Consider the following 72089-nt stretch of genomic DNA (forward strand, 5'->3'; position numbering starts at 1 on the left):
AACACCAGGCAAACGATGATTCAGAGATTAGATCTCACTTACCAAACTGTGGTGTTTCTAATAATATCATCATGGCCATGTAGCTACATACTAAGTGTATAACCTATGTGTGTGTGTGTGTGTGTGTGTGTGTGTGTGTGTGTGTGTGTGTGTGTGTGTGTGTGTGTGTGTGTGTGTGTGTGTGTGTGTGTGTGTGTGTGTGTGTGTGTGTGTGTGTGTGTGTGTGTGTGTGTGCCAGGTGATGCTGGCACCCCTGGTTACCATAGCCCTGAAGGTTTCACAGCTTCATGAGAGGACAGGCCGCAGTGGCCCATCAGTCATCACATGATCGTCCATTACCACCCCTGCCCCTCCTAATAAAAGCTTCAAACTACACTGTATATCCCCCATCCTACCTTCACTGAGATGGTCATTTAACCCTTCATCCAAAGCATCTTTGTGCGATTTTGTACTTTCAGATCAACCCCAACTATCACCACTCAGCTTCTTATTCATTGAGAAAGAGTGAACTGTACCAAAAATAAAACATTCTCAACTTCGTATTTGGTTGTTGGTGTCATTAGTGAAATCCCCATCGATCAGGGCTCGCCAACCTTGTTCCTGGAGAGCTGCTGTCCTGTAGATATTCACTCCAAAAACCTACAGGAGGGTATCTCTCCAGGAACAGAGAGTTGGAGAGCCCTGCCATAGATGGTATAGGTCTACATAGAGTAGCATGGAAAATTCCCCCAATAAATTGGTAATGAGAAGGCCTTGGTCTTTATAAATCTTGCATCATCAAAATGAAAGAAACATTCCATATCAAAATGTATTTCAATACAAAAATATTGATATGCCTGTTCTGTCTTCAAAGTGGGATTTAAGATTAAGCGCTTTCTGTAATACTATCTATAACTACCGTACTATAAATAGGTAGTTTTAGGTACACAACATCAAGTGAAGTTGAGAAGTATGTAGCCTAGGCTAGGACTATTTGTTGGCTGTCTGGCTCCATCCAAAGCAGTTCTTCCCGCCAAATTGGCTGACAACAGCTTCGAAACATAACATCAACTTGCTCCATTATTCTCTTGTAAAGAATGTGTTCAAGTGTGCCTAGCTCCAATGCAATATTTTATCATGGAAAGCATGCATTTGTTGTATGAAATATTGCCACATACGGTTGTCAAGTTGTGAAGCAACGAAAACAATACCTCAAAACTGCAGACAGCGGATCTAATAGTGAGTTTTTCTAACTTTGTTTACAGCTATGTTTTCTGCATCTGTCATATCTTCAGATATTAGGTCATCCTACCTATGTGTGCTTGTAAAAATGTTTTCACAGGAACACGTGCGTATTCATGTCACCTTCAAATAACCCTTGAGCACTATTTTTTATGGGGGTGGAGGCAAAGCCAGTGAGTGACAACCTGCGTGAATGGGAGGCTAAGGTGGAGGGACTGAAGGACACCTTGTCAGAAGGTGTGATATGGCCATGGAGTGTTCAGAGCATCCCAAAAAAGTATATTGTTGATGATGATCAGCTACTGATGATGATGATTATATGGTGTCTACACTTGGTGTCTAGACTTGTTGTCTGCCAAAATAAAAAAAAAGCTATTTATTTTTCGAATCTTTCTGTTCTATAAGGTGTTACAGTTTACCGAGGCTTATAACTCTGTCCCCCCAACTGTCGAAATCAGCACCGTCGCCTTCCACACCAATGGCGAGTTGCCAGCAATACTGTATCTATTGCCATGATAGTGTCATAAAAAGGTTTCCTATCTGTTTTGGCTGAAGAGGACAAGGACACATGTCGGCCATGTATCCCCTGCTTGGACAGGAAGTGGAACCCCGGCATCTCAATTAGCAGCATTCTACTCAGTGTAATACAGTACAGCAAATTTTTTAATACAATAAAGTCACCAGATAGCTAGGGTCGAAAGTTTGTCCTTACAGTGTTTTAGGCTGCGTATTTAATCTATAAAACTGCAGTGGAATTCCACTAGTGTTTGTCTTGCAAATCACTTCTGGTGCCTTGAGAAAAGTCAGCCTCGGCAGATTTGTTTTTGCTTGTAAACAGGAATCAGAAGGATAGAATTATGGTTAGATTTGCCAAATGGAGGGTGGGGAGAGCTTTGTATGCATCTCTTTGTGTGGAGTAAAGGTGCTCTAGAGTTTTTTTTCCCTCTGGTTGCACATGTGACATGCTAGTAGAAATGAGTTCAAACAGATTTAAATTTGCCTGTATTAAAGTCTGCGGCCACTAGGAGCGCCGCTTCTGGATGAGCATTTTCTTGTTTGCTTATGGCCTTGTAGATTTGGTTGAGTGCGGTCTTACTGCCAGCATCGGTCTGTGGTGGTAAATAGACGGCTAGATAGTGTGGTCTACAGCTTATCATAAGGTACTCTACCTCAGGCGAGCACCAGCTGTTATTGACAAAAAAACATCCACCCCTCATCTTACCAGACATTCTTCTCTGTTCTGCCAGTGCATGGAAAATTCCACCAGCTCTATATTATCTTTGTCGTCTGGCACCCTTCCTCTGGCAATAGAGACGAGTAGATTTAACAGTGTTCCTGAAGAGGAGAGAATGTGCCTACTGTGTGATCTTGGAGAAATCTAAAACAAAATCCATTTAGTGTTTTATTGCCCTCTGTATGATGATCTGAGACATGTTCCTTTTTGTAAAAAATGATTGTGATAACTATGAAGTATTCTGGTTACGGAACGAGCAGAGGCTTGTATTTTGCTTCAGACAGGGCGTATTTGAGATTGCTCAATTTGTTCACATTGCCTGGAGGAGAAAGAGAAATGTACTGTTTGTGTAGTGTGGCTAGATGGAAGCTGTACATGCCATGATTATTGTATTCGTATAATTTGTTAAATATTATTTTGTTCTGTAGTGTCTTGCAATCCCATGTGGGCTGGCCACCGGTACCTGTATGACACTTAAATAAATCATATTAATCAATCAAGCGTGACAGTTCCTCTAGTATGAGTGCCGGCCCTCCTCCGCCTCCTCTCCTAGAAAGCTGATGACTGCCAAAGACCCAGCGGCGCCAATGAGAGTGACCCTCCCTTCTAAGAACACTGGTAAGCCTACACAAAAAAACTAAACTGCTCACACACTTGTGTCTGTGTCTGCAGGTATACAGATGAGGAGGCATACAAAGGAATGTCAATTGGTATGTTATGCAGATCATAACATACCAATGGGGTTCCATAATAAATACAAATATATGTACCATCCTCTGATACTGATATCCTCTATAAGAAATGTGCTTTTACAGTCTAAATGTAATTTTAATGTTAAAATTCTTGAATGGAAAATTCTCTTAACATTAATGAATAACTTAAGATAAATATACATTAACCTCTTTAATTAAAATAAATTAACATTATCATCTATAGAATGATATAACAAACAAAATAATAAAATCAGCAGCAGATTTTTGAACTAAGTATACACACCAACTAGAAAATAAGCAGCTGTAAAAGTGGAAATGGAAAATGGAAATAAAGGCCTGATGGTGGCGCTAGAGGAAAGGTCAAGTGGTCATCAAATCAATAGGTTTCTTCCACATGGGGTCTTGATTGTGCACAACAAATGTTATGGCAATCCAGCCATTACTATGAGATATATCTTGTTCTCAGCCTGTGGGCATCATGTGTGTAGTGATCCAATATCCATAACATGCCATTTAACGGTTAACACTGGCCCTTGTTCAGCCTTACTAACCAAGAGCCCAGCGCCGAGCCTTTTCGCTAACAAAGTCACTGATCAAGTCTTTGAAGTCCAGCTTTCTAACTAACTGATTTTCACTGGACAGCATGGCAAGACAGCAAAGCCTGTCCTGGGACATAGTGGACCTCAAATCGTTTTTTTTTATCCGTTTTAGCTTACTGAAAGCTCTCTCGCCACCAGCAACACTCACAGGCAGTGTGCAAAATATACGTAAAGCAATGCACACTTCTCCAAAAATGCTTTGCATCTGCATCTTACATATTGCATTCAGGAGACCAAGAGTGGACGAATTAGGGGGGAAAGTGGCAGCATATACAGTGTTCAGGTGTCGTACTTCATTTTTAAACTCAGGTGTAAGATCTCTGGAATACTTCATGATCAGTGGTTGGCACACAGAAGGGACTTTATAACTTTCAGAACAGCAGAAAATTATTTGACAATTTTTGCAGTAGTGTGGAACCTCGTGTCCAAGTCACTTATGATGTTGTCCATAGCAGTAAAAACACTGTGTTCCAAAACACCGTTGCTGCACTGTCCTGAGCTGTCTCCTCTTGAGAGGTCTCATCATGGAATCTCTTCCTTTTCCTCTGGCGGCTGTGTTCCTTGCTAAATTGAGGCGCAACATCCATTTGCGTAGCAATCAGTGTTGCCTCAGATAGGAGAGACTCCCATCCATCTTTAAGAGCCTGCATCTCTTCCTTTAAGGCTCTGATATTGGCTGCCTATGTGTCAAGTGAGTCAGTTTTCCTGACTGGATAATCACATTCCTATCCTCAATGCATTGCAGTACCTGCAATTATGCCAACTGACCTGTCATTCAACACAATGCTGCTCACCTCCTTCTTCAGTTGTTAGTAGGGCTGGTTCAGGGCTATGGGGATGGGGAGACAGGGCTGCATCTGTTGGGCCTGGCACCAGGCAGGGGCAGGGACAACTGATTTAGTATGAATAGCTTGCTAAAAGTTGGCCTGCATTGATTAAATGTCAGCTAAAAGAGGAGCGAAATGTAAATACTCAGAATGTACTGTGAAGATATTAAGTAACTAATGTTAGGGGAGAAAAAGTAGCGGCACCATGTCCTTACTGATGGTAAATCATTAGAAATGAATAATTCGATTTAATGCAATTCCACCCTCCAGCAAATCAAAAATGTGTTTATCTGTTCAGATTTTTGGTCTCTAGATATACCAATATTCTCAACTCCAGAGCATTTCAAAAACAAACTACATGTTAGGTCATGGCATTTGCTTTCTCTTTCAAATTCAATGTTGTATCAATCTAACAAGTCCAAGCAGGAATGCATGATAAAAATCTGTTGATGTGCAATACGTAAACCTGCCACACCCTGCTCTGTTTCACCTGTCCTTGTGATTGTTTCCACCCCCCTCCAGGTGTTGCCCATCTTCCCCATTATCCCCTGTGTATTTATACCTGTGTTCTCTGTTTTCCAACGCGTTACCAGTTCATCTTGTTTGTCAGGTCAACCGGCAGTTTTGTTCTCAGCTCCTGCTTTTCCCAGTCTCTCTTTTTCTCACCCTCCTGGTTTTTGACCCTTGCCTGTCCTGACTAATGAGCCCGCCTGCCTGACCACTCTGCCTGCCCCTGAGCCTGCTGGCCGACCTGTACCTTTGCCCCACCTCTGGATTGTTGACCTCTGCCTACCCTGAGTCTGCCTGCCGTCCGGTACCTTTGCCCCACCTCTGGTTTACTGACCCCTGCCTGCCTTGACCTGTCGATTGCCATTGTCATCTGGGCCTATAACCATTTGAGTGTTCCCTGGGGTATCAGCCCCCGCTCTTCCCCGAGCAGGAGGAAGAGGTTGGCGTACCTTCTGCCCAAATGTCTGTCTGCCGTTGTCATCGTACCTGGAGGAGAGCCCCGGTCGTCCATCCTCAAGACCACCTCCAGGTATCGATGACAAGCGGATCACCATCGGACCCCGGCATCATCTCAGTCAGAAGGTATGGATGCCCCTCCGGGTGGAATCCCGCAAACTCTCCCCCCGGTTTATCGGCCCATTTCCCATCTCCAAGATTATTAGCCCATCAGTTGTTCGTCTTCTGTTGCCACGTACCCTTCGTATACATGTGCCCAGAGTCAAACATATACAGTGGGGGAAAAAAGTATTTGATCCCCTGCTGATTTTGTACGTTTACCCACTGACAAAGAAAGGATCAGTCTATCATTTTAACGGCAGGTTTATTTGAACAGTGAGAGACAGAATAACAACAAAAAAAGCAGAAAAACGCATGTCAAAAATTTTATAAATTGATTAGCATTTTAATGAGGGAAATAAGTATTTGACCCCCTCTCAATCAGAAAGATTTCTGGCTTGCAGGTGTCTTTTATACAGGTAACAAGCTGCTTGGTGATGGTCTTGTAGGCCATTCCAGCCTTGTGTAGGTCTACAATTTTGTCCCTGATATCCTTGGAGAGCTCTTTGGTCTTGGCCATGGTGGAGAGTTTGGAATCTGATTGATTGCTTCTGTGGACAGGTGTCTTTTTTACAGGTAACAAGCTGCGGTTAGGAGCACTCCCTATAAGAGTGTGCTCCTAATCTCAGGTCGTTACCTGAGATTATGTGTAGCTATGTGTAGCCTACTTGGACACCAGGTCCCCACATTTCCCACGCTGAATAGCCTGAAGCCACAGGGCTCTTCTCGCAGGCTTTATTTCCCTATGTGGGGAGCAATGCTTAGGTCGGGATTTTTGACCTGGTTACAGAGCCGGCACCAGAATGAATCAGTTAGACAGGCCTTTGCTATCCATAGGCGGGCACGTTTTTTCACGGGACCTCCTGTGTGCACACGCTTGCACATTCACCATTTTTTAAAATGGGTTTAATAGTAAAGACCATAGGCAGCTCCTGAGTTTGAAGTTTGGGGAAGCTTACAATTTATCCTTCCATTTCTACCGATCTGCATTACAGTTATTGATTATTTTATATGCACATTTTCGTGGAACAGTTTTATTTCAATAATAATGTTTTTGTTTCTCAAAATCATTGTCATGTGGTTATTCATAAAAATCTGTAGTAAAATGTTACAAATCGAAAAGTTCAAATTCTACTAAGGTGAGAGCACCAGCCTCATTGATACACTGGTGGCTGTTGAAATGAGCGCATAGAACTCAGAAATAGCCTATAGGCCAATGCAGCAGTAGGCCTATAACTTCCATCGTCAACTAAGTAAAATATATAGGCCTAAAGCAGACAAATAAAAACAGTAGAAAATATCCCGGTGGAAATTCTGGTTATTTCAATCACATTCATCTTTCTACTCCGTCTCCCTGCCTCCATTTGACTTGAGCTATTGCTAGTGAAGTGCAACAATGCATCAAACCATTAACTGGGTCGCTAGCGAATTTGCAACATTGTATCAACTAGCCTATTCCGGAAATTCATGTAACCAAATTACGGAAGATTAACAGTACATTTACTAGGCCTACTGGTGACACGTGATGGGGAATTTATAAAAAATAAACAAAGGGCAAACAATTAATAGAATAAACAATGAATGTGCGAGAATTGGCGGGAGAGAACCGAGTGCATTTTGGAGAGCTGAGTGCATGCATTCTGGAGAGAGACACACCCTATAGTCACCCACACCCCTCCCCTTCTTCTTGTTGCAACATTTTAAATTATACTCAAGAAACATTATCTTCACACATATTTTAGATGCTTTTCACTGAATCAGCTGGACATATTGCAACATGTGCTGCCCAAATTTTGGGCTTGCCAAAGAGGCATAGGTCTACCTACAGGCTTGTGATTTGAAACAATCCACAGCCATTTTTTTTTAAAGAAGCTCCTATGTGGTTAAGTTATGGTCTCTGGTCAAGTATTTTGAATGTTTTTATTTAGACAGGAGGAATTATATAATTTGGGCAAAATATCAATTTACTTTAGGGGAAGCCAGCATCCTAACAGAGGACTGTGCACCCCCGGCAACTTTCATTTCATTTCAAGAGGCTGAAACCAGAGCTCTGTATATAATGACGAGATGCTCATGTCTCCGCCCTAACAATGGGAGTCGTGGAAGTATACAAAACTTTTTTTGATATACTCAGAGGACCATTATTAGCATGTTTTAACCACTCATCTATAAATGGTAGATTATCAGACACGCAACAAGAAGGTCTGATCTCATTATTACTGAAACTGGACCCAAGTGGTGTATATATAAAGATCCAGTTGTAACGGTTGTTGTAAGTATTGGACCAAGGTGCAGCGGGAACGTGTATACTCATCTTCTTTATTTATTGAAAAGAAGGAAAAAACAAAAGAAACACGTATACAAAACAATGAACGCCACTAAACAGTCCTGTCAGGTGCACATACACAAAACAGGAGACAACTACCCACAAATCCCATTACAAAAACACCCCTATACATAGGACCTTCAATCAGAGGCAACGAGGAACAGCTGCCTCCAATTGAAGGTCAATCAACAAACCCTAAACATAGAAGTAGAAAACTAGACTGCACATAGAAAAACACTAACCTAGAACATAGACCAAAAACCCCAGAACACTCTAAACAAACACCCCTCTTACATAATACCATAGCCCAACAAACCCCGAACCACATAAAACAAACACCCCCTGCCACGTCCTGACCAAACTACAATAACAAATAACCCCTTTACTTGTCAGGACGTGACACCAGTCCATTTAAAAAAATTGGAGACCTCTTACACGTATTGTCAGATATTATTAATTCTAATCAGACAGGTTTTTTACATGGACGATACATTGGAGATTATATAAGACAAGTACTGGAAACAAAAGAATACTATGAAATATCGGGGACACCAGGCCTGGTTTCATAGCTGATTTTGAAAAGGCTTTTGATAAAGTACGACTGGAGTTTATATATAAATGCCTAGAATATTTACATTTTGGGGAATCTCTTATTTACATTTACGTCATTTAGCAGACGCTCTTATCCAGAGCGACTTACAAAATGGTGCATTCACCTTATGATATCCAGTGGAACAACCACTTTACAATAGTGCATCTAAATCTTTTAAGGGGGGGTTAGAAGGATTACTTTATCCTATCCTAGGTATTCCTTAAAGAGGTGGGGTTTCAGGTGTCTCCGGAAGGTGGTGATTGACTCCGCTGTCCTGGCGTCGTGAGGGAGCTTATTCCACCATTGGGGTGCCAGAGCAGCGAACAGTTTTGACTGGGCTGAGCGGGAACTGTGCTTCCTCAGAGGTAGGGGGGCCAGCAGGCCAGTGGTGGATGAACGCAGTGCCCTTGTTTGGGTGTAGGGCCTGATCAGAGCCTGAAGGTATGGAGGTGCCGTTCCCTTCACAGCTCCGTAGGCAGCTTCTTATAAAATGGGTTAAAGTTATGTATAGTAATCCTAGGTGTAAAATAGTAAATAATGGCTACATCTCAAAGTTTAAAACTATCTAGAAGGGGAGTAAAACAAGGTTGTCCACTATCGGCATATCTATTTATTATTGCCATCGAAATAGTAGCTGTTAAAATTAGATCAAACAATAATATTAAGGGATTCGAAATCCGTGGTTAAAAAATGAAGGTGTCATTGTACACTGATGATTCATATTTTCTTTTAAAACCACAATTAGAATCTCTCCACAGCCTCATAGAGGATCTAGATACTTTTGCTATCCTCTCTGGATTAAAACCAAATTATGATAAGTGTATATATGGGGGATACAATCTTCCCAGCTCTGCAGATTTTGCTGTGAGGAGGAAGAGTCATTAGATCCTTTATTTTGGTATTGTCCATATGTAGCTCGTTTTTGGTCACAGGTCCAGGAATGGCTGAAGAATTGCAACATTTGCCTAGAACTAACGCTGCAGATAGCTATACTGGGTGATTTGAAAAGCCATAGTCAATCAATCAATAATATAATAATTATTTTAGCAAAATTTTTATTTTTAATTTACAATCTCTAGAAGCTATGAGAATAGAAAGGTTCAATACTTTTGTGAAGCATCACAGCACAGTTGAAAAATATATGGCAAATAGAAATCCAAAATGGATGGTGTTGAGAGATAGATGGGAGGGGTTGAATGGAGCTGAAGGTTGGGACTAATAATAAGATAGCCAATGTAAAACATATGGGGTCTGTAAAATGTATATAGGTTCAGAAATTTGGTGAAATAGAATAGTTACAAATAGAAATCAAACTGGATGGACATCAGAAATAGAGGAAGGACTAAAAACAAACAAAATATAACTATTGTAAAATAGATTGTGTCTGTAAAATGTGTATAATATGTATAAACTGAAGGTAGAAGCCTAAGTGTTCTTTTTTTATTAGTTCACTCCAATTGGGGGAAGGGTGGTAGGGTTTGCAGGGAATAATAAAGGTATATTAAAATAAAAAGTATGTATATCTATATAGGCATGTGTATGTATATATGTGCATATGTACGTGTACGTATATGGATATATATATTTACCAACAAAAAAAAGATATGGGGGATTGGAAATGATGCAGACAATTACATTGATGGAAGCAACAATCTTTCCGCAATATTAAGCTGATCCACCCCTTAAAAAAACAAACTAAAAAAACAATGGGAGTCGTTGTCCCAAAGGTAGGAAGGCAAGCGACAAGCTTAGGTCTGCATATTATGCCCATAGAAACGCAGTGAGCCCTCTCACTTTACCTCTTCCTCTCTGCTGAAACTCTCACCGGAGAAAGCATCCGATTGAGCGAAACAGCACCCCTCTGACTTACGTCCGATACATGGTCTACACATACTGAGACAGAGGGGTGCTGTTTTGCTTGCTCCGATGCTTTATCTGAGGTTGAAGCGCGTTTCTGTCGGCGTGCGTCTCGGTCCAAAAAATTATCAATATTTCAATATTTTATTTGGATGGGTAAGGAGGTACGGGTAGAGCAGGCCACGACCTCTAAGGCCCGCCCATATTGCCGGCCCTGTCTGGTTACATTGAACAACACACCAGCATTTCAGATTTTTCTGTATAACAAGAAATAAACAACCAAGTTGGCTCTTTTACAATGGGGGTCAATGAGAAAGAATGTTTGTTTTCCCCAATTTGTTGGGCGTGGTCGAGGGGAATTCCTTCTTATGACGTGATTATCGATTCAGAGTTTTGGCAGGATGATGCAATAGTAACCGTGCCATTCCAAACACTTAAACCAGGAAAATGTATACAAAACACAGCGGAATATGAAGTGGATAATCCCATGTGGGAGGATGAGCCTAAAATGAAGAAAATCTGCCCAAAATTGTAGGAGATATTCTCGCAGCTTAGAATCCTTAGCGTATTATAAAATAATATTAAAAGTGCATGCCTTAAAGATGCAGGCCAGGCTTAAATCAGATCAGCGGTAACCCGCATTAGCCAACAAATGCATTGCTTTTCATAGCTTTTGTTTAGGCGCTGTCGGAGGTATAACTGCGTTAAGAGCTGTCAAATCCACAAGGGTCCCCTGCGTTACCTATTGCAATTGGACGCACCTAGTCACATGATAAGTAGAAATCCCATGCAGCAGTTTGAACACTGGAATGTGTGAAATAATCTACTCCTCAATTGGGCTCACAGATTTGACAGTTTTAACGCAGTTAAGGTTACTACAAGCTTTACTGTTGATCTACGTGTACACACGCAGGTGGAGTGGGATTTTTGGAGTAGCGGACACCTTTATTAACGTGATACCCTCACCGGTTCCACTCCCATTCACTAGGGGGCAATAGCAAAGTTTTAATATTTTAGTCTTTCCATTTTGTGAAAGCAAGGAAGAATTGCCTTCCCTTGCTAGTAGCTGGAAGCATGGCTAGCTGGCTTTAGCCTGGCTAAAACATTTCAAGCTAGCTTGCCTTTTTACCTTCCCACATCTCCATGTGAAATAATCAGATCTATAATAAAAAAATATGCCCTGGCAAATATTTGTATACTTGCCGGTGTAACCTAAAACATTATCCCAGTTTGATATGGTGCTTGTGTATTCATTCCCATATCAGCTAAAAATAGAACATCATGTTTTGGTAATAGAGAAAAATGCACGTCTAGCTAGTTGACTACAGCAGGTTCTACCATTTCACAATAGCCTGAATCAATAGTTATTACTTCTAAACTAAAATGCCTTTTGGGGTGGATTCTTGTTGTGTGGTTTACTGTTTGAACAGTCACTGAGAATATATTTCAATATCAATGCAAAATGGGCTACTTTGATGTAGCCTACAGATTAGATCAAGGAACCAAGCGACAACACTACCCCCACAGCTGCGGAAGGAATGATACAGTGTGTCTCAATTTTCAGGTAGTAAATAGCATGTTGAATGGCGGAGTTTACGGCAAGGAGCCGCCCCTTTTTTGCAACACTCCGAATCTTGCGCCCGCGTAGAGCTTGTAGTAAGCTTTACACCAAATAATTTACCTATACACTAGATGACTGACAGGTGGCACTCCCCCACCATTGTAAAAAATTGCTTGGAAGCTATAGAATGCATTTGTTGTCGCCACATTTATTCTATTACAGACAAGTTAATGCATACTTTTTAATGATATTATCTGAGCTAAACATAAAAATGTTAATATCTCCGCTACAACAAGAAAAGTACTTAAATACATGCAATTTTGTCCTTGAAACAATTAATTGAAATACTGTAGAACTCGTATGGAGGACTGCTTTTCTGGGGAGTGCCAATATGCCCAACCGGTGGCTTCTAAGCCTCTCATTGACCAATGCATAGCATCAGCAATCCAGGGTTTATATACATCATTGGTTACACCTCTGACACCGGCTAAAAAAAGTGATCTGTTCGTTGGCTAACGCAAATTACCGCCTCAATGTCTTTCATCCTTACAAAATGAACTAACTCAGTTATCCAAAAGGGTCCTATTTAACTTACAATGTGTTTCAATAGCTTGTAAAAAGAAATAAACAAATGCTGTACTATAGAAAATATTGAATGACAGCAGCATGCATTTGAAGTTCAGAATACGTTTGAGTTACTGTATATGTACAGTATGTGGAAAAGTATATAAATCAAGCCCACATCTGGGCAGTTTGTTTCTGTATTGTAAAGAAATGTAGCTTTTGTCCTTCTGTGCTTTCTGTATGTCTTTCTGTCTGTCAGTGATGGTTAACGTCTGTCTGTCTTTCTGTGTGTTGGTCTGTCGGTGCATGTGTTTGTCTGTGCTAGATTACGTCTATTTTTAGTAGTCTGTAGTAGTCAATGTCAGTCTGTCTGTCAGTCCATCTGTGCTAACAAACGTCTGTCTGTTTCTGATAACTAACATTAGTCTGTCCGTCTGTCTGTCAGCCTTTTCATCCATCCATCCGTCTATTTGGATAGATGCGTTTGCTAAATGGCATATACACTGAGTGTTCAAAACATTAAGAACACCTGCTATGATCCCTTATTGATGTCACTTGTTAAATCCCCTTCAAACAGTGTAGATGAAGGGAAGGAGACAGGTTAAATAATGATTTTTAAGCCTTGAGACATGGATTGAGTATTTGTGCCATTCAGAGGGTGAATGTGCAAGAAATATAAGTGCCTTTGAACGGTGTATGGTAGTAGGTGCCAGGCGCACCGGTTTGTGTCAAGAACTGCAATGCTGCTGGGTTTTTCACACTCAACCTGTTTTCCAGGTGTATCAAGAATGATCCACCACCCAAAGGACATCCACACAACTTGAAACAACCGTGGGAAGCATTGGAGTCAACATGGGCTAGCATCCCTGTGGAACGCTTTCGGCACCTTGTAGGGTCCATGCCCCGACGAATTGATGCTGTTCTGAGGGCAAAAAGGGGTGGGGGGAGCAACTCAATATTACGAAGGTGTTCCTAATGTTTTGGTATACTCAGTGTATATTATATTATTGTATATATCCATCTATGTGTGAGCTCTATCAGTTCAGACAGCCAGTCTATCTCCTCTGTGCCTCTCGTCCAGCAGCGTCTCCAGCTCTGTGATCAGGCCTTTGAACTGGATCCTGTTCGCAGGGTCATACTCCCAACACCTCCTCATCAGAGAGTACACCTGCGCACGCGCACACACACACACACACGCGCACACACACACAGAAAAGAAGAAAGGGAGAGAGATATGTATGAGTATGTCGCACGTCATTCCTTCACAGGAGAGGCATTTGAAAAACAATTCTCTCCATCAAAATGCGTTTGACAGAAATGCCTTCGGGAACATGTGAACTTTCATGTGCCTTAATAACAAACTTGTATGCCATCTTTAAATAAGAATATAATTGTTAAATTACAAGCCTAGTTGGTTTAGCCACGGAAAAATACAGGAACCTTCACGCTAGCCATGATTGGCTGAGATAATGGATGGGCTGGACATGCCGAGAGATGAGTTCGGATTGGTCTGCCATGTAGCATGCTTCTGTCTATAACATGAGCTGCTCAGTATGTAGATAATCCTTGCTACTGAAGCTTTTTTGGAAGATATGTAAGGCATGTAGAACTGCAAAAGCGTTGCTTCTGCTCTCAACAACATTACTGCCCTGAATTTAGCAGGCACTATATCGACAAAGATCAGTGGGAAAAAGTTGTGATGGACTACTTTTTGCACATGGTCAGTGTGAACCCGGAGTGACTTGTCACAACGGGCCAAACATGCTGTACAAACAAAACGGAAAAGACACAGGACTTCTTACTTCGTTAAAGGGGTTCCGGTCTGCCATGAAGCATTCCTGCATGTATATGGGTAAGAGTCTAGCTACATTTTCAGATATCATACGTTTCTAATTTAGGCAGAAAGCCCTTTTCATTGCAAGTTAAAGAGTATTGTTAGCTAGCTAGCGAACCTTAACTTGATTGCTCGCTAGCTAACAATGAACCTAGTTGGTTAGCTTTAGCTACTTACAGATTCATACTACTGCATTTTATGCGTGGTGGCTAGCTATGACAATCTGTTTGTATTGTATGGGTTGGGATTATGGTTCATTGTTTAGCTAACTACATGACCGATCAAGTTAATCACGTGTGTCTGAAGGTGTTTACGGCCACCATTGTATTTCATGAACATGTGCACATGTCTAGACTTTACTGACCCATCCACTTAGCTAGATGTGGCTGGGGGGTTGGTGTAGCATTTATTTCACATACATTTAGACAGGTGTGTCTGGGTTAGCATCACCTACACACTAAACAAAAATATAAATGCAACATGTAAAGTGTTGGTCCCATGTTTCATAAACTAAAATAAAAGATCACAAAAATGTTCCAGCTTATTTCTCTCAAATGTTTTGCACAAATTTGTTTACATCCTTGTTAGTGAGCATTTCTCCTTTTCCAAAATAATCCATCCACCTGACAGGTGTGGCATATCAAGAATCTGATTAAACAGCATGATCATTACACCAGGGGCGTAGCCAGACTTTTTTTTTTTTTGATAAGCCTAGAAAAATTGGATAGGCATTTTTTCTACTTACTTATTACATTTATTTTGTGACGTGCACCGTATATTATTTCTTAATACAATCGTTTTATACTAGTGCATAGTACTTGGAGCAACCTCGTTACACAAATAATTACCTATCCCAGCATATTAAAATAAGACAGTAACATTAGACCAGTTGCCAACAACATAAAAACTCATCTTCAGGCGCACTTTAATATCGATGGGCAAACAAGTCTACATTTGATGTTACAATTTATACCACGGCGGGCAGTAGTACTATAAAAAGGTACCTTACCTTTAGTAGACGTATCATAAGGCGTGAGCTACATCCCAAGGCGCAGACGGCGAGGCGTTGAGTTGAATACGGTGACGATTTCATCATAATCCAATGTATCTGTCAGTTCACTCTCAAAAGACAGCAAACTGAAGTGGTTCAGCCGGGCGCTTGTCATTGATGTGCGAAGACGATTGTTTTATCCTAGTTGTTGTTGAGAAAAGTCTCTCCACACTGCATGATGTCAATGGAAGTGTGACAATGATCTTTAACAGAGTTTATATTATGGAAAATATAATCAGGGCAGCTGTCAAGTACACTCATTATGGACGAAAAGTCACTCTTTCCCATGTTCATTTTGCAACTCAACTGCTGAATAAAAACAGTGAATTCAGCATCCTCAATTGATATTGCATAATGATCGCATGTGGTCTTCGGCTGCTCTTTAAGGCCGCCGGTTTTGGATTCTTTGGAAAAGGAGGCTGCTGCTTGAATGATCCCATATGTGTCTTCTTAAAATCTTGAGTTTAACTCAGTAATCTGTCTGTCTAGAATATTGTTCCAAAGTTGCCTCAGGTCACTGTCACTCTTGATGCTGGATGTTTTCCTTAATGAAGATGTGACTACACTGTCTGCCCATTTTACAGGCAGTTTTCGCTGCCGTGATGCACTCACATCCCAATTACTAATATCATGCTTAATCATTATCTCTTCAGTTAGCTTGAGAACTTTATCAAAGTCTCCCCCTGAGTTCTCTGAACATAGAAAAGCTGCTTTTGAGGATTTCAATTAAGCCAATACAGTCCGTCACAGATAATGTAGAGCTTTGTAATCCCTTCGTAGCAAAATCACTAGTGTCAAACAATTTACTAAACGTGACTAACAGGAATAAAAACGTATTGTTCTGGATTTGTTGTAAGAGGGCATCGGCTTGTAATTTGGTTTGTCCTCAAGCCTCTGAAAAATCTGCAAGAACCTCTAAAATGAAATCTAGCAGTAACAGCACTTACTGCACTTACACTTACTACTACTCACAGACCCTGATTTTGAACTCCACCGTACATCCGTGGATGTTTCTAGCTCAATTCATGGTCTATCGGGATGCAACTCTTTCTGTACTTCTATGAATCGAGCATGTCTGTGGGATCCACTCATAAATGTGTGTAGCTGGTTTACTGTGTCAAAAAAAGTATTGACATGTCCCGACACTTTTGCAGCGGTGCACAGAACCAAATTCAAACGGTGGGAGTTGCAATGCACATGCACTGCTTGCTTAAATGTTTACTTTAGTAGGACATGTACCCCTCCTCTGTTCCCTGACATGACTGAAGCACCATCGAAACAAAAACCCACACACAGAGTGGGATCCAACTCCAGGGGTTGCAACACTTCAAGTATTTTCCGAGAAATTCCTTGTGCAGACAAATCAGTGGTTTCCATAAACTCAACAGCTCTTTCTTTAATCATTCCAGCATGAATGTATCGGATGCACACAGGAATAAGTTCTCGTTTAGATTGATCTTTATATTCATCTGCTAGTATGGCGAATTACGTGGAAGGCGCAGAATGAACTTAATCTTTTATCCTCCACAGTAACAATGATGCTGCACACTCCAGCAACTCGTTCTGAAGTTCGGGGCTCATAAGCGGGGCATTGCGAGGTAGCTCATTAAGCCTGTTTTGTATTTCTGAGTCATACTTTGAGATGAAATTGAAGATTTCTAAAAAGTTAACTTTGTTGATTGCCTCTTCGGTTTCAATATGTCCTCTGAGTGGAATATCCTGCTTTGCACACATTATAACAATATCTATGACCACTTTAACATGTGCACGGTTTCTTTCTATAAAATCCATGTTTGCATCACCATGTATTTGGTCCAACACAGTCCCACGACTTCTAGGCCCATGGGTCGCCTTGTAGGATTCAAATTTTGCAAGGGCACTAGCATGTCATTTGCTATTCTCGTGTTTGCAGCAAGCATTTCTTGTGAGTTTCCAGTTTTTAAATCCATCTCGTACAAATCTGAATTCAACATTTGCCACAGGAAAATTCCTACAAAACTTACAATAAATTGTATCTTTTGCTTTACTATACTCAATCCACACGAACTGGTCATACCACCTTGAAGAGAAGCAGCGTGATTTGCCATTCATCATACTTGAAGGGAACTTTTCTACCTTTGGTTGACAAGCTGTTTCATCAACGACAGACAAATCTGTCGGTGGACCTACTGCAGGTTCACCCCCGCCCACAGCATCAGGAACGAGAGGAGACAGTGGGGTAGGCAAGCATGCCTGGCTCAACATGGCATTGGCGGTTGTGATGGCGATTGCGGTTGTTTCTATCCTGGCGCCACCTGTTAATGTCTCATTCTGGAAGCTATCGGTAGATTGATCCAAATTATTTTCTGGCACACACTCCTTTTCCTCCAGACGTCTTTTTTTGAAAAACCTAGCGATCGACATTTGGTTTGCCATAAAACTACTAGAACTACTAAATTACCTTAGCTGGTGAGTCAATTTGAGTAAGCTAACGTGGTAGAGCTTGCTAGCTTATGCGCTACAAGGTTTAGCCACGTGACATTGCCAGGTTGTTCAGGTAAACCACCGTATACATTTTTTTTATGTAACCAATAGTCGGAAGCCAACTTGATTGTCGCGGACTATTTCTTTGTTATATTATATTAAAATTACCCATAGAAAATAAATCTTAAAAAATTTAATAAAATAAATACAACAATATTGAATAATTTATGGAACTTTTTGGGGGTAGGCCTGAGATCAAACTGCTACCCGTGGCTACGCCGCTGTATTACACAGGTGCACCTTGTGCTGTGGACAATAAAAGGCCACTCTAAAATCTTCCGTTTTGTCACACAACACAATGCCACTGACGTCTCAAGCTTTGAGGGAGCGTGCAATTGGCATGCTGACTGCAGGAATATCAACCACAGTTGTTGCCATAGAATTGAATGTTAATTTCTCGACCATAAGCCGCCTCCAACATTGTTTTAGAGAATTTGGCAGTACGTCCAACTGGCCTTACAACTGCAGACCACGTGTATGGCTTTGTGTGGCCGAGCGTTTGTTGCAGAGTGCCCCATGGTGGCGGTGGGGTTGTGGTATGGGTAGGCATAAGCTACAGACAACGGACACAGTTGCATTTTATCAAAGGCAATTTGAATGCACAGAGATACCGTCACGAGATCCTGAAGCCCATTGTTGTGCCATTCATCCGCTGCCATCACCTCATGTTTCAGCATGATAATACACAGCCCCATGTCGCAAGGATCTGTACACAATTCCTTCAAGCTGAAAATATGCCAGTTCTTACATGGCCTGCATACTCACCAGACATGTCACCAATTGAGTATGTTTGGGATGCTCTGGATCGGCATGTACAACAGCTTGTTCCAGTTCCCGCCAATATCCAGCCATTGAAGAGTGGGACAACATTTTATAGGCCACAATCAACAGCCTGATCAACTCGATGCAAAGGAGATGTCGCGCTGCATGAGGCAAATGGTGGTCACACCAGATACTGACTGTTTTTCTGATCCACACACCTACCTTTCTTTTAAGGCATCTGTGACCATCATGCATATATGTATTCCCAGTCATGTCAAGTCCATAGATTAGGGCCTAATGAATTTATTTGAATGATTTCCTTATATGAACTGTAACTCAGTAAAAATCTTTGAAATTATTGCATGTTGCGTTTATATTTTTGTTCAGTATAATAATTGAAAAATATTTAATCTCAGCACTTTCTATTTTTGATATAGCAAACTATGCAAGTAACTATTTCACTGTACCGTTTACACCTTCTGTATCCTGTGCATGTGACAAATAAACGTGTGCTTACCAGAGACGGAAATGTGAAGAACAAATCGACCTTACCAAAGTCAGATTAGGAGATATGCCAAGGACTTTATTGAAGTCTACTACTTTGACCACCTTTCGTCTTAATCTTTGGTTGTTAACTACACTAACTTACTCTGTTTAGCCCACGGCCTCACATGGGAATCTACTTTTATCCAATATAAAAAACAGCACAAAATAACAATAACGAGGCTATATACAGGAGCTACCAGTAGGGTTGCACATTTTGGTGAATATTCAGAGCTGGAAACTTCCCGTGGGAATTAACAGGAATATATGGTAATTAATGGAAATATATGCAAATTAATATTAATACCATTTAAATGGAGATGTTTTTTGCATTGGATATATTTACCATATCATATGGAGACAGAAACATAAACCTTTTACCTTATCATAAGTAGACAATTGCAAATGATTAAATCCTTCCAATATAAATTTTAAAAACTCTTTAGTTACGAATTTAACTTTAATAAAATGAGTTGACTCTTCACATGGGATGATTTCACAGAACAACAAAAGAAAGGGAATATTGAATGATCCATCGCATCTCCCAAAAACATTTTCAACATACATTTGTAAAATGATAGTCTAGAAACTAAAGCTTTGGTTGTCTTCCTCTCAGGCTTCCATGTCTTCTCCCTGGATCTCCTCAATGTCCACCTCTTGAACATCAGACTCTGAGGCCTCATTTTCACTGTCACTTTCCAACCTTGGATGGCTCATTGTCAGGCTCAAGAAGCTTCAAATTTGCCCGCATGGCCACCCATTTTTTAACCCTTGTATTGGTCAGCCTGTTGCGTGCTTTGATGTGTGTGTTCCCAAACAAGGACCAGTTGCGCTCTGAGGCGGCTGATGTTGGTGGGATTTGGAGGATGATGATAGAGGCAACAGGGGAAAGAGCCTCAGATCCAAAGTCCCTTCCACCAGGTGGCTGATGCAAATGATGGCACGACTGCCATATTGCATCTCCATCCCAAAGCCCTTCTTGGAAGTGTACTTCGCCAGACTGCCAAGAACCTTGCCCTCATCCAGGCCAAGGTGGCGAGACACGGTAGTGATGACACCATAGGCCTTGTTGATCTCTGCACCAGACAGGATGCTCTTGCCAGCATACTCGGGGTCCAAGAAGTACGCTGAGGTGTGCTTTTTGATGTATTTCAGAACTGCAGTTTCCCCTGCTTGGAGCAACAGTGAAGTGGGCAAGGCAGTATGGACTTCTTCTCTTACATCTGCAAGCAGAGTCTGAACATCGGACAGGATGGCATTACCTCCCTCAATCTGTGCAATGGCTACTGCTATAGGTTGCAGGAGCTTCAGGCTGCTTACCAGTCTTTCCCCAAAATACATCATCCAGGAGGATCTTCTTGATGGGGCTGTCCATATCGGCAGACTGTGATATGGCCATTTCTTGGAGAGACTCCCCCTCCAGGAGACTGTCAAACATGATGACAACACCACCCCAACGTGTTTTGCAGGGCAGCTTCGATGTGGTGCTCTTATTCTTCTCACTTTGCTTGGTGACAAAGTTTGCTGCAATAACTTGATGACCCTTCACATACCTAACCATTTCCTTGGCTCTCTTGTAGATTGTATCCATTGTTTTCAGTGTCATGATGTCCTTGAGGAGCAGATTCAGTGCATGAGCAGCACAGCCAATGGGTGTGATGTGAGGGTAGGATTCCTCCACAGACCAAGCAGCCTTCATGTTCGCAGCATTGTCTGTCAACAGTGCAAATACCTTCTGTGGTCCAAGGTCATTGATGACTGCCTTCAGCTAATCTGCAATGTAGAGACCAGTGTGTCTGTTGTACCTTCTGTCTATGCTCTTGTAGAATACTAGTTGAGGGGTGGAGATGATGTAGTTCATTATTCCTTGCCCACAAACATTTGACCACCTATCAGAGATGATTGCAATACAGTCTGCTTTCTCTATGATTTGCTTGACCTTCACTTGAACTCTGTTGAACTCTGCATCCAGCAAATGAGTAGATAAAGCATGTCTGGTTGGAGGGGTGTATGCTGGGCGAAGAACATTCAGAAATCTCTTCCAATACACATTGCCTGTGAGCATCAGAGGTGAACCAGTTGCATACACAGCTCGAGCAAGACATTAATCAGCATTTATCTGACTACGTGCCTCCACTGATTCCAGGAGGACCATGAGCTGTTGCTATCGATAAGGTGTCTGATTCATAATTTTCACCTTGAATGGAAGAAGAGGGACTTTTGTCAGAGGTTGCTTGTTGTGAGTGCTGAAGGAACTTTATGCACTTGGCCAGATGATTCTGCATCTTTGTTGCATTCTTCACATATGATTTGGCACAGTATTTACAAATGTACACAGTTTTTCCTTCTACATTAGCTGCAGTGAAATGTCTCCACACATCAGATAGTGCACATAGCATTTTCCTGTAAAGATTAGGAAAAATGAGTTAAAAAAAACATCAAATACAATTCTATGTAAGATACATGTTGATACATGTTTGTAAGATACATGTTTTAAAATGAAACAAATGTATGGAAACAGGTAAATGAACACTCCTCAGTTAACAGGCTCAAGCAAGCTAAAACCCACATGGTAGCAAAAACTAACTAGCAGAAATTGTTAATAAGTTAGAAATAATTTAAACACACTTTGCTGTAGGCTACTATTTACTAGTTAACAAAAAAATCATGTCATATAAAATATATTCACCCCACCAAGTATTGTAATCAAAACTTACCAGAAAGCATGTAGTCCTTGGCTCAGACAGTGTAGTAGTGTGGGCTCAATAGCATCTCATTAGTGTGCAAGATCTTGAGAATCAGCTGTACATGTGATGGAAGAATGCACTGTGCATGCAGAGGGTTCCAATTCCATTGAATTGGGGATAGTTTAACCAAAATATGCCACAAGACCTAGAATTGCCTTGTGTATCCCACAAAAAAAGTTCACTGTTATAGGCAAACTTTTTGGATGAATTTAAGCAAAATTCCCCAAATTCCAGGGCTTAACTTCCCATGGAAAATTTCCCGGAAAGTTTCCGACCCTTTGCAACCCTAGCTACCAGTACCGTGTCAATGTGCAGGGGTACAGAGGTTAGTTGAGGTAATATGTACATGTAGGTAGGGGTAAAGCGACTATACATAGATAATAAACAGTGAGTGGCAGCAGTATTAAAAAAGGGGGTCAATGCAAATAGTTGGGGTAGCCATTTGATTAACTGTTTAGCAGTGTAATGGCTTAGGGGTAGAAGCTGTTAAGGGGCCTTTTGGACCTAGACTTGGCCCTCCGGTATCACTTGCGGTAGCAGAGAGAACACTCTATGACTAGGGTGACTGGAGTCTTTGCCAATTTTTAGGGCCTTCCTCTGACACCACCTGGTATAGAGATCCTGGATGTCCGGGAGCTTGGCCCCAGTGATGTACTGGGCCGTATGCACTACCCTCTGTAACACCTTGCGGCCAAATGCAGAGCAGTTGCCATACCAAGCGGTGATGGAACCAGTCAGGATGCTCTCGAAGCTGTAGAACTTTTTGAGGATCTGAGGATCCATGACAAATCTTTTCAGTCTCCTGAGAGGGAATAGACGTTGTCGTGCACACCACACTTCCAGGTCTCTGACCTCCTCCCTCTACGCTGTCTCACTGTTGTCAGGGTGATCAGGCCTACCATCCTTGTGTCGTCTGCAACTTAATGATGGTGTTGGAGTCGTGCGTGGCCACGCAGTGGTGTGTGAACAGGGAGTACAGGAAGGGACTAAGCACGCACCCCTGAGGGGCCCCCGTGTTGAGGATTAGCATGGCAGAAGGGTTGTTGCCTACCCTTACCACCTGGGGGCAGCCTGTCAGGAAGTCCAGGATCCAGTTGCAGAGGGAGGTGTTTAGTCCCTCTGTCCTTAGCTTAGTGATGAGCTTTGAGGGCACTATGGCGTTGAACGCTGAGCTGTAGTCGGCGAACAATATTATCACGTATGTGTTCGTTTTGTCCAGGTGGGAAAGGGCAGTGTGGAGTGCAATGGAGATTGTGTCATCTGTGGATCTGTTGGGGCGGTATGCGAATTGGAGTGGGTCTAGGACATCCGGGAGGATGCTGTTGATGTGAGCCATGACCAGCCTTTCAAAGCACTTCTTTACTACAGACGTGAGTGCTACAGGGTGGTAGTCATTTAGGCAGGTTACCTTGGTGTTCTTGAGCATAGGGACTATGGTGGTCTTTTCGAATCATGACGATATTACAGACTCGGTCAGGTAGAGGTTGAAAATGTCAGTGAAGACACTTGCCAGTTGATCAGAGCATTCTGAGTATGGAGTCCTGGTAATCCGTCTGGCCCTGTGGCCTTGTGAATGTTGACCCGTTTAAAAGGTCTAACTGACATCAGCTACAGAGAGTAGGTTCAGTGCATGGTTCAGTGTTGCTTGCCTCAAAGCGAGTATAGAAGGCATTTAGCTCGTTTGGTAGGCTTGCGTCACTGGGCAGCTCATGGCTGGGTTTCCCTTTGTAATCCGTAATAGTTTGCAAGCCCTGCCACATCCGACGAGCATCAGAGCCGGTGTAGTAGGATTCAATCTTAGTCCTTTATTGAGGCTTTGCCTGTTTGATGGTTGGTCGGCGGGCCTAGCAGGATTACTTATAAGCGTCCGGATTAGTGTCTCGCTCCTTGAAAGCGGCAGCTCTAGTCTTTAGCTCAGTGCGGATGTTGTCTGTAATCCATGGCTTCTGGTTGAGATATACATTTACGTCATTTAGCAGACGCTCTTATCCAGAGCGACTTACAAATTGGTGCATTCACCTTATCATATCACTGTGGGGACGACACGTACATATCCCAACCAGAACGTACGTACATATCCCAACCAGAAGCCATTCATGTTGTCTTTCCCTTTAAATCGCCATAGAAACGGCCCCTCTCAATGCAGATTGATCTTGGTTATAGGCAATGAAAGCGAAGGATCTGGAGTTCAAATTGACGACGGTATCACGTTGATTTTGATTGGTCCAACCAGCGGAAACACCTCTAAATAGTAACGTTTCTATTTAATCAACACTGTCAAGTATAAGTATATTAAGGTTATAATATTGTAGAGAACAATCTAATGATTCATTCTGGATCATTTGTAATGACATAGGGCAAAGAAAACTATGTTTTGACATAAATTTCATAGCACCCTCTTGAATTGCCCCATTTTTCTCTGCATTCTACAGCAGTGAGTGAACGCCGTAAACATTGACTTTGATACCCCAGCACCTGCTCGGAACCATCGGATGTGCAGGATGTTCTATTCCCACTCATTCCTATTGAGGATAGTTTTAGTATAGAATAACACTACTGAATGTGTATTTAGAAAGGGTACTATTATCTTTAGTTTGGAGCGAAGTTGCCCTTAGACGCTGATCTTGGGTCTATTTAGCATTTTCCCCACTAATGGTTAAGCTTAGGATTGGGGGATCGGAAGCTGATCCTAGACCTGTACCTCGGGAAAACCTCATCCCGGCACTTTAGCTTTCAGATGAAAGAGAAGGAAAGACTACAGCCTTGGTGAACAGATGACACCACTTCCCGGAGTTCTCTTACCGTGTCTGGGCAGCGAGGTGGACAGGGCAGCCTCCTGCCGGCTATCAGCACTTCCACCAATCGGGTGAGAGTCATCAGACCTTTGGTTGGATGAAGCATCTCCGAAAATACCTGTGAACAACCATGTCACATGATCAAAACCAAAACAGATGGCCGTACCTACACCCTAGTCTTTTCTCTCAAAGTATACACTCATGCACTTCTTCCCATGCATTTAAAAGGATTGGATTGGTGCAAGCTTGGGGAAGGAGTTTTCTCCATATTTCTTACTGTAGTAATTTTCTTTAAAATCCATGAAGTGCACACTTAGGGAGAAAGGTCAGAGTATTGAATTGCAGAATAATTTGATCCCATAACAGACAAGGGCTAGCTTGATGAACTAAGACATCAGATACAGTACATGTTAAAATGTCTGACTCCTAGTGTTTTGTCAAATCAATAAAGTTTAACAAATTTGTATGAAACTATTTTCATAGTGAAGAGAGGTAAACACAGAGAGAAAGTTCTTTACCGTGGTAGGACTGCTGCTTGTCTCGCAGTAGGTCATCAGCTCATAGAGGGTCACTCCGAAAGACCACACGTCAGACGCAGGGTAGAACTTGCAGTCCATCAGGCACTCAGGAGCATACCTACAAGACAACACATACTGTAGCAAAATGTTTTGCAAAAACACCTGGAGATAACATTTCTTATTGTTCAAGTTGAGGTAGTCCCTCACTTTTTTCAGTTTGATTTCTTCCGTTTGGTGTCTACTTATCAATGAACACGACCAAGGTAAATATGTCAGCTAATGTCAATACAATGAGCCCCAACCTGTCAAGATCATTAGAGGTTTTAATCTGATCCATCACAGATAGCAATGATAGACTGGCTTCCAGGCTTTTAAATGGTATGTGACCTTGTCTCCTTAACTTTGATTTGGGAGTGAACCATCAAGTTAAGTTCTGGGACCTGGCCTTGTCATTCTATTTCTAAGTTGCTCACCAGAACACAGGGCTGTCAGTCTCCTCTTTGACTGTGTAGTAACTCTTGTCCTCCTTCATGCTCTTGGTCAGGCCAAAGTCTCCGATCTTCACCGTGCTCTCGTTCTCCACCAGAACGTTCCTGGCCGCCAAATCCCGGTGGATGAACCGCTGGGATCCCAAGTAATCCATTCCCTGAGAGACACACACACACACACACACACACATTTTCACTTGTTTTTATAGTTTGTTTACTTTTATAGCTATTTACCTGGCAGTCTTGTGGTTTCTAGGAGTCATTGAAACATTCAACACAACATTCCATATAGTACTAGCCAGTTACCAACGGTGTTCATTTCTTTGTAAGTAGCAGAAAGTTCATATAAATAAGGACTGCAATGCTTTAGAATGTCCAACTCTCTCCATAATCAGAAACCGCAGTACATACATAAATACCTATAGGGGCTAGTTAAAACAATGAAATTCCATTTTTGGGGGTATTAATAAAGCTCCATACTACAATACCTGGCAGATCTGGAGGGCGTAGTGGAGGAGTCTCTTGAGGTCAGTCTGGTGTTTTCTTTTGGGAAGGTAGTCCTTCAGGCTCCCCGCTGGCAGGTACTCCATAATCAGCTTAGTGGTCCTCCCACCTAGACAAAGAAACACGATTTTCACACAAGTGTGTGTGGTGTGTGTGTATGTATATTTACATACAGTATACATTTATGTGTGTATGTAGGATTGCATGCACTGCCATCCTCACCCTCCTCGCTACACACTCCTTTGTATTTGACGATGTTGTGGTGGTAGAGTTCTCTCATGGTATCTATCTCTTTTCTCAGGTGGCAGGCCAGCTGGCCTTTGCTGTTTGGCTTCAGAGACTTGACCGCCACCAGCTCCCCTCGGCCGTCCCCACGGGGGTCATACAGACACAGCTCCACCTTACCAAAGTGACCCTGCACAGTAGACACACACATCACAAGAACAATTCTAGAATAAAGCACGCCACAGACATAATGAACACATACTAACCCAAACAAGTACAGTTCATATCTGTACCACACACACGACATACCTCAATCATCACATTACAGGGGTATTACTAGGATGAAAAAAACTAAGTGGTCACCTCGCCACTCATATTTTGGGTTCTGAGCTCAAGGACGCATTGGGGTGGCAGGTAGCCTAGTGGTTAAAGCGTTGGGCCAGTAACCGAAAGGTTGCTGGATCGAATCCCCGAGCTGACAAGGTAAAAATCTGTCGTTCTGCCCCTGAACAAGACAGTTAACTCACTGTAAATAAGAATTTGTTCTTAACTGACTTGCCTAGTTAAATTAAATATAAGAGATATTCTTCATGAATCAATGGCTATAATTAAAAAAAGTCAAAAAAATGGATGTACCAATCCCAGCATGCCCCTTTTAAAATGAAGACAAGCACCCCAAAAGTAAAGTATACATGTATTAAGAGAGTCCCTACCTCTCCCAGGTCATCGATCTTCCTGAGGAACCTGGTATCAAACACAGTGGGGTCCACTTCCTGGATGGGCACCCTACCAGGTGGCAGGACTGGGTCTGGGGGAGGGGCCACAAATAGATAGAGAATGTGTTTGTATAACCCTATGTAAACACAGGCACCACACACACACACACACACACACACACACTTGTCTGCATACACATGCAGGTGATAATGACAACAAGAACAACAGAGACAGATAAAAATGTGTGTCCTCTTACTCTGCTCGGCCACCCCGGTGAGGTCCCTGACAATGGCCCTGAAGAAGGGCCTCCTCTTGGGGTCGTAGTTCATGCACTTGGTGATGAGCTCAGCCAGCTGAGGGCAGTCTGGGGTCACCAGGGAACACTGGGCCGAGTAAAACATCTCCTTCTTCTCACGGAGAGAAAGAGAGGAGATGGATCAGAACCAAGACTGTTCCAATACTGATTCCAATACCTTGGAATCAGTGATATGCTATGAATATTGTAAGAATACCGCAGTCTACAAGTGTAAAAAAAACAGGTGTATTCAATGAAATAACTCAAGACCTCCCCTCTGAAATAGATACAGTGAGGGAAAAAAGTATTTGATCCCCCTCTTAAAGGGAGTGCTCCTAATCTCAGTTTGTTACCTGTAAAAAAGACACCTGTCCACAGAAGCAATCAATCAGATTCCAAACTCTCCAAGGATGTCAGGGACAAGATTGTAGACCTACACAAGGCTGGAATGGGCTACAAGACCATCGCCAAGCAGCTTGGTGAGAAGGTGACAACAGTTGGTGTGATTATTCGCAAATGGAAGAAACACAAAAGAACAGTCAATCTCCCTCGGCCTGGGGCTCCATGCAAGATCTCACCTCGTTGAGTTGCAATGATCATGAGAACGGTGAGGAATCAGCCCAGACCTACACGGGAGGATCTTGTCAATGATCTCAAGGCAGCTGGGACCATAGTCACCAAGAAAACAATTGGTAACACACTACGCCGTGAAAGACTGAAATCCTGCAGCGCCCGCAAGGTCCCCCTGCTCAAGAAAGCACATATACATTCCCGTCTGAAGTTTGCCAATGAACATCTGAATGATTCTGAGGACAGCTGGGTGAAAGTGTTGTGGTCAGAAGAGACCAAAATGGAACTCTTTGGCATCAACTCAACTCGCCGTGTTTGGAGGAGGAGGAGGAATGCTGCCTATGACCCCAAGAACACCATCCCCACCGTCAAACATGGAGGTGGAAACATTATGCTTTGGGGGTGTTTTTCTGCTAAGGGGACAGGACAACTTCACCGAATCAAAGGGACGATGGACGGGGCCATGTACCGTCAAATCTTGGGTGAGAACCTCCTTCCCTCAGCCAGGGCATTGAAAATGGGTCGTGGATGGGTATTCCGGCATGACAATGACCCAAAACACACGGCCAAGGCAACAAAGGAGTGGCTCAAGAAGAAGCACATTAAGGTCCTGGAGTGGCCAAGCCAGTCTCCAGGCCTTAATCCCATAGAAAATCTGTGAAGGGAGCTGAAGGTTCGAGTTGCCAAACGTCAGCCTCGAAACCTTAATGACTTGGAGAAGATCTGCAAAGAGGAGTGGGACAAAATCCCTCCTGAGATGTGTGCAAACCTGGTGGCCAACTACAAGAAACATCTGACCTCTGATTGCCAACAAGGGTTTTGCCACCAAGTACTAAGTCATGTGTTTGCAGAGTGGTCAAATACTTATTTCCCTAATAAAAATGCTAATCATTTTATAACATTTTTGACATGCGTTTTTCTGGATTTCTTTTGTTGTTATTCTGTCTCTCACTGTTCAAATAAACCTTCCATTAAAATTATAGACTTCTCATTTCTTTGTCAGTGGGCAAACGTACAAAATCAGCAGGGGATCAAATACTTTTTTCCCTCACTGTATCTCTCCTGGGTAAATAAAGGATACATTTTTTTTTAAAGAATAGTTAGGCTATGTCACAGGAGTCTGGGGGTGGTTGTGAGTGAGAGATTGTGTTGCTCACTGTCTTGTCAGGGAAAGTGTGGGTGTACCTCTATGAGTTTCTTGTCTTTGAGTGGGGCCTCTCCCTCATAGCAGATCTCCCACAGTGTGGTGCCAAAGCCCCACTTATCCACCGCAACACTCAGGGCCTGGCTGTTTCTCACACACTCTGGGGCGATCCACGGGATCCTCTCCACACACTCTGCAATACAACACAGCCTTGTCAGCTGGGGAAAAAACAGACACACAGAGACGCACACACCACACACACACCTTGTATGTTGAGTGCGGAGATGGATACCCCAGGGCTACTCAGTTTGATGAAGGGCCCAGTCTCTCCCTCTAGGCCATCCCGCTCCACTAGGACGTTCTTAGCACACACATAGCCATGGACCAGCTTCTTATCCTCCTGTTGGGGACAGAAACACGGGGAAGGGTCAGGTCTAGAGCCATATAGATCTATACAAGTTTGACAAACTACTACTACTGTATTGTCCAGGTTGGCACCAAGTTCCAAGACCATTACATTCTATATTAGATTATAGAATGCAATGTTATTATAATGGCACATTTCTATGCCTGATTCGTACTATAAGGTCAACCAGAATCATACTAGACCGGCTCTGGTATTTTCTTTTCACATTGTCCTTTCTACCACGGTTCCAGTAACTATGGGGAATGCATAACCAGGCCACCATTTTGGAGAAAAAAATTGTATAGACCAGCATAGGCTGGTCATGCTGGTGACCAGACTTCTTTTTTTTTCTTCTTGTGCCTTCGCTGTGTTTTCGCTGGTCACCAGAATCACCTGCTTGACCAGCTAGTTAGCTAGCCTAACCAGCTAGACCATGCTGGTCAGACCAGCTTGTTTTTTCCCACATCAGGGCAGCCCAGTACAGCTCGGTTTGGCCCTGTAGTGTCAAATTGCAATTGTGTCTCGTCTCATCACGTCTCACCAGGTAGCTGAGGGCGCCGGTCAGTTGTTTGGCCACTTGGTACTTCCAGGAGGTGCTGAGTTCAAGACGATGTCCCCGCATGAACACATCCAGAGGACCCAGCGTCACATGCTCCTCCACAATGATATCTGAACAGCGACAACACCATACACACACACAGTTAGAGGTACAAAAAAAGTCTAGCCTATTTCAGATAGAAAAGTATGAGTAGGTTGCAACTTAATAAAAAAAAGAAAAAGAATACTTTTGCTGTCAGAGACATTTTCCACAATATACGGTATATGCAGACAATCTATGTCCTAACCTTCAGCGACGCAAACTAATCAGCAGTATCGGGTCAACTTCCACAACTAAGAGCGTGAAGCGCAAGGCTAAACTTCTCCCTAGTTGTTGTCGTGCAGATATCATGTTGTAGGAGTGTGAAGGGTACACATGAACATGCACAGATACGTGTGTACATAGTCTTGCATGGCGCTCATCTGCATTAACTTAGGTTCTTCCTGCGGCTTGTGGCATATCGCAGAGTCTCAGTTTAAGAGTCAAAATAAGAGGAAGGAAGGAAGGAAGGATGACTTACTGTCATGGCTGCGAACACAGACACCGTGCAGCAGAGTGATGTGTTGATGGGACACCTGACGCATCATACTGACCGTTTCAAAGAAAGTCTGGCGGAAAGAGCTCAGTGTCAAAGGTCAGAGTCAAAAGTCAAAGGGAGAAGTCAATGGGTGGTGGAGGGAGGAGCGGTGTGTATGTGTGGTAGCCTGCAGGTCAAATGACCTACTAGCCTCATGGGTGGAATGTTATTAATATTTTTCATAATTTCATAATTAATAAACATTATATTATTTTTTTTTAAAGCCAAAAATCCTGTTTCTATGTCAAACAATTTTGTTATATTTCAGTCTTCTGTGATGTATATAAAAGTGTAATATTGGGACGTAAACTCAATGTGGTACATTTCAACTCTATACCTGTCATGGTAGAGGTGTCTTCTTTTTTCTAAGCCCATAACCATGTGTGTGATGTGTATACTTTGAAAGAAAAGTAGATTTGTTTAAGACTACCAAGAAACACTCTGTGAGACCCTGTATTTAGCCCACTGCAATAAAAGGTTAATGTGTATGCCAATCACATTAATTTACAAAGCCACTTTTTGTTTATACAGTGTGTGTGTGTGTGTGTGTGTGTGTGTGTGTGTGTGTGTGTTCTCACCATAGAGATGTCTCTGTGTTGGGACCCTAGCACTTTCAGGACCACTTTCACCTCGTGGTAGGTTTGGGAACCCCACACATCCTTCTCTTCCTCACTCTTTATCTTAAATTTGCCAGCATAGATGTTAGTTCTGGTGCCACAGCCCAAGTGCTCCTCCTATATAGACATATGAGAGACACAGACACGGTTATGGACAGAATAGCGTTATTGGTCGATCGAAGGAAATTCAATAAAAAGTAGTATTGTCAGTGTAGGGCATCCTGTGCACACAAACATACTGTAAACACATAGTAAAGGCTAACATGCAAACACACAAGCACATTCAAATCCACACAAGCAGACAGACACACACACCTGCACTATGTCCTCGTTGAGGATCTTGTGGAAGATGACATGATTCTGTACGGGGTACGTCAGCTCCGCATTTCTCTTTGTCACCAGTAGCAGGTTAGACATTTCTGAAAAAAAAAAAAAATGAAATGGGAAAAAATCTAGACACACACCAATCTTCTCCCTCTGAAGTGAGAACAGGCGACAGAGCTGCCGAATTCAGGAAAACCCCTGTTACTGAGCAACATTTCCTGTTTGATAGTGGTATAAAGAGAATAACACATCCAGGTCTGGTGTATTGGTTGGCATAAGGTGCCAAACCTCTGGTCAGGGATTAGGTGCCGTGGTGATACACTTTAGAAAAAAGGGTTCCAAAAGGGGTTCTTCAGCTGTCCCCATAAACTGTTTTGGTTCCAGATAGAACCCTTTTTGGTTACAGGTAGAAAACCCTTTTGGGATCCATGTAGAACCCTCTGTGGAAACGGAACCAAAAGAGTTGTTCATGGAAACAAAAAGGGTTGTTCTATGGGGACAGCCGAAGAACCCTTTTAGGTTCTAGATAGCACCTTTTTGTCTAAATGTGTGTAGAATTGGGGCAGGGTATCATACCATACCTCTGGGCTGCGGAGGGCAGGCCTTGCGGAGCTGGAATAGGACTCCGTCTGTACTAAGTCTCTGGCCCCTCAGCTGTTCCATCAGCTCCCTGAGAGAGGGCTGCCTCAGGGCTGTACCACTCAGGCCGTAGCCTTCCGGCCCCACCTCGATCTTAAAGCTACGGTACGGATGGCTATCGGTCAGGTCCACCTACAGCAGGAGAGCCAAGAAAAAGAGAACAAGTTTAGGGAGTAATCAAGCCCATTTATTTACACAGACCGTTTTACAGCAACAAATTGTCACAATTCAGTTCAGTCAAATAATGGTGACTAACAAGATAGTCACTAACACGATAGCGCCGCCAGGTTTTTAAAAGTGAGAAAGCCTCACAAAAATGTTCAAATGTATCATTGTCTGAAAATGAGAGTGGCTGTATACATGTCTAAATGACTGTGGGTGAGGCTGATGGTGGAAGTGGTACTGTACTTCATTGCATTTGACAGTCAGGATGATGTGGTCATAGTCGATGCAGCTCCAGCGCAGCACATACATGCCCTCCTCGTTGCCCTCCTGACGCAGCTTGTGGGAGGTGTAGTCCATGCTGGAGGGGGAGAGGCCAAATTGCATCATGGGAAAAGGGGTGGATCAACTCAGTTCTACACTAGTATAGAAGTATTACTGTATCACTAGCTAGGTTTCCATCCAATTGGCGACAGATTTTCATCCGAATATTCTAAAATATGCGCAGTTTCCAACCAGTGGTGGGTTTCCACCAAACTGACTTGTTGCGAATAACAATCAGTGCACAGAAATCAGTGAAGTAGTGCACAGAAAATGTACTTTTTCACTTACATTTTCATGGACCGAATAAAAATCGAACGTTTTTTTTTTTTAAATTTTCCACTCGACCAATAGTGGTCACAAAAATTGTTCTGTTAAATAGTAAATGTGCCTCCTCTGGTCTTGGCACGTGCGCTCTAGCCAACAGCTCACAGATACAGTGCGGGTAGGCTACTCTACATGATGAGATTATTAGGGATAAGAGCGAGAATATTTGTATTTGTTAAAAGGCAGACGAGCATCGATCATCATGTCACCAGAATAAGACCCTCAATATTGATTGGAAGGAAAGGTGCATCAAGCTCATTACTGTGCACTTTCACCACACTATGAAGTTCATCATAATTTATTTAATCTGTAGCTGAATAAATTGCATGGTTTCCCGAGTCATAGTGAGAGAACCACACACCATATCATCGCGTGACTCCAAGTTCACTTCGATATGATCCTACCATGTCAAACAGACAAATGATCTGTCAGCAATTATAAAATTGACTGAAAATTCCTATTTCCAACACGGCTGTCTTGATTTTTTTTATCTATACGGTGTGACCTTACTCGCATAAAAACTGTAGATGGAAATGTGGTTACTGACAAAGATATCTGTATAATCTGACAAATTGACAGTATTATAAAAATGTTGTATTTTATTCATATTTACATTTTCTCTAACGAATTAATGGGAATATTTAAGCTCACCTGATTGGACCATGACAGCCTTCCTGCAGGTTCTGTACCACAGAGGGAGGGGCCACATCTGTACACAGGAAGTGATGTGCATCCACTGTCAAACGGAAGTATCCATCAATGAGGGTGGCAAAAGACAATGCCTCTGCATGGAAACCCAGGCTCAGTTCCTGTGGTGGAGATAGAGCGACAACAAATGACAATGGAGGTGCATGTCCAATATGAAAGAGAAAATGGGTAATAGAGTATACACTGACGGAGTCTCATTCAAGATTGCTCACTCAGATATTCAGCATTATTGAATGCTTAAGTTTCCTCTGAAGCTTAAACCTGCAATATGTAACTTTTTGGGAGACCCCATCAAATTCAATGATTCCCGTTCTTAAGTTTCGTTTTTGACTCTTTTTCTTTCGGTTTTGTATACCAGCGTCAAACAGCTGAAAATACAATATTTTTGGTTATTGCAAATATATTTCACATCGGTTTAGATGGTACAATGATTCTCTACACTATACATTGCTTGTTTTGTCACATTAACTGAAATTAGGCAAACTATTACAATTTTAGCAACCAGGATATGGCGATTTCTGCATATTGCACCTTTAAACCAATGAAACTTTACCATCTTTTTGTTGTCCTGCTTGTGGACAGTGACTGTGGAGCCCTTGATGTTGATGTGTGTAATCTCATAGAAATCAGAGAAGGTTTTCCAGTCATTCGAAAGGTCTTGAGCTGGTTTGTTCTTCCAGTTGATGTCGGTTTTGTACTTTTTAGATTTTTTCTTCTCTTTGGCAGTCCATGCATTCTGAGAAATAGATGAACATGAAATCTTTTTATCTCTTTATGAACAACATATCAGATGATATTTAGATAATAATGATAGATACAATGTGTGCCATAATTTACACATTCTAAACTACAAAATACTATACTCACATTCTGTTGCTTCCTCCGCCACTTGATCCCTGTATTTCCAGACACAAGGACTTGGTACTGGGTGGGCTGACCCTGGTTACAGGAAGTGGGAGTTCCTTCGATCTCCCCTTCGCTGTCAGTCACACGTAGCACTTCAGGCTTGTACATCTTTAATGAGACAGGACACCATTATATTAGCTTCAGGAACATCTTTACACATACAGTACTTTACACAGACTTTTAGAGTACCACCTGGTTCTGTCTTTGGCCCAGTGCCATTCTTTCTTTAATTAATAGCGTGTCTGCAAACATGGTTACGCAGTGCATTATGGGTACTGTAATACATCTAGCTACACACCTCACAGCCGAACCCACGGGTCAGCGTCTCCAGCGTAGCCAAGTATTTGACCTTGATGTCATGGGTGTTGACTTTGTTGTTCTTCACTGTCTTGTTGTTGAACTCGTTAAGGAAGTGCTGAAACACCCGGGAGATGCGGACTCGTGTCAGGAAGTTCCGCTGCTTGATGATTTGGTTCACGCTCTCTGGGATGTATTTCTTATAGCTGGGTGGGATGGAAAGAGATTTGGTTGAGTCGGGGGTGTATGTGTGTGTGTGTGTGTGTCTGTGTGTGCATGAGTGTGTATAAGAAAGATGGTAACACCAGCTTAATTTTGAACCTCTTTGTGAGTGACGATTAGTTACCTGATCTGTCCTCCTAAATATGGGTTGCTGATGTTCTTCTCCAAGGCATTGTGTGTGATAGACAACACTGCCACTCCCAGGCACTCATTCTCAATACAGTGGGCCTCCTCTTCATTCTGAGAGTTACGCACTGCGGCCCGTCCCTTCAGGAAGTCATGCTGACCCTGGGAAAAGCCAATGCACAAACACATGAATCAGGATATATGATTGTGTATGCTAGAATTCTACATTTGAGGATACAACTGTTTTTAACTGTATAAAACTTGCTAAATTATACCTGGGCAAACAGATACTTCAGTGAGGCAGCCTCAAGGAGTGCGGTACCCCCTGATTCGGTCTTCGGCCCATTGCCGTTCTTTCTCTTGAGGGCATGTCTGCAAACACGTGGCACATTGTCATTCGCACCATGCCAGTTGGTGAAGTAGAACCTGGATAAAGAGACGAGGGTATTTCAATGTCAGTATGAAGTTTTTGTAAGAAAGTTATTTTTATCTCAAGTTTGCGCATTTGTAGACCAAAGTGCTGCTGCAATCGAAAATGGCTACCTCTGCTTTGTTCCTTCAATATTTGTGACAAACTGAGGAGCAACATACCCTTAGGCTTACCTCATGCGATAGTGAAGCTTTAAGCAGGTGCTCTCCTCGATTTTGAAGGTGTGATTGGGAGGGTACCAGATGTTCATGCTCTCGTCATACAAGGCAAACAGATTGAAGCAAAGAGGCGAAATGCCTAAAAAGAGAGAAATATGATTTCCCTCAACAAAGAACCAGCAAGTTGCTACCTTTCATATTCATTATCCATAACACACATTCAGATGAGCAACTCAGTAGAGAGAAAGAAGACTTGGAGTTTAGGGCTGAGTGAGAGATCTTAGTAAGACTTTTGGTCTGAGAGAGTTTACAGTCTGTGTGAGAGGGGTTTGCGTGTGAGAGAGAGCGAGAGACAGAGAGAGGGAAAGAGAGGGGAAAAGAGAAAGAGTGAACAAAGAGGGGGGACATAAACTATGATTATGTTACTGTATTAATTTCCATATATTTCTTTGTATGTAACACAGACTCAGACTCACCACACTTCTTGGCTGCCTCTGTGCACAGCTCCTCAGCAGTGTAACAACCCCGGAGAAACTCCAGCTGGTGAGAGTCTCGCAGGTAGAAGTGGACCTCGAGGCCCTGTGGTAATACAGGGATTGGCGTGAACTTGCCCTTCCTCGTCCTCTGCATCTTTACCAACAGTTGCCTGCCCATGTCCATTGCCTTGTTTCGAGGCATTCACTAAAGAGAAGATTATTGTTAAGAGGATGAAAATATCGCCATAGTAGGCTACTATATGGCTTTAATAAGTGCATAATATGTAATAGTGACTTTGATGTCATTTTAGCTCATATATTTAAAACCAGATTAATCCAAAATCATAGGCTACCTGAAAGTAAAAGGGAAAATCTGAGTACAAAATCATACAAAATCTATAATTGATGACAACAACAAAAATATTGTTCATATTTAAATCCATGTGTATCTTCAAAGAGCAGAATGTTCAACTCTGAGTATGTGAATTAAGGGAAATCCGAGGGAAATCTGAAACATCTTACTTACTTACAGTACTTACAGTAGACCAGTGACAATAACCTATGATGAAACGCCCTATGATGAAACTCACCTATGTCTTTATGCCGTCCACGAATGTCTGAAAAAAATAACTTTATCTTTCATGAACGGTCCAATATCAATGTAGGCTACTTATATCATCCTATTACGATGATGTTTTTGAGCATGTATCATTGATAAGGGTTTTAAATCCTGTACAATGAAGTTGCTAAGTCTCGGAGGTGGGTCTTCCAAGGAAGCGTCTTGTCAATTCCCGTAAACGCTGTCGCGAATCCACGCCCATGTAGTCGTCTATTGGTTATTTAGTCAATCAATAAAGTGGAAACAACAGTACGTTTTTACGTTCTGGAACGTTCAACTGTACGGAAATGGTGCTATACTGAACGGCCAGTTAAAAAACGGGGAGGGGACACTGTCAGCATGGCCACTCACTTTTAAATACGTCAGTCATTGCTTCAAGCCGCACCAAACCAACCGGCACAAGCGTATCTCAAAATGAGTTCAAGAACGTAAAATAACATTTTGGTGTAGTTCAGTACAAACCGTTACGCAAAGTAGAAAGCGTTCAAGCGAACTGAACGCACCCCAGAATGAACCATTGTTGGCAAGCAGTAAATATTTCAGAACAACTATGACTGAATTATTATCCTTACACTTTCAAAAATACTAGTCGAATAAGACATGGGAGAGATGACGAATTTTGGCTGAGATTTATTTATAGACTAATACAAAAATCAGTAGCGGATTTGGGTACGGGCGACATGTAGTAATGTAGGCTAAACTGACAAAGGAGCAAAGAGCAGAAATCTGAACTAGCAAGCATGTCGCAGCAGTGAAGAACCCGAAAGGGGGAGAATTCTGGCGGGGGGAGATTTTCGGCACAACACCGGAAAGCCATGCTTTGTTATGATTCTGAGTGGCCACAAAGCTAGCAACAATGAAGCATATGGGGCGTCGTTGGTGGCTCGTTTCAGCTAGTTTTACTTGTTCTTCATAACATGTCTTGTTTTGACTGATTTCATGTCAATGCTAATATGGCGAAAATTCACTAGCTAACTAACCAACACTGTAACGATGTATTTGAGAGACAAGTGTTCATTGTGCAAATTTGTTGTTTTCAATAAACATTAGGAAACGAAATATAGTTTACACGTTGTCAATAATATAAGCCAACCCTGTCTGAATTGCCCCATTGTTGCGCAAGAGTCGGTATTAGAAACAGCTCCTTTAAGAAAGTCAGTTGATGCAAAGTAAAAGTTCCAAGGAGGAAATAGGAAGTCAGTCTCAAATGTCAACACAACAATCAAAGCTCAAAGAAGAGGAACTGACAGAACATTTAAGACCTTTAGTACAATGGCGGGTATTAAAGGTAAAAAAACTAAAAACTATATGTACTTGCTCTACAAAACTCTTTAACTTGTTTCCATAAAATGTTTTCCCGCCACTGGTAAATCAAGTGTAACATTGTCTGTATTGAGTCCACGTACGACCACTTGTTACTGTCACATATCACGTTTGGTTTGTCGTGATACATTGACCGTGCACTCAGTGGTGGAAAATGTACTCAATTGTCATACTTGAGAAAAAGTAAAGATACCTAATTAACAGAAAATGACTCAAGTAAAAGTGAAAGTCACCCAGTAATTACTACTTATGTAAAAGTCTAAAATTATTTGGTTTTAAATATAGTTAAGTATCAAAAGTATTTGTAATTGCTAAAATATACTTAAGTATCAACAATAAAAGTATAAATCGTTTAAAATATTTACGGGTAGCCAGGGGCACACTCCAGTTCTCTTGATTAGTGCGTGAATTTGACCATTTTCATGTCCTGCTAAGCATAAAAAATGTGACGAGTACTTTTGGGTGTGAGGGAAAATATATGGAGTTAAAAGTACATAATTTTCTTTAGGAATTTAGTGAAGTAAAAGTTGTCAAAAATAGTAAAGTACAGATACTCGACTGACTTAAGTAGTACTTTAAAGTATTTTTACTTAAGTACTTTACAGCACTGCATGCATGTTTATTTGTCCAGTATTGAAATATAACAAAAGGATACAAATTACTTGTGAATTTCCCAACATTGATGATTCAAGTATGATTTATTGGGCTACTTGAGAATGATGTGCTTATAATTTCACAATAGAGGGGGGTGGAAGCCAATCCACACTGAAAACTGTGAACCAACTCTTTCTTGAGGGACTACCAAAGATAAGATAATGTAACTTAATTGTGTCTGTAACATTTGTCTTTTTATTTACTTTCATGATGGCAGAACCTTATTATTAGTATAAAACACTGTTATAAGTTGTATATGTCATAACCTTGAGTATTTGAAATAGCCTACTTAACTCCCTTGCCCTGGATGGGACATTTGGCTCCTTAGAGTGGTAGACTATTGAGTAGAATCTATCTTGCTAAGTACGCTGTCTCTAAAGTTATAACTACCTCAACATTTCTGTTTTTGTCATCCTATAGCGCTGGTTGGGTTGTCCTTCAGTGGAGCCATTGGCTTGACATTCCTCCTGTTGAGCTGTGCCTTGGAGCAATATGGGTACGCATTTGCCCCCTACCTCAAATCTGTGAGACACTCTTGCTAAATGGGACAACATGAGGAAGTTAACTATGTAACTAACTGAGATGCAATGCCTATATTAGTGTCACGTTTTACCCCAAGGTGGTTAACCCTATTGGAGCAGTGGTTAGTGGGTTTGCATGTGGGCTGGGTGACCGGGGTTTGAGACCCACAATAGGTCTTACACTGATGGCGTTTGCTATGATCTGAATCTGTGACAAATAAACTAGATGAATGTTAACACAACTGATTTGTTTTCACAGGGTGTACTGGCCCCTCTTCGTCCTTTTCTTCTACGTACTCTCTCCTATCCCCACCTTTATATCCAGAAGGCTCAGTGATGACAGTGATGTGGCCAGCAACGCATGCAGAGAGCTGGCATACTTCTTCACTACAGGAATTGTGGTATCTGCATTCGCGCTTCCCATCATAATGGCCCGGGTTGCAGTAGTGAGTCCTGATATTGTCAATGGCCAATGACTGTCATGTATTGGGTTTAGTTGCTTTATGCCATGAATAACTGGTTCAGGGTCAGTTTAACTGTTGAATCTCATAATGGTTATAATGACTTGGATAGGGAGAGCTGAACTTAGATTACATGTAGTTGTGAAGGGTAGATAGTACAAGTCCCGATGATACCTAATACTAGCTAAGGTGACTGAAGGTGGTTAGTACACCTGTAATGTGTATCTAATAAATGCAATTATGACACTTTCACTAGTTGTGTCCTATCTAGGTTGTGTTCATGTCACACAACAGAAAACATTTTCAAATGTTTTGCAACAGAGAATGAAAATGAACCTTTCTTATTTGACAAGCCCAGGTAGTTTCAGTTCGTTTTCTTCTGTTTGGTGCCCAATGAACATTATCCTGTTCTCTTGCAGATCCAGTTGGGGGCCTGTGGCCTGGTGATGGCCGCCAACGTTGTCATCTTCCTCACCATCCTTGGCTTCTTCCTGGTGTTTGGAGGGGGAGACGACTTTAGCTGGGAGTAGTGGTAGACCGTCTGTGAATCTCTGGCCAAACAGAGCCACAATCCCAAATGGACCCCTAGACCCTATGCACTTGTGGAGATCTGAGAGGATTTGACAGGTGTAAGTAATATGGTAATAGCTCCATCTTGCCCTCTGATAGGCTTGCTAGGTGGAAGTTTCACCATATTGCTTATACCAGTCAAATCTTCTCTGATCTCCACAAGTGCATGCGGTGTAGGATCTAGGGGTCGATTTGAGATTAGGCAATCTGAAGACTGGATAGGTATAAGCATGTGGTGAAATATCACCAAGGGAAGAGTGGTTGTTTCTGGACAGGACCCACCTCTCTACAATCATGTATGTATGTATGTATGTATGTATGTATGTATGTATGTATGTTACAAAACTATAGTTTGTTAACAAGAAATTTGTGAAGTGGTTGAAAATGAGTTTTAATGACTCCAACTGTATGTATGTATGTATGTATGCATGCACGCACATGCATGCATACAGTTGAAGTCATTAAAACTCATTTTCAACCACTTCACAAATTTCTTGTTAACAAGTTATAGTTTTGGCAAGTTGGTTAGGACATCTACTTTGTACATGACACAAGTCATTTTTCCAACAATTGTTTACAGACAGATTATTTCATTTAAAATTCACTCTATCACAATTCCAGTTGGTCAGATGTTTACATACACTAAGTTGACTGTGACTTTAAACAGCTTGGAAAATTCCAGAAAATGATGTCATGGCTTTAGAAGTTTCTGTTAGCCTAATTGACATCATTTGAGTCAATTGGAGGTGTACCCGTGGATGAATTTTGAAGGCCTACCTTCAAACTCAGTGCCTCTTTTCTTGGCATCATGGGGAAATCAAAATAAATCAGCCAAGACCTCAGAAAACAAATTGTTGACCTCCAGAAGTCTGGTCCATTCTTGGGAGCAATTTCCAAATGCCAGAAGGTACCACGTTCATCTGTACAAACAATAGTACGCAAGTATACACACCATGGGACCACGCAGCCTTCATACCACTCAGGAAGGATACGCGTTCTGTCTCCTTGAGATGAATGTACTTTGGTGCGAAAAGTGCAAATCGATCCCAGAACAACAGCAAAGGACCTTGTGAAGATGCTGGAGGAAACGGGTACAAAAGTATCTATATCCACAGTCAAACGAGTCCTATATCGACATAACCTAAAAGGCCGCTCAGCAAGGAAGATGACACTGCTCCAAAACCGCCATAAAAAAGCCAGACTACGGTTTGCAACTGCACATGGGGACAAAGATCGTACTGTTTGGAGAAATGTCCTCTAGTCTGATGAAACAAAAATAGAACTGTTTGGCCACAATGACCATCGTTATGTTTGGCGTGAAAAGGGAGCGGCTTGCAACCCGAAGAACACCATCCCAACCGTGAAGCACGGGGGTGGCAGCATCATGTTGTGGGGGTGCTTTGCTGCAGAAGGGACTGGTGCACTTCACAAAATAGATGGCATCATGAGGGAGGAAAATTATGTGGATATATTGAAGCAACATCTCAAGACATCAGTCAGGAAGATAAAGGTTGATCACAAGTGGGTCTTCCAAATGGACAATGACCCCAAGCATACTTCCAAAGTTGTGGCAAAATGGCTTAAGGACAACAGTCAAATTATTGGAGTGGCCATCATAAAGCCCTGACCTCAATCCTATAGAACATTTGTGGGCAGAACTCAAAAGGCGTGTGCGAGCAAGGAGGCCGACAAACCTGACTTAGTTACACCAGCTCTGTCAGGAGGAATGGGCCAAAATTCACCCAACTTATTGTGGGAAGCTTGTGGAAGGCTACCCAAAACGTTTGCCCCAAGTTAAACAATTTAAAGGCAATGCTACCAAATACTAATTGAGTGTGTGTACACTTCTGACCCACTGAGAATGTGATGAAAGAAATAAAAGCTGAAATAAATCATTCTCTCGACTATTATTCTGACATTTCACATTCTTAAAATAAAGTGGTGATCCTAACTGACCTAAAACAGGGAATTTTTTATCAGATTAAATGTCAGGAATTGTGAAAAACTGAGTTTAAATGTATTTGGCAAAGGTGTATGTAAACTTCTGACTTCAACTGTATATGTATATATATATATGTATATGTGTATGTAACAACTTCTATATGCGTCATGCTTCAATGAACGTATCATATAACGGATACTGTTGAATGATTTTTGTTGTAATCACATTCTGTTTCTATTCTTTTCAGGGAGTATTCTGTTTGAAAATGTATCTTGCTTATTTTAAGTATTAGCATTTCAAATGATCTACCCATACTCATTCTTGCAGTTGATTACGTGTGTACTTTTGTTTATGGTTGTATGTGTTTATCCATATCTATTTTATATGATCTTTGGGTATGACTAGATAATCAGGTCAAGGTGTAGTCAACGTTTTTGTAGTTTGTCATTTTAAACATTTTGCTCCAAGACAAAAAAAAAAGCCTTATTCTAGGCCTTGCTGCAAATGTTTACAGTAATACCAAACGACAGTTAAGAAAATAAGTTAGACATGATTCACCCACCATGGTTTCTGACGAGTGTCTATGATTATTAAACACATTATTAATTCTAATTGAGTAATTATGTTACACCCTTATTATTAAGTTAACAAATGTATTTTTGAATTACATGTGTTTAATATGTTTGTCTTCACTGAAGACAGAAGCCAAAATGGGGTTTTGTGAACCATGGGCTACATTGGTACAGTAGATGAATGGTGAGTTTTCACATGGAATGTTAATACTATATATTTTGCTGTTTTTTGTTCTAATGAAGGGCCCACCTTTCTGTTCACCCAAAATGGCCTAGTAAAATGTACTATTTTTACTCAAGTTCTTAGAGTTTGAGTCACTTTTTACATTCTATATTGGTATAGCCTTCTGAGAACCCATAGTGCATTATAGAACTATGTTTTGCGATATTCCGATGAATAACCGAATGTAACAACACTACTTCATACTGATTTTATGTCGCTATAAGTATGCTATAATGTCTTGTTTTCACCGAAGGGTCAATTTAATTAACAACATTTCCGCATGATCTCATATCATGATATGAAAAAAACTTTATTATACTATATGTGTCTCATTAGCTATCATTCATTATGAAGTCTTTATGTTGCACATACATGTACTGTATGTACTGTAAGCGTGAACCCAAAACTTAACAGCACTTTCAAAACACTAGAGAGCACTAGAGACCTGTATTGAAACTCCTGACCAAATCCTATACATAGTCTGTTTTCTAACATTAATTAAAGCACTATTGAAATATATTTCTTCTTTGGTTTTAATATGTCAATATATCAATGGCCATCTTTTGAGTCCATCTTTGCAGCTTTACATCACAAAGGGATTGACATGGAGAGAAATATTTGGGACAGAAAGCCAGAACAAGTTCAGTTTACTGGCACAGTCCCACAGGAGACTTGGTAAGTAGAGCAATCATTTTATTTAATCTTATTACTGAATCGGATATAATTAGACTAATTTATTAATGGTGCAGTTGTTAGTTTCTTGCAGATGTACTGCTAGCAGCATTTAATGCATTGAGTGCTGATTTACCTACAGTACGATTCAAAAGTTTGGACACACCTACTCATTCAAGGGTTTTTCTTTATTTTTACTATTTTCTACATTGTTGAAAGTAGTGCAGATATCAAAACTATGGAATAACACATATGTAATCATGTAGTAACCAAAAAAAGTGTTTATTCAAAGTATCCACCCTTTGCCTTGATGACACCTTTGCACAGTCTTGGCATTCTCTCAACCAGCTTCAACTGGAATGCTTTTTCAACAGTCTTGAAGGAGTTCCCACATATGCTGAGCACTTGTTGGCTGCTTTTCCTTCACTCTGTGGTCCAACTCATCCCAAACCATCTCAATTGGGTTGAGGCTGGGGGATTGTGGAGGCGCAGCACTCCATCACTCTCCTTCTTGGTCAAATATCCCTTACACAGCCTGGAGGTGTGTTTTGGGTCATTCTATTGAAAAACAAATGATAGTCCAACTAAGTGCACACTAGATGGGATGGCATATCGCTGCAGAATGCTGTGGTAGCCATGCTTGTTAAGTGTGTCTTGAATTCTAAATAAATTACTGACAGTGTCACCAGCAAAGCACCATCACCTCCTCCATGCTTCACGGTGGGAACCACAAATGCGGAGATCATCCATTCAACTACTCTGCGTCTCACAAAGATGGCGGTTGGAACCAAAAATCTCAAATTTGGGCTCATCAGACCAAACGACAGATTTCCACCGGTCTAATGTCCATTGCTCGTGTTTCTTGGCCAAAGCAAGTCTCTTCTTATTGATGTCCTTTAGTAGTGGTTTCTTTGCAGAAATTCGACCAAGAAGGCCTAATTAATGCAGTCTCCTCTGAACAGTTGATGTTGAGATGTCTCTGTTAATTGAATTCTGTGAAGCATTTATTTGGGCTGCAATCTGAGATGCAGTTAACTATAATGAACTTATCCACTGCAGCAGAGGTAACTCTGGGTCTTCCTTTCCTGTGGCGGTCCTCATGAGAGCCAGTTTCATCATAGCGCTTGGTTTTTGCGACTGCACATGAAGAAACTTGACATTTTCCAGATTGACTGACCTTCATGTCTTAAATGATGTCCATTCTTAAATGATGTCCATAAATGATGTCCATGTCCATTCTCTTTGCTTATTTGAGCTGTTCTTGCCATAATATGCACTTGGTCTTTTACCAAATACGGCTATCTTCTGTATATCACCCCTACCTTGTCACAACACAACTGATTGGCTCAAACGCATTAACCTGTTATGGCTAGGGGGCAGTATTTTCACGGCTGGATAAAAAACGTACCCGATTTAATCTGGTTACTACTCCTGCCCAGTAACTAGAATATGCATATAATTATTGGCTTTGGATAGAAAACACTCCAAAGTTTCTAAAACTGTTTGAATGGTGTCTGTGAGTATAACAGAACTCAAATGGCCTGTCTGACCATTTCTTGAACTTCTTTGCCATCTCATTCAATTACAAAGGATATCTGCTCTAACGTGACACTTCCTACGTCTTCCATAGGCTCTCAGAGCTGGGGAAAAAACAGAATGTCGTCATCCCAGCCCCAGGCTGAAACACATTATCGCCTTTCTCAAGTGGCCGATCAAGGGACTGTGGGCTTAGGCGCGTGCCCTGGCCGCCCCCGTCTTTGTGATTTTTCCTCTGTTTGCCGAAAAGGAGATTCCCGGTCGGAATATTATCGCTTTTTCACGAGATAAATTGCATAAAAATTGATTTTAAACAGCGGTTAACATGCTTTGAAGTACGGTAATGGAATATTTAGACATTTTTTGTCACGAATTGCGCCATGCGCGCGACCCTGATATACCATTTCGGATAGTTTCTGGAACGCACGAACAAAACGCCGCTATTCGGATATAACGATGGATTATTTGGGACCAAACCAACATTTGTTATTGAAGTAGAAGTCCTGGGAGTGCATTCTGACGAAGACAACAAAGGTAATAACATTTTTGTAATAGTAAATCTGATTTTGGTGAAGGCTAAACTTGCCGGGTGTCTAAATAGCTAGCCCGTGATGGCTGGGCTATGTACTTAGAATATTGCAAAATGTGCTTTCACCAAAAAGCTATTTTAAAATCGGACATATCGAGTGCATAGAGGAGTTCTGTATCTATAATTCTTAAAATAATTGTTATGTTTTTAGTGAACGTTTATCGTGAGTAATTTAGTAAATTGTTAGTAAATTCCCTGGAAGTTTGCGGGGGGTATGCTAGTTCTGAACGTCACATGCTAATGTAAAAAGCTGGTTTTTGATATAAATATGAACTTGATTGAACAAAACATGCATGTATTGTATAACATAATGTCCTAGGGTTGTCATCTGATGAAGATCATCAAAGGTTAGTGCTGCATTTAGCTGTCTTCTGGGTTTTTGTGACATTATATGCTAGCTTGAAAAATGGGTGTCTGATTATTTCTGGCTGGGTACTCTGCTGACAATCTAATGTTTTGCTTTCGCTGTAAAGCCTTTTTGAAATCGGACAGCGTGGTTAGATAAAGGAGAGTCTTGTCTTTAAAATGCTGTGAAATAGTCATATGTTTGAAAAATTGAAGTTTTTGTATTTTTGAGGAATTTGTCATTCGCGCCACGCCTATCATTGGATATTGGAGCAGGTGTTCCGCTAGTGGAACGTCTAGATGTAAGAGGTTATTAAGAAGGAAAGAAATTCCTGAAATTAACTTTTAACAAAGCACACCTGTTAATTGAAATGCATTCCAGGTGACTACCTCATGAAGCTGGTTAAGTGAATGCCAAGAGTGTGCAAAGCAGTCAAGGCATACGGTGGCTACTTTGAAGAATCTCAAATATAAAATATATTTTGATTTAACACTTTCTTGGTTACTACATGATTCCATATGTGTTATTTCATAGTTTTGATGTCTTCACTATTATTCTACAATGTAGAAAATAGTGAAAATAAAGAAAACCCTTGAATGAGTAAGTGTGACCAAACTTTTGACTTGTACTATATGTGCACCTGTGGGTGTGTGATTGACAGCAGCACTAACACTATCTACCAGCTCTCACAGTCTCATGTCAGAATTAGACGTTCATCCATGTTTCTAAAACATCACATTTTTAAGTTGTTCCAAGCGTAAAATGTCAAAGTCTTTAAGGCTATGCTTTTAAGGTTAGGGTTACCTTTAGGTGTTAACCCCAAATTTATAAGGTTAGGCATTAACTATGAATGCTTAAGGTAAAGGTTAAGATTTGGGATAAGCTTAAAACAAAAGTCTTAGAAAGTTGTTTATCACTGGATTTGAACATGCAACCTTTGGAACCAGAGGCAGATGCTCGGGGAGCAGGATGAAGGTAGGATGAACAAAAAGAAGGGACACTGTGATGGCCATCCTTGGCACCAGGGACAACCGTTGCCTGGCAACAGCCTAGAAATCAAAGCTGTTTGGACCAGCCTGTCTAGCCTTGAACATAACTCCTCAAAGGTGTAACAGATGGTTATAGCCAGTGCTCACTGCTCACAGTTTGCCGCCCAACAGTTACCATGCAGGTGCATGACTTTAGAGAAGTAGGGTGAAGTTTCCCCTAGACTCTGATCTTTTCCCCCACTAATAGTTAATGTTAGGACCAGGGGCAGAGGAAGCTGATCCTAGATCTGTACCTGGGGGAAACTCCCCTCAGGCGAGATATGCAGGGAAAGTTACTGTTAGGATACTGTGGGTGGCCCTGCAGTGTCAGAGGGCTAATGGAGTATTATGCAGTATAATGACTGCAGGAGATGTTGAATTGCCTGGCTGGATGGACTGCTGATGTGGATTGACTGAGATAGGCCTATTAGAATCATGAATGCTGATGATGTCAGGTTGATGTCATTTATTATGTAGGCTATTTGCCAGCATCAAAACTGGTACAAACAGAGAAAGAGAGGGACTGAAGTCCATGAAGAATAAAATGAGCGCGTCGGGAGAGGGATAGGGGGAGTCATTCTGTAGTCTGCATCAAAGCTAAAAGAGAGGGAGAGAGAAAGAGGCGGACGCTGGAGAGTCAAGGGGCATATAAAGAGCACGCGGAAAGCAAGTCAGACTAAACTCGAAGAAGAGAGCGACAGAGCACACAGGAGGATAGATAGTACGCTGAAGTCAGAATCCGGACCGCCTGTTCATTCTTCATAAATACGTTTGTCATTCTATAATCCCCCCCCCCCCTTGTGGAAAAGTGGACTAATCTCTGGGTAAGGCGTCTTTTACGTTCAATGCTTTTTATGTAGGGAGAGATGGCTCAGTCAGCTAGCCTTTTGCCTCGAGAGAGGCTGAGGTTGATTTTAACACATCTTAGCCTTGACGAATCAACCTTATCTTAACTCACTCATGTTGTCCCATTCAAGTTCAGAAGCGTAGTTGTGCTCCACTCACGTGAGTACGAAAGTGGCTGCCCCATGGAAACAGCCCGCTGGGCATACACTGGTTAAATCAACATTGTTTCCACATAATTTCGTTGAACTAACATGGAATAGACTTTGAATTGTTTTCTGTGCCCGGTGGGAAGTGTGTTTATCGTGCAGCCAATCGACTATTGCCAAGGTGTGGTTAAATTGCTGTAGCCTACTGAGGCTAACATTTTGCAATGGACACTGAAATAACAATATCTCAATATCCCTGCAATTCGGGGCGGTCCTGCATGTGGGCGTTTCTGCATGTACAGGAAGCCCCCCCCCCCCCCCCAAAATCGCATTGGTTCCTGCATGAACGCAGGAATGCTTGTATGACACTTGATATTTTGTATTTCCCCTGATTGTCTATGCGATTTAAAATTTGGATCAAAGGGAAATAAAACGTATGAGTTTTTCAGGGGCAAAGGACACCGTCTACCGGTGTCGCCCCCACCTGCTGTGTACCGGAATCCTCCTAGCTAGCTAGTTGGTAACAACTTAGCACACAGTTCTTTGCTCCCGCCTGCAGAACAACTGTCCTCTTTAACAAAACTGCGGAAACAGTGCCTGACAGGCGGGTGCGAAGGACACTGTGTACCAGTGTGCTAGCTAGATACCTAACCGGCTTCCCACCTGCTGTGTACCGAAGTTCGCAAACTAGGACTATCTAGCTAGCACCCAGTGTATTAAACGCCTGCTGAACAACTGCCCTCGTTAACAGAACTGCGGGAAAACAGTGCCTGACAGGCGGGTGAAGGACAACGGTAGACATAGTCCTATCTAGCTAGCTACCATTGTCACCCCTGCCTCTTCTTCTGTGGGGTTTATTGGTGGTTAGCATCCAACGTTGTGGTTCATTACCGCCACCAACTGTACTGGAGCTCCCCGCCTTCCGCCTGTGTACTGGAGTCCTCGCTTAAAAATGGACCAGTAGAAGAGGGGCTCCTGCAGATGCAGGAACGCCCTGAATTGCGGGCTGCAATTGCACCCTACACAACTCGCGTAACAAAATTTCATCTTGTGCAGGTTGACGTTTATTGGGATGAGTTGTCCTGGAGGCAGAGCTGAGCGATTCCCACTAGATGGGCCAGCTGCAAAGTCAATTGGCTATATAGGCTATTTTAAATTCATGAAAATAAAAATGATTTTAAGGTTAGGGTTAAGCATAAGGTTTTCAGTGTGGTTAAGGTTAGGTTTAAAATCAGATTTTATGACTGTCTGTGCCAGCTAGTGACTTCCCTGCAGAGCTGCTTCCGGTAGCCTACATGAGTCATTCCAATAATTGGCAACCTGCTAATCTTGTGTTGGCTTTGTTTGTTATTTTGCGCAACTCCTTCACCTAAAGTAGTGTAAATCAGTGCAATATACAGAGTAGGCTACCATTAGGGAGAAGAATGAGAGAAGCCAAGTTCATTCAAAGGTACGTGTGCATGGTGAGTGAAAGCGGTGGAGAAAGGCATTGTCTTATATCAGATCACGTCACTCCTAGGTGATGCTTGTCCCTCAACCGATCTGTCTTGTAGGATGTCTTTGTTTTACACCTTGACCTAACCAGTTCCGCACGGGTGTATGTTGATTTTTGTCTAACCCCACCAGACACGTTCATGACATGCAGGTTAAAATGACAAATCCAACTGTGAACCAATAATTAATTTGGGGATGGGTTGAAACACTAGCTTGCTGTTGCTGGCTAATGGTATTTTACCTGAAAAGCATACAGCATGTTATTTTTTTGCTGGAAATTTGTAGACGTTGGACTCCTTTTGAGTCATACAAAATCATGCGTTCTCTACTCTGACAATTAATCCACAGATAAAAGGGGTAACCTTAAAAAAAACAAAAAAACATGGTGCATTACCGCCACCTGGATTGGAGTGTGGAACTCCAGTCAATCACCCACATGAGTTTGTATGTTGAAATATGTTCTACCCCCTTGTGGCTTTGAGTCAGTGACTCTTATCACGGAGAGAAATTGGAGTAGATGGGGAGAGGCGGGACTTGCAGCACGTCAAACGTCTAAAATAGAACCAAGTTTTATTTTAGCGCCAGGCTACGCAGACGCCCGTTGACGTGCACAAGCAGTTTGGATGAAATTATTGAATAATGATTGTATGCGTACATTTATTTCGCAATGCTCGCACACGCAACTACGCCGGTTTACTCAGCATGTTATGTCAGATGCCGTCACTCCTACGTGTAACGCTCGTCCCTCAACGGATCTGACAAAATTCTCTGGTCTGATTAAACCAAGACTGAACTCTTTGGTCTGAATGCCAAGTGTAACTTCTGGAGGAAATCTGGCACCATCCCTACAGTGAAGCATGGTGGTGGCAGCATCATGCTGTGGGGATGTTTTTTCAGCGGCAGGGACTGGGAGACTAGTCAGGATCGAGGGAAAAATAAACGGCGCAAAGTACAGAGTGATCCTTGATGGAAACCTGCTACAGAACGCTTAGAACCTCAGACTGGGGCGAAGGTTCACCTTCCAACAGGACAATGACCACAAATACATAGCCAAGGCAACGCGGGAGTGGCTGTGCAGCGACGCTCCCCATCCAGACAGAGCTTGAGAAGATTGAAACTCCCCAAATACAGGTGTGCCACACTTGTAGCATCATACTCAAGACTGTAATCACTGCCAAAGGTGCTTCAACAAAGTACTGAGTAAAGGGTCTGAATACTTGTGTGATTTGTTTTTTTTGCAAACATTTCTTAACTGTTTTTGCTTTGTCATTATGGGGTATTGTGTGTAGATTGAGGATTATTATTTAAAAATCAATTTTATAATAAGGCTGTAACAAAGTCAAGGGTTCTGAATACTTTCCGAATGCACTGTACAATGCCTTCAGAAAGTATTCATACCGCTGGATATATTCCACATTTTGTTGTTACAGACTGAATTCAAAAGTTATTTATTTTCTACAAACAATACCCCATGACACAGTCAAAACCGGTTTTTAGAAATGTTTGCACATTTATTGAAAATATCATTTACATAGTGTATACATACATACATACATACATACATACATACATACATACATACATACATACATACATACATACATACATACATACATACAGTATGTGGACACCCCCTTCAAATGAGTGAATTCGGCTATTTCAGCCACACCCGTTGCTGACAGGTGTATAAAATCGAGCACACAGCCATGCAATCTCCATAAGAAACATTGGCAATAGAATGGCCTTACAAAAGAGCTCAGTGACTTTCAACATGCCACCTTTCCAACAAGTTAGTTTGTCAAAATCCTGCCCTGCTAGAACTGCCCGATCAACTGTAAGTGCTGTTATTGTGTTTGGCCACACCAGTTCACAGAATGGGACCGACGAATGCTGATGCGCATAAAAAAAAATGTCGGTCCTCAGTTGCAACACTCACTACTGAGTTCCAAACTGCCTCTGAATGCAATGTTAACACAATAACTGTTCGTCGGGAGCTTTATGAAGTGGGTTTCAATGGCCAAGCAGCCGCACAGGAGCCTAAGATCACCATGCGCAATGCCAAGCGTCTGTTGGTGTGGAGTCATTGGACTCTGGAGCAGTGGAAACGTGTTCTCTGGAGTGAATCACGCTTCATCATCTGGGTTTGGTGGATGCCAGGAGAACGCTAGCTGCCCAAATGCATTGTGCAAACTGTAAAGTTTGGAGGAGAAATAATGGTCTGGGGCTGTTTTTCATGGTTCTGGCTAGGCCACTTAGTTCCAGTGAAGGGAAATCTTAACGGCTCAGCATACAATGACATTCTAGACAATGCTGTGCTTCCACTTTGGCAAGTTTGGGGAAGGCCCTTTCCTGTTTCAACATGACAATTCCCCCATGTACAAAGCGTCCATGCAGAAATGGTTTGTCGAGGTTGGTGTGGAAGAACTTGACTAGCTTGCGCAGAGCCCTACCTCAACCCTATCACCCTATTGAACGCCTTTGGGATGAATTGGAATGCCGACTGCGAGCCAGGCCTAATCACGCAATATTAGTGCTCGACCTCATTAATGCTCTTGTGACTGAATGGAAGCAAGTCCCCGCAGAAATGTTCCAATAGCTAGTGGTAAGCCTTCCCAGAAGAGTGGAAGCTGTTAAAGTAGAAAAGGGGGGGCCAACTCCATATTAATGCCCATGATTTTGGAATGAGATGTTTGGCGAGCACGTGTCCACATACATTTGGTCATGTAGTGTAAGTATTCACACGCCTGAATCAATACAGAATCACCGTAGGCAGCGATTAGTCTTTCTGGGTACGTTTAAGAGGTTTGCACACCTGTATTGTACTATACTTCAATCGTTTAATACTGTTTCAACTAATAGTTTAAACTAATCGTTTAATACTGATTAGACAGACATTTTTAAGTCTTGTTTTAGGTTCTTGTCCTGCTGAAAGGTTAATATGTCTCCCAGTGTCTGTTGGAAAGCAGACAATCAGGTTTTCCTCTAAGATTTTGCCTGTGCTTAGCTCTCTTCCATTTAAATTTTATCCAGAAAAATGACCTAGTTCTTGCCGATGACAAGCATACCTATAACATGATGCAGCCATCACCATGCTTGAAAATATGAAGAGTGGTCCTCAGTGACGTGTTGAATTTTCCCCAAACATAACGCTTTGTATTCAGGACATAAAGGTAGATTTATTTGCCACATTTCTTGCAGTTTTTTATTTTAGTGCCTTTTACTTTAGTGCCTAGATGCATGTTTTGAAATATTTGAATTCTGTACAGGCTTCCCTCTTTTCACTCTGTCATTTGGGTTAGTATTGTGGTGTAACTACAATGTTGTTGATCCATTCTCAGTTTCTTCCGATCACAGCCATTAAACTCCAACTGTTTTGAAGTCACACATGCTGAAATCCGGTTAACCTCCTCTCCGGGAACTGAGTCAGGAAGAACACCTTCTAAATGACTATCGCCCTGCAGTACTCAATCTGTAGCCATGAAATGTTTTGTAAGCCATGACCAGCCTTTCATCAACGTCATCATCCCAGACACCATGGACCCACTCCAATTTGCATACCGCCCCAATTGAGCCACAGATGATGCATTCTCTAATGCACTCCACACTGCCCTTTCCCACCTGGACAAAATAAACAACTACGTTAAAATGCTGTTAATTGACAACAGCTCAGCATTCAACCTCATAGTGCCCACTAAGCTCATCACTAAGCTAAGGACCCAGGGATTAAACACCTCCCTCTGCAATTGGATACTGGACTTTCTGCCGAGCCGCCCCCAGGTAGGTAACAACGCATCCACCACGCTGCCGGCAACACGGGGGGGCCACCTCAGGGGTGCGTGTGTAGCCCCCTCCTATACTCCCTGTTCACCCACGACTGATGACACGACAGTGGTAGTCCTGATCACCGACGACGATGAGACAGCTTACAGGGAGGAGGTCAGAGACAACAACCTCACCCTCAACGTCAGCAAGACAAAGGAGCTGATCGTGGACTACAGGAAATGGAAGGACGCCCCCATTCACCTCGATGGAAAAATGCCACCTAGATACCTCCTCTCTGGATGCAAGACAACCAATCTAACCAACAAGTCCAGAACACCAGCGAAGATGGTTGGAATTTGCTGGGATGGACGAGTTGGACCTTTTTTAAAAAAAATTTAAAGGCCACACATAGACAAATCCTTTTGCGTCTCACGTTAGTGAAGGATCTGATAGCACTTTATTTGGATAAAACCATCACAGACGTTGAGGACGGACAAGAAAGGTAGGCTAGCTCACCCTTGCTGTTTAATGAGTAATATGTTTGCCTTGGTGTAAATATTTCATTCTGGTCATCTAAAAACTGTTTGGTCTTATTTGTTTATACCTTGGCTTGCTGTAGTTGCCTTTGCTTGCTAAACAAGGCCAATTCTGTAAACAATGCATGATAATGGGAACCGCTTTGCAAAATTCCTGCATAATTTCCGACCATCCCTCCGTGACAATGCAAAAGAACATAGCTTCGCAAATGGGCTAGCTAACTATACACATCGACCTGTAAGGTGTTTGTCTGGCATGTACTAGCTGCAAGACGTATTGTCAAAAGATTATGCTAACTAAACCCATGTACCAGTGGTATCATGATACCTGTTCAGATGTGTAGTAGACCTGCACCTACTAGCTAGGCTTTATCACAGATAAAAACAAGGGTTAGTTTGGCTTTATGTTTCTGTAGTTATTTGCTTTTTGTTTCAGGTCATCCCCGACCTCTTTGCACTTGGCTACTAAGTACATCGTCTGAAGACTGTCTATTCCGTTCCTGACCTGTATGCGCCGGCACCTGTAGCTTTGATAAAACCACCAAAGGCACCCTATTCATTGTGCATGTGTCAGCAGCCACAGCATTCAGCAGTGAATCCTTTGCCTCCAGAACAGCCTGAATCTACAAGGTGTTGGAAACGTTGTACAGGGATGTTGGTCCATGCTAATGCGACTGCATCATGCAGTTGCTTCAGATTGGACGGCGGTATAGTAATTCTGCGACCAGCCCGTTCCATCTCATCCAAAAGATGCTCAATTGGGTTGAGGTCTGGGGACTGCGCAAGCCAATCAAGTAAACTGAACTCGCTGTAATGTTTCAAGCAATGTTTTTCCACTCAATTGTCCAGTGTTGGTGATTGTGTGCCCACTGGAGCCGCTTGTTTTTAGCTGATAGGAGTGGTACCCGGTGTGGTCGTCTGCTGCAATAGCCCATCCATGTCAAGTATCGATGAGTTGTGCGTTCCAAGATGCCATTCTGCAAACCACTGTTATACTGCCTGTTAGCTTGCACGATTCTTGCCATTCTCCTTCGACCACCCACAGGACTGCCGCTGACTGGATGTTTTTTGTTTGTTGCGCCGTTCTCAAACTCTAGATACTGTCGTGCGTGAAAAGCACAGGAGGAAGGCCATTACTGAGTTCCGGTGTGCCTGGTACCGACGATCATACCCACTCTGTCGGTTGGGTTGGTTGTTTTGCCCATTCTAATGTTAAATTGAACAGTAACTAAATGTCTTGATGCCGGTCTGCCTGCTTTATATAACAAGGCGACGTGACTCACTGTCTGTAGGAGCAAATATTTTTGGGTGAACCGTGTACCTAATAAACCGTCCAGTATGTGTATAACAAGGTCTTTATGATTAGCCCTTGTAGAGTAAACTGAGTGTACTGTATCACCCCTATAGGTCACTGTGCAAATTATGGAAGATGTACGTCAATGGGCTTTACAACCAGGGATTGGAACCCAACATTTTATATTCGATTTTCAGATCGCTTCGTTCTAAACCGAACCATTATTTTTTTTCCGTTCCACTGTTCCGACCGGCAAAAGCAGCTTGCTATGGAACGGGCAAGCTATAGCTAGTTGTTTACATGCATTGGACAGACCAGTGTAGGGCGCGAGGTGGGGAGAGCGTGTAGGAGGAGGCTTGGCTTGAAGTGCTGGGAATCTTGTGACCTGCATAATCTGAATTATACATCTGGAGGAGTGGCTTCTATGAAGGAACTTTAATTTTCTTTGAACTTCCGAGAGTTGGGTTAACGTTTTACTAGCGCTAGCTAGCTAACAAACTTGTGTGTGCAGAGCTGCACCAGAATTAAAATAAAAACATATTTTACCTGCACTTAATAAATCCAAATATGAAATGTAATAACTATACTATCCTTAATTAGTATTGAAAAAGTTAATCCATTGTTCTAAAAAAAGAAAAAAAAATCTCTCTCTAATTTCTGAATCACGCTTGTAACGTTAGGTTACTGTAGTCTATGCTTAGGTGGGGAAGTGGCAGGGAGCCTACACACTGTGACTGCCCTGAATTTGTCTGAACCGTCTCAGTGCTTGTCCTTCCTATAGGGCGCTTCCCCTTTAATTCCCAATTAAATAGTGCTTCTCCTTCAAATAGGGCGCTTCCCCTTTAACCTGTTATGGCTAGGGGGCAGTATTTTCACGGCTGGATAAAAAACGTACGCGATTTAATCTGGTTACTACTCCTGCCCAGTAACTAGAATATGCATATAATTATTGGCTTTGGATAGAAAACAAGTTTCTAAAACTGTTTGAATGGTGTCTGTGAGTATAACAGAACTCAAATGGCAGGTCAAAACCTGAGAGATTCCTTTACAAGAAGTGGCCTGTCTGACCATTTATTGTCTTTCTTTGACATCTCATTCCATTACAAAGGATCTCTGCGTGACACTTCCCACGGCTCCAATAGGCTCTCAGAGCCCGGGAAAAACCTGAATGTCGTCATTCCAGCCCCAGGCTGAAACACATTATCGCCTTTCTCAAGTGGCCGATCAAGGGACTGTGGGCTTAGGCGCGTGCACTTTGTTTTTTCCTCTGTTTGCCGAAAAGGAGATTCCCGGTCAGAATATTATCGCTTTTTTACGAGAAATTGCATAAAAATTGATTTTAAACAGCGGTTGACATGCTTCGAAGTACGGTAATGGAATATTTAGAATTTTTTTGTCACGAAATGAGCCATGCGCACGACCCTGATTTACCATTTCGGATAGTTTCTGGAACGCACGAACATAACGCCGCTATTCGGATATAACGATGGATTATTTTGGACCAAACCAACATTTGTTATTGAAGTAGCAGTCCTGGGAGTGCATTCTGACGAAGACAACAAAAGGTAATCAAACTTTTGTAATAGTAAATCTGATTTTGGTGAAGGCTAAACTTGCCGGTTGTCTAAATAGCTAGCCCGTGATGGCTGGGCTATGTACTTAGAATATTGCAAAATGTGCTTTCACCAAAAAGCTATTTTAAAATCGGACATATCGAGTGCATAGAGGAGTTCTGTATCTATAATTCTTAAAATAATTGTTATGCTTTTTGTGAACGTTTATCGTGAGTAATTTAGTAAATTGTTAGTAAATTCCCCGGAGGTTTGCAGGGGGTATGCTAGTTCTGAACGTCACATGCTAATGTAAAAAGCTGTTTTTTGATATAAATATGAACTGGATTGAACAAAACATGCATGTATTGTATAACATAATGTCCTAGGTGTGTCATCTGATGAAGATCATCAAAGGTTAGTGCTTAATTTAGCTGTCTTCTGGGTTTTTGTGACATATGCTAGCTTGAAAAATGGGTGTCTGATTATTTCTGGCTGGGTACTCTGCTGACATAATCTAAGGTTTTGATTTCGCTGTAAAGCCTTTTTGAAATCGGACAGTGTGGTTAGATAAAGGAGAGTCTTGTCTTTAAAATGCTGTGAAATAGTCATATGTTTGAAAAATGGAAGTTTTTGTATTTTTGAGGAATTTGTCATTCGCGCCACGCCTATCATTGGATATTGGAGCAGGTGTTCCACTAGCGGAACGTCTAGATGTAAGAGGTTAATTCTCAATTAAATAGCCAGCATCAGCTGCGCAAAAGTGGGGTTGTGATGGAGACGTGAATGAGGATGTGTTCAACCCTCAGTTACAAAGCTTCTCTCTTCCATTTGTTTTGTTGCATTTAAAAGTGCTTTTGTAGCCTAATACCAAGTTTACCCAGGATCGGATCCACTCATTGCTTCCGTTGGACTACACATCTCCGTTGTTCTTCGTGGCCTTTCTCCGCTGGAGATCTGTTGGCGGATTGGATTGTCTGACTGACCGACTGACTTCAACCTTTTTGTATACGGCATTTCATTTGTTTTGGTGTGACGTATACTGTGAGGATTTATGTAGTTAGTTGTAGTTGAAGACTTAAGATTTGATACGCTGTATGGTTGTAATAAAATAATTTATTTTGATTGTATGATTGATACTAGGTTTACGCCAGACTTGTATGAACGGACAAACATTGTGTGACTAAGGTCACTTGAGTTCCCTGAACTCCTTTACCGAGCTGGACTCTTTTAGGCACGAGTTACAGGACTTTTCTGGAGGAACCAGAACTCGTTATATTATTATGTGTGTGTGATCATTTATGTTGGTAATACAACTCGCGCAAAAGAATACCGTTGTTTTGAAGTTATTTCCAATGTTTTAAGGGTTTATGAAAAGTATGTCCATCCTGACTTTTACATGAGACCTTTGTATTGGTGTAGACTTGACGGACCAGATGGGACTCATTCGCTCCCAAACCAAAAGGAGAAACCAATATTTTCTCTGGTAGGCACAACCTACCTGCACCCCTATAAACAATAACCTGAAGTCAAAACTGTTACGTAAAAAATGGCACCCCAGATGGGACCTCAACATTGAGAAATAACCGAAAGCAAATATTATGTGTGGAATTAAAACAATGGAGTCACCCCAAGAAAATGTGCTCATCCATATCATACCTGTCAATGGGAATACACAGGGTCATTCTGACCATTGAGCCGACAATACAAATCATAATGTGAATAGAGATAATGGAGTTGATTTGGGCCAGAGCCCTGGGAATCTGAATGCTCGGTCTGGACCACAGGAGGTCTAACCAGTTACTCACTTATAGACATGGATCTGTGTGGAAGTCCTGAGCTAGCCCTCCCTCTGACACCCAATCTTCCTCCATTGTCTGGTTTATCTCCAGAGGTTGTAGTCTTACAACTTCAAGGTGACATCCTTGATATTCGTCGGACTCAACAACATCTCCAAACTCTAATCCACCATAAATTCAAATGTCTGAGTGAGGGGCAACAACAGAGTGCAATGGAATTCAGAAACTCACTGAGCACTCTAACCCACACGCTGACAGAGCTCAGTGAGAATGGAAGACGGGATGTTACTGGTGCCATGGACAGGCAGTTTGACTACCAACGAAACCAACTCACTGCCACACTCCAGTGGCGCCTGCAGCATCACCACACTGAGGTCCTCAAGGACGTTAATTCTGTTTTTTCTCCTCTGGTTAACACTAGACGACTTGCAGATAGAGCTCTCTAAATGTGGTAAAATGTTGGATGACGTGTCTGTTGACATGGCCTCCATTAGGCACAACTCCTTGCACAGAGCTTCTCTGGTGTCCACTTCTGTTCAGACCACTGAGGGCCAAGCTGGCACCTCAGAACAGCTAAGACAAGGCCATGCTGCAGCCACCCCTTGCAGGATGCAATCAACAATGGATCCTGGTGTTCATTTTCATGGTCTGATAACTCACTCACCCTCTACTTCCTCAATCCCTCCTAGCTCTTTTGTTCATGGTGATTTAGTAGACGTCATGTGGGGGCGATGCCCATTAAATTGCAATTTCCCACCTTTGGGGGGGAAAAGGATGACAGTCCTGATCCGCTAATGTATCTGGAAAGATGTCGTGACTTTCTTGCCCTCAATCCCCTGGCTGACGAAGAACTCCTTGCCACATTGGGGAATGTGTTGCATCGGACAGCTCGAGACTGGTGGGATGTGGCACGTCTCACCACTACCTCCCTCCTGGGCTGACTTTGAGGCCAAGTTTTCCTCAGAATTTCTGTCTGAGGACTACACAGATGAGCTGGCAGTCAGGAATCGAGTGCAAAGAGAGCGAGTATCCGTGACTTTGCATACGGTTACCACTCCCTGTGCAGAAGGTGGAAAACTGGCATTGAGGAGGAAGAGGTCATTAAGTTGATCTTGAAGAACATCAACCCTATACTAGCCAGTCAACTCCGAGAAGGAGTCACCACTGTCAATGGACTGGTTCGACTGGGACAGCAGTTCGAGAAGGACAGAGAATGCCAACAACAATATGAACAGAGAAAGAAACAGACACCCAAGCCAGACCATCAACAACAGCCAGAGTCTCCAGCCAAGACTCTCCCATGTTCTGTTGGAGATGTAGCCAAAAGGGACATTCTTCAGCCACATGTCCAAGTCACTATCAAGTAAACCCTTCCAGAAACCACAAATCACAACAGGCCAACACACCTAACTCCCTTTGCCGGAACGACCATCCTACTCTGGGTGCTTTGACCAGAGCTGAAACCCCAAGAGTCACTGCGTACGCCCCCCTGTCGACATCCCCTTCCTTTCAGTTAATACTGCACCAACTGGTGTTACCCCTGTCCATAGGCCCATGGACAGGAAGAGCCATCCTGGACACCGGGTCATCCTACACACTGCTCAATGAGAAACTGTGGAAGGATGTTAAAGGTCCACAATACAATTTGAAGCCGTGGACAGAAGGTCCACTCTATCTGGCTGATGGTGAGGCTAAACAACCACTTGGATGGAGTGAGGTAGAGTTCCGCCTGTGTAACCTCTCCTATATGATTCCTTCAGTTATTCTACATACCAAGAACCTTGCTTTTCCTGTCGTGTTGGGAATTGATTTCATGTACTTCAGTGGTGTCCAGATTGATATCGCACACAATTGCTACTGGTTTCCATACAATCCGAGCAAGAAGCATTTCTTCCATTCAGAAGTTACATGATTGGGGTCCAAATGTGGCAGTCTTCTCTGCCGTTGCTCCGGTAGCACTAACCCTTGATAATCCTTCTGATGATCTCCTTTTAAAGGCTGTGAGAAGAGCTCAGCTGGAACAGCCAGAGGAGTTAAGGCTGTTGGAACAGCTGCAGAATAACTCTGATGTATGTATTTCAAACCTGGGACGCACCGGGCTCCTGAAGCACAAAATATTCCTTACACAGGAAATGCCGATCAAGCAGAAGCCATATCGTTTGTCTCCAGTGACGCTAATCATCCAAAAGGGACTCATTAATGATATGTTGACACAAGATATAATTGAACGTTCGTCCTCTCCCTGGGCTGCTCCTGTTGTCCTCATCCTAAAAAAGACCAGTGGTCTTAGATTTTGTGTGGACTATAGGAAGACCAACCATGTTTCCCAGACTGATGCCTATCCTCTTCCCACCATCCAAGAGATCCTGGAGTCATTGTCTGGCACTGTTGTGTTCACTACCCTTGACCTCAAGTGGCTATTGGACAGGTTGAGATGGACCAGGAAAGCAAGGACAAGACTGCTTTTGTTTGTGCTGAGGGCTTGTTTTCTTTTAAGGTGATGCCTTTTGGATTAAAGAATGCACCTGCCACTTTCCAAAGACTCATGGAGATTGCATTAGGTGAGCTCAAAGGGAAGATCTGTTTCGTCTACCTGAAAGATATAATTATCTACTCCCAGACCAGAGAACAACACTTTCAAGATCTTCAAGCCGTGTTGGACAAGCTAAGAGAAGCTGGTCTGTCATTGAACATGAAGAAGAGCAACTTCTGCCAAACCTCCCTTGTGTCTTTTGACGGCATTCATGTGGATCCTGAAAAGACCAAGGCGGTACAAGACTTCCCTGTCCCAACCACACTCAAGGCCCTTCAACGGTTCCTTGGGATGGCTGGATGGTACCATCGGTTTGTGTCAAACTTCTCCCAGGTGGCAGAAGCACTCAATAAATTGGAGCGAAATTCCGATGGACGGCAGAGTGCCAGTCCTCGTTTGAAACCCTGAAACGACACCTTGTCACACCTCCCATTTTGGGTCATCCCAACCTTGACTGCCCTTTTGTTGTTTACACTGATGCAAGTGATGTTGGACTTGGTGCTGTCCTAGTCCAACAGACTGGACTTGGCAGTGAAGAAGTGCTAGCGTTCGCCAGTCGGACATTGTATGGAGCAGAACGGAACTACTCCACAACCGAGCAAGAGTGCCTTGCAGTTGTCTGGGCTTTGGAAAAGTGGAGGTACTACCTGGAGGGAAGACACTTCACTGTGGTCATTGACCATTCCTCCCTTGTGTGGGTGTTCAAGACCAACATACCAAGTACCAGACTCATCAGATGGGCTCTACGGTTGCAAGAGTTCACCTTTGCAGTAGAATACAGGAAAGGAAAATGCAACACTGTTCCAGATGCCTTATCCAGAGCTGCTGCTGGTGGAAATGGTGGCCCTCATCGTACATGTGCTACTGTCCTGTCTATCAGTCGAGACTCACCCAAAACGTACTTTCCCATCTCTGATCAGGCCATATGGAAAGCCCAACAGGATGATCCAGAAGTACAGGCTTTGTACCAGACTACCCTGGAAGATGGAGAAAAGATGGTCAATCCTACCACAAAGCTGACCATCATTGAAGACAAAGTCTACCGAGTTATACAACTACCTCACAGAACACTCTACCAAATGTACATACCTGAAACTCTACGCCTTCAACTGCTGCAACATTTCCATGAAGACCCGTTAGCTGGTCATTTGGGCAGGTTCAAAACCTACAAGCGGTTGCAAGCATTACTGTACTGGCCACATCTGAGCATGGATGTGAAGTCACACATCAGAAACTGTCAGGTTTATCAAATGTACAAACCAGAAGGTAGAAAGCCTGCTGGCAAGTTGCAGAAAACTGTGGTTACCTGAGCTTGGAAAATGTTAGGAGTGGATTTGATGGGTCCATTTCCTAGAAGCTCCAATCAGAATGTGTGCATGCTTGTTTTTGTTGAATACTATTCCAAGTGGGTGGAGCTCTTTGCCCTGCGTCTGGCCACAGCAAAGACCATCTCTAACATCCTCACGAAAGAGATCCTGACTCACTGGGGAGTGCTTGATTACATCCTGTCTGATCGAGGTTCCCAACTCGTCTCTGATCTCTTTGAGGAGACCTGCCAAAGATGGAACCTGAGACAGAAGTTGACCACAGCCTATCACCCACAGACCAACCTCACTGAGAGTTAATTGAACCTTGAAGACAATGGTTGCTTCCTTTGTAGGGACCCAGCACAAACACTGGGACAAGCACCTTCACGAGTTTCGATTTGCCCTGAATTCTGCTGTGCAAGAGTCCACTGGAGTCACCCCTGCAGAGCTGAACCTGAGTCGTCCCCTCTGAGGACCCTTGGATATGGTGCTACAGCCCCAATAGGCTACTACAGACTCTGCATGCTATGACCAGGTAGTACATCTCCACGACTTGAGAGCTCTTGTCTCAAAGAACATGATCCAGGCTCGACTCAAGCAGAAGAGAAATTATGACAAGAAGAGACAAGACATGCAGTTCCAGGTTAGTGATCGGGTGTGGCTTGGCTCTCATCCTTACTCAAAAGCTGAACAATTCTTCTCGGCCAAGCTCGCTCCTAAATGGCAAGGACCGTATAGGATTGTGGAGCAGATGGGCCCTCTGAACTACCGAGTGGTGAAAGAGGACACAGGTGAAGATATGCGCGTTGTCCATGTCTCACGCCTTAAGGCCTGTTACCACTCGGCTGAGGAATTGGAGGAGATTGAGCGCCGCAAGGTCCTGGATATGTTTGAAGAGGAAAGTGATGAAGACTTTTCTAGGTTTCCCAGACCCAGTAGTCTCACACCTTAAGGCCTGTTACCCCTCAGCTGAGGAGTGAGAGCACCACAAAGTCATGAATATTTTTGTAGAGGAAAATGATGAGAATACTTTTCTCGGAAACCCAGACCAAGATGTGCCTTCCAGGGCAATGGTCGGCTTTTTCCAGGGGAGGGGGTGTGTGACGGCCCTGAATTTGTCTGAACCGTCTCAGTGCTTCTCCTTCCAATAGGGCGCTTGCCCTTTAATTCCCAATTAAATAGCCAGCATCAGCTGTGCAAAAGTGGGGTTGTTCAGACCACTGAGGGCTGTTCAACCCTCACTTACAAAGCTTCTCTCTTCCGTTTGTTTTGTTGCAAGTGTGCTTTTGTAGCCTAATACCAAGTTTACCCAGGATCGGATCCACTCATTGCTTCCGTTGGACTACACATCTCCGTTGTCCTTGGCTTTTCTCCGCTGGAGATCTGTTGGCGGATTGGGTTGTCTGACTGACCACAACCTTTTTGTATACGGTATTTCATTTGTTTTGGTGTGACGTATACCGTGATGATTTATGTAGTTGTAGTTGAGGACTTATTAAGATTTGATATGTTGTGTGGTAAAATAATTGTTATTTTGATTATGATTGATACTGGGTTTACACTACACTTTTATGAACGGACAAACATTGCGTGACTAAGGTCACCTGAGTTCCCTGAACTCCTTTGCCTGGCTGGACTCTCTTAGGCCCAAGGTACAGGACTTTTCTGGAGGAACCCGAACTCATTATTTGTTTTATTATGTGTGTGTGTGATCATTTATTTTGGTATTACAACCCACGCAAAAGAATACCGTTGTTTTGAAGTTATTTACAATGTTTTAAGGGTTTATGAAAAGTGTATGACCATCCTGACTTTTACATGAGTCCTTTTGTATTGGTGTAGACTTGACGGACCAGATGGGACTCATTCCCTCCCAAACCAAAAGGAGAAACCAACATTTTCTCTGGTAGGCACAACCTACCTGGCACCCCTATAAACAATAACCTCAAGTCAAAACGGTTACAACACGCGCACACACTGGCAAAATGTCCAGGTGGCAGGCAGACACTGGAATAAGTTTGAGTGATAGTGAGGGCTTTGCATAGGCGCTTGGTTGCATTTTTTTTTTTTTTCGGACTGGTAAACAATTGCCGGAACGTAAAAGAACATTAACCGGTTCCCATGCTTTTAAAATAATGGTTTGGTTCTGGAACAGTACAGATCACTTTTGTTCTGATTCTGTTCCCTGAACCAATTCCAACCCCTGCTTACAACTAACAAAGTACTGGACCTCCAACTTGTTAAGGTGAGCTATAATCATATTTTATTATCTATATTGTAAAGCTGTAGATATACAGCTTTGCAGAAGTTTCCTAACCATTTCTTCTCTTTAGCAATAAAGTTGGCAACAGCATCTGCATGGAGAAGGAATGACTGGTCAGAAGTCTGTTTCCTGGAGGGGGAGAAATTGAAAATAGGCGCCATTGTCACCGACGGACACCCTTCAATCCAGAAATACTTGCGAGAGCAATGCCCAACCGTCACTCATTACTGTGACACTAGACCTATAGCAAAAGGTCTGTACGTGAATGGAATTGTAATTTGAATGAGAACATCATCATCATCAAGTAACAATAGCTTGCTAACAGGTGACATTAGGTAGGTAGTGGAAAAAGTACCCAGTTGTCATACTTGAGCAACTTTCTATTAAGGTATCTATAATTTTAGTGAAAGTCACTCAGTAAAATACTACTTGAGTAAAAGTATTTGGTTCTAAATATACTCAAGTTTAAATCATTTCAAATTCCTTTAGATAAATCAAACCAGATGCCACCATTTTTCTTGTTTTTTAATATGTACGAATAGCCAAGGGCTACACATTAACACTTGGACATCATTTACAAACTATGCATTTGTGTTTAGTGAGTCTGCCAGATCGGAGGCAGTAGGGATGAGCATGTGTTCTCTTGATAAGTGCGTGAATTGGACCATTTTCCTGTCCTGCTAATAAGCACTCAACATGTAATGAGTACTTTTGGGTGTCAGGGAAAATGTATGGAGTAAAAAGTTGATTATTTTCTTTAGGAATGTAGTAAAGCCAAAGTTGGTAATATAAATAGTAATGTACAGATACTGCAAAAAAACAACTTAAGTAATACTTTTAAAGTATTTTACACCACTGGCTACTGAAACCTAAGGTTACCTGATGTTTTCCTCAGCTGTTGGCATGTTTTCGCAGTGGCCACAACAAGATCACCTGTGGGTAAAAATAAATGTTATTAGCAAGTAGCAGATCACTGCAGGTAATGAGCTAAACGCCATTCATTCTAAACAGTGGCTTGGAAATACACTGGCATGGATAAAGTAAGCAAATGGCTAGCTAGCTAAAAAGCTAATATCAAACCACTCATAATTGCCAAATTTGCGTTTAGACTGATAGCCGCAAGACAATGGCAACATTGCTATCACAATAAATAATAAGTGTCATAAACTCAGAACCAGTGAATAAACAAATCAATTAGGCTCCAGTTTATAATGTTTATAGACGAAGGCCAGTTAGATGCATTTAGTTAGCTATAACAACGTTAGTTAGACTACATAATGTTACATACCATTCAGACACGGGGTGGTCGAACTTCATTTTCCAAACTCACATCTTCTTCGTCGCTAGAAGCTAATGGCTCGAACATGTGTGACGACCTCGAAACCCTTCACATCGTCACGTTTTTGTATTTTTTTTTAATAGTTCTGAAAACTATTAACTGTCCCATGTCTCTTTTTTTTTTTTAATAACTGGTGTATTTATCAGAGCCCGAGTTATGAGCTTTTAAAGTTATGGCTGAAAAAACAACAAACATTCAAAATGTATAGTTTTTGAATTCAATTGAGGCATGAGAGAGAAACAACAATACTCAGCAGGATTGCCACTATATGTATTATTTTTAAAACCGCAACTACTGGTATTGTTTAAATCATTACTAGAACTTATTCTTATACTTTAAAATAATTGATACATACTGAACTGTATATTTGAATTGGAGCTAAAGTAGTGTACATTTCAGTGTGATTATGAACCGTCATCATCCTTCAAAATCAAAACATTTTAAAGAAATATCTGTTGACTATATACACAACACTGGATGGCATGAAAGATGGCAAAAATGATGATAATTGAAATTCTGCTTGCAGGAACGGATACTGGAGTTGCCGACATCTCTGCTGAGAGATTTAGATTAAATGAGTTTGTCATACAGGCAAAGTATAAAAACAATTCAATACTCACAACACTACAAGACAATCACACATAACATAAATATAACTGTAGAGAAGCAAGTAAAATGGTACGGTACTAGTGTGCAAAACCAGAGTGACTGGGTAGTGGCGTGTGACAAACAAAAAGATCTGTAACAAACACAAACTACTACAGTAGGTAATAATTCTTACCTTAGCTGAGTGCTCCATGGTGACGACCACGTTGAATCCAGCGCAGGCCACTAGATTCATGAGCCTGCCCATACCCTCACCCTGAGGGGGAAAAAAATATGTTTCAGTGCTTTATCAGTCATTATTTGGCTCCACAATAAAGTAAATTGTCATGGAGACAAGTGTTTTACACACACACACAGGGGCACTCTTCTGCTGTGTGTCTTATCTCTCTCTCGGTATCAATGAATTAACATTCACTTGTTAGCTATCTAACTTGTTTTGTGGGATACAGGGATGGAAAAATAGCATGGCTAGTGAAATAGTCAGTGAAACATTTAGGCTATAGCAGCAACTTCAATAGCACTGTGACTCCAACAACACTGGCTATAGCCTACCTGCAACACAAAGAAGATGCAGGTAGTGAAGGCCTGATGGTTTATAAAGTCTAGCTAATGCATTGTGTTCTTAACCAGCTAGCTAGCATAACTTGCCTTGCTTGCTTCTTGTTGAAGATGCTCCCATCCATGATCAGAGCATAGTTGCAGCTTTTCTCAAAGTAATGACAACTAACTAGCTAAATCAAACTACAAGCAACATTCGCTATTTATCTGAGAAGTCAGCTTCAACGATGACTGAGGACTAACTATACTAACCAAAAATATAAATGCAATGTAAAGTGTTCGTCTCATGTTTCATGAGCTGAAATAAAAGATCCCAGAAATGTTCAATAAGCACAAAAATCTCACTTCTGAGTTTGTCCACAAATTTGTTTACATCCCTGTTAGTGAGCACTTCTCCATATCAAGAAGCTGATTAAACTGCATGCTCATTACACATTACCTCATTACCTTGTGCTGGGGACAATAAAAGGTCACTCAAAAGTGCAGTTTTGTCAACACAATGTCACAGATGTCTCAAGTTTTGAGGGAGTGTGCAATTGGCATGCTGACTGCAGGAATGTCCACCAGAGCTGTTGCCAGAGAATTTAATGTTAATTTCTCTACCAGAAGCCGCCTCAATTTTTGGGAGAATTTGGCAATACGTCCAATTGGCTCACAACCGCAGACTACGTGTAATCACGCCAACCCAGAACCTCCACATCCGGCTTCTTCACCTGCGGGATTGTCTGACACCAGCCATCCGGACAGCTAATGAAACAGGAGTATTTCTGTCTGTAATAAAGCCATTTTGTGGAGGAAAAACTCATTCTGATTGGCTGCGCCTGGCTCCCCAGTGGGTGAGCCTATGCCCACCCATGTGTCACACCCTGATGTTTCACCTGTCCTTGTGCTTGTCTCCACCCCCCCTCCAGGTGTCGCCCATCTTCCCCATTATCCCCTGTGTGTTTATACCTGTGTTTTCGGTCTGTTGCCAGTTCGTCTTGTTTGTTCATGCCTACTAGCGTTTTGTCTCAGCTCCTGGTTTTTCCCTAGTCTGTCCTGACCCTGTACACGCCCATCTGACCACTGCCTGTCTCTGAGCCTGCCTGCCGTCCAGTACCTTGCCCCCTGCTCTGGATTATCGACCCCTGCCTGCCTTGACATGTCGTTTGCCTGCCCCTGTGGTTACAATAAACATAGTTACTTCACACAGTCTTCAATTGACTGATATCCTTTATATGAAGGGTAACTCATTGAAATTGTTGAATGTTGCGTTTTATATTTTTTGTTCAGTACAGAAAACGGGAAGGCAGAATGCGTATGCATGCACACCTTCTCACCTGTCACTCATTCACACCCCCTCAAAGATTCAAAGCAGTGGATTGGTGTAAATGTATTGGTAGAAAATCTACACCTATCCAATGCTTTTACATTTTTGAGGGGATTGAATGCTAGTGGCCAGGGCTAGCAAGAAATGGGATGCGGCTCAAAATGACATAGTTAACCACTGACCTCTCGCTTCCAAGAAGTTTAGGATATCGATTGCTATGCTTTCTAAAATCAAAAAAATTCTGAACTGCTGAAATTACTGCAATATACACTGAGTGTACATAACATATCTCCACTTTTCATGTGCTCATCGCTTTTTATATATATATTTTTTCTCTCCATTCCCTTTATTGATGAATTACTGTTAATCTGTTAATTCACAATTACCACTGACATAGTATTACCTTCAATTTTTGTTTTGTTATGACAAATTCAAAGTTTAAATCATTTTGAATGTCTTGCATAGTATCAATTCTATACTCTTAAACCTGTTGGGGTGTAGGGGGCAGTATTTTCACGGCCGGATGAAAAACGTACCCAATTTAAACAGGTTACTACTCTGGCCCAGAAACTAGAATATGCATATTATTAGTAGATTTGGATAGAAAACACTCTGAAGTTTCTAAAACTGTTTGAATGGTATCTGTGAGTATAACAGAACTCATATGGCAGGCAAAAACCTGAGAAAAATCCAAGCAGGAAGTGGAAAGTCTGAGAATTGTAGTTCTTCTTTTGATTCTCTATCGAAACTACAGTGTCTGTGGGGTGAAGTTGCCTGTCAACAGCCTTCAGAAAGTGGTTTGAGCATTCTCCTGTCACTGGGCAGGTAATAGGAGATCAGATACTGAGTGGACTGCCTGGAGACAAAGGGATTGGATATGCTCAGTCCCGCAAGCGCGCTGTTCCATCTTTTTCTTCTTGAATGAATATGCTATTGTCCGGTTGGAATATTATCGCAATTTCACGTTAAAATACCATAAAGATTGATACCATAAAGATTTTAAACAGCGCTTGACATGCTTCTAAGTACGGTAATAGAACATTTTGACTTTTCGTCTCGCTCGCGCGGTATGCCTTTGGATAGTGACCTGAACGCATGAACAAAACGGAGGTATTTGGACATAAATATAAATTATTTCGAACAAAAACAACATTTCTTGTGGAAGTAGCAGTCCTGGGAGTGCATTCTGACGAAGATCAGCAAAGGTAAGACAATATTTCTAATACTTATTCTGAGTTTAGGTTGCCCCGAACTTGGCGGGTGTCTGTATAGCTCGCTGTGATGGCTGAGCTATGTACTAAGAATATAGAAAAATGTGCTTTCTCCGTAAAGCTATTTTAAAATCTGTCACAGCGGTTGCATCCAGGAGTAGTCTATCTATAATTCTTTAAATATTTGTTATATATTTTGTCAACGTTTATGATGAGTATTTTTATAAATTGCTGTGCACGTTCACCGGACGTTTTGGTGGGAATACATTTTCTGAACATCATGCGCCAATGTAAAATGCTGTATCGAACAAAACATACATGTATTGTGTAACATAATGTCCTAGGAGTGTCATCTGATGAAGATCGTCAAAGGTTAGTGCTTCATTTAGCTGTGTTTTGGGTTTTATTGACACATGTCCTTGCTTGGAAAATGGCTGTGATTATTTTTGTCTATGTAATCTCCTAACATAATCTAATGTTTTGCTTTCGCTGTAAAGCCTTTTTGAAATCGGACAATGTGGTTACATCAAGGAGAAGTGTAGCTTTAAAATGGTGTGAGAAAGTTGAATTATGACATTTTGTTGTTTTTGAATTTGCCGCCCTGATATTTCACTGGCTGTGTCCCGCAGGTGGGACGCTAGCGTCCCACGTAGCCCATAGAAGTTAAGTTCTGTAGTCACAGTAGTTGTGGAATATTGGCTAAATGCAAGGCTTGTGAGAAGATATGGACAAAGATGGCCACAACTAAAGCTGGATCATGGATGAGGAATGAATGTACAAAATATTAGGAACACATGCTCTTTCCATGACAGACTGACCAGGTGAATCCATATGTTAACCAGGTGAATCCAATGTTAGTTCCACTTAAATCAGTGTAGATGAAGGGAGGTGAATGGGCAATACAAAAGATGTAAGTGCCTTTGAACGGGGTATGGTAGTAGATGCCAGGCGCACTGGTTTGAGTGTGTCAAAAACTGCAACGCTTTCGAGTTTTTCATGCTCCATAGTTTCCTGTGTATATCAAGAATAGTCCACCACCCAAATGACATCCAGACAACTTGACACAACTGTGGGAAGCATTAGAGTCAACATGGGTTAGCAACCCTGTGGAATGCTTTCTACACCTTGTAGAGTCCATGTCCTGACGAATTGAGGCTGTTCTAAGGGAAAAAGGGGGTGCAACTCGATAAAAGGATGTTTTGTACACTGTATTTTGATCACTTTTCATGTCATTTTTGGCCAGCTAATAGGCCTATCCACTGATCAATCAACAACGGAAGAAAAGTGTGGACCTCTTATGAAATTTACCGTAATTTCCGGTCTATAAGCCGCTACTTTTTTCCCACGCTTTGAACCTCGCGGCTTAAACAATGGATTTTATGGATTTTTCCCACTTTCAAATAAATTAAAAAAATTAAAAAACACATTCTGTGACGTGCTCAGTTTTTTGGCCGCATGAAGCTTTCATTAGACTAATGAAATTGCCGAACAGGTTAAGGTCAAACAACTTTTTTGTTTACTGTTTAGATTAAATCGAGCGCGCTCAAACTTCCCATCATTCTGATTACGGTAGTCATTTTGTCACCCTCATCATGGCAAAGACACGGAGAAATGCATATGATGCAGCTTTCAAGTTGAAGGCGATTGATCTGGCTGTTGGAAAAGGAAATAGAGCTGCTGCACGGGAGCTTGGTCTGGAGCAATGGCTTTCTTGGTAGGCTGTTTACTGCAAATGTTTTATTACAAGCCGTGTTTCGTTAAAGCCTATTTATTTTTGTTACAAGCCGTGTTTCGTTAAAGCCTGTGCAAAGTTCATTTGTTTCAATGTACCGGTAGGCACCTGCGGCTTATAGACATGTGCGGCTTATTTATGTTCAAAATACACATTTTTTTAGAAATTCGGTGGGTATA

General features: G+C 42.1%; 4 protein-coding genes across 4 annotated transcripts in view; 3 read left to right on the forward strand and 1 right to left on the reverse strand.

Moving 5' to 3' along the window:
- LOC106568718 (phosphoglucomutase-1) overlaps positions 1-542 on the forward strand; it is a 7830-nt gene extending 7288 nt beyond the window's left edge. The window contains exon 11 of the mRNA XM_014139297.2: positions 239-542. Within this exon, the coding sequence (XP_013994772.2) occupies positions 239-328 (90 nt within the window). The 3' untranslated portion in view covers positions 329-542. The remainder of the gene's footprint in view (positions 1-238) is intronic.
- An 11641-nt stretch (positions 543-12183) lies between these two features.
- Positions 12184-37399, reverse strand: LOC106568720 (tyrosine-protein kinase JAK1). Its single transcript, XM_014139300.2, has 25 exons — positions 37160-37399; positions 36570-36774; positions 36109-36232; positions 35781-35931; positions 35504-35667; positions 35159-35363; positions 34822-34968; positions 34508-34690; positions 33898-34055; positions 32845-32959; positions 32379-32568; positions 31789-31892; positions 31435-31590; positions 30800-30887; positions 30223-30350; positions 29540-29675; positions 29317-29468; positions 27523-27673; positions 27263-27357; positions 26547-26739; positions 26309-26433; positions 25806-25978; positions 25333-25450; positions 24822-24932; positions 12184-13727 (listed from the first exon to the last, which is right to left on the reverse strand). The coding sequence occupies exons 2-25, from the start codon at positions 36769-36771 to the stop codon at positions 13602-13604; spliced, it is 3495 nt and encodes a 1164-aa protein (XP_013994775.1). The 5' UTR covers positions 36772-36774; positions 37160-37399; the 3' UTR covers positions 12184-13601.
- Positions 37400-38194: 795 nt separating this feature from the next.
- On the forward strand, positions 38195-41143 carry LOC106568721 (leptin receptor gene-related protein). The gene is made up of 4 exons (XM_014139301.2): positions 38195-38476; positions 39586-39661; positions 39946-40132; positions 40567-41143. Exons 1-4 carry the CDS (start codon positions 38461-38463, stop codon positions 40675-40677), a joined length of 390 nt encoding a protein of 129 aa, XP_013994776.1. The 5' UTR covers positions 38195-38460; the 3' UTR covers positions 40678-41143.
- A 6719-nt stretch (positions 41144-47862) lies between these two features.
- Positions 47863-72089, forward strand: part of LOC106568722 (cAMP-specific 3',5'-cyclic phosphodiesterase 4B) — a 173382-nt gene continuing 149155 nt past the window's right edge. The window contains exon 1 of the mRNA XM_014139302.2: positions 47863-48449. The gene's annotated coding sequence lies outside the window, so the exon portion shown is untranslated. The remainder of the gene's footprint in view (positions 48450-72089) is intronic.

Source organism: Salmo salar, chromosome ssa14, assembly GCF_905237065.1.
Source record: "Salmo salar chromosome ssa14, Ssal_v3.1, whole genome shotgun sequence".
Classification (NCBI taxonomy): Eukaryota; Metazoa; Chordata; class Actinopteri; order Salmoniformes; family Salmonidae; genus Salmo; species Salmo salar.

Coding starts and splice junctions, on each gene's coding strand:
- LOC106568720 (XM_014139300.2), bottom strand. CDS start 36,771: ATGCCTCGAAACAAGGCAATGGACATGGGCAGGCAACTGTTGGTAAAG. Junction 31,591..31,788: donor TCAACGAGGACATAGTGCAG/GTGTGTGTGTCT, acceptor ATGTCTATATAG/GAGGAGCACTTGGGCTGTGG. Junction 13,728..24,821: donor CACCTCGCTGCCCAGACACG/GTAAGAGAACTC, acceptor GCGCGTGCGCAG/GTGTACTCTCTGATGAGGAG.
- LOC106568721 (XM_014139301.2), top strand. Junction 39,662..39,945: donor TGTGCCTTGGAGCAATATGG/GTACGCATTTGC, acceptor TTGTTTTCACAG/GGTGTACTGGCCCCTCTTCG. Junction 40,133..40,566: donor TAATGGCCCGGGTTGCAGTA/GTGAGTCCTGAT, acceptor GTTCTCTTGCAG/ATCCAGTTGGGGGCCTGTGG.